The 72,089-nt window shown below is 38.2% G+C and overlaps 1 protein-coding gene across 1 annotated transcript; it reads right to left on the minus strand.

The window, feature by feature from the left end:
- Window positions 1-15,072: 15,072 nt before the first annotated feature.
- Window positions 15,073-53,623, minus strand: TTPA (alpha tocopherol transfer protein). Its single transcript, XM_036752449.1, has 5 exons — window positions 53,004-53,623; window positions 30,958-31,111; window positions 20,615-20,808; window positions 19,157-19,267; window positions 15,073-16,897 (listed from the first exon to the last, which is right to left on the minus strand). The coding sequence occupies exons 1-5, from the start codon at window positions 53,208-53,210 to the stop codon at window positions 16,724-16,726; spliced, it is 840 nt and encodes a 279-aa protein (XP_036608344.1). The 5' UTR covers window positions 53,211-53,623; the 3' UTR covers window positions 15,073-16,723.
- Between the last annotated feature and the right edge of the window lie 18,466 nt (window positions 53,624-72,089).

Consider the following 72,089-nt stretch of genomic DNA (forward strand, 5'->3'; position numbering starts at 1 on the left):
CCAACCTTGATCCCAAATCTGTTACCCTTAATCTATCCTAGCCCTGCATTGTCTATTATCTCCCGCTAGGCCTTAATCCCATTCTCTTGGTTCCTGGAGTCTGACCTCACCCCAGTCACACCAAGCTCCTCCTTAGACTCCTCCTCAAGACCCTCCCTAAACCCATCCTCCCATCACCCCAGGACCACCCTAGATCCCTCCCACAATTTTTCGGTATATAAATCTCATCTTGCCTCCATGAAGGTGCTCAGATTACAGGCCTCACAAATGGTGAGATTTCTTAAGATTACCCATTATGGCTAATCTTTAATAAACTTTGTTTTTCTTTGTCTGTGAGAAGGCTTGAGTCAAATTCATTCGAGCAGGACCTGGAGTGTTGGTATTTTGTGGTCTCGGCACCCCTAAAAGCATATGATTCCCTGACCCCATCATTACTACTTTTTTTGGACAGTTAGTCAATAAGTATTTTTTAAAAATAAGAACTTACTGTGTTTTAGGTACCCACTAATTAGGCTATGAGGGTGCAAAGAAAGACAAAACCAATCCCCACCTTAAAGGAGCTCACATGCCAATGAAAGTGAAAACATGGAAATAACTCAGTATATACAAGATACATGCAGAGTATGGAATGTAGTCTCAGAGAAGGCTGAGAGTTGGGGCTGAGAAGAACCAGGAAGGGCCTCTTGCAGAAAGGTGAGATTTGAGATGAGTTTTAAAAGAGGCCAAGGAAATTACAGGGAAGAAGATGGAGAGCATTCCAGTTAATAGGGGGTGGCCAGTACAAAGGCACTGGAGATGGAAGACATGCAAGTGTCATGTTTGAGGAACCACAAGTAGACCAGTGTAGTTGGAATGTAGATTGTAGGGAAGAGTGTAAGCCAGTGTAAGACTGGAAAAGAAGGAAGAGGCCAGGTCACAAAGACCTTAAAATGCCAAAGAGAATACTTTAATTTTTATTTTGCTAGGTTCAGTGATTACTAGCTAGTATGACTAGTAATAATCACAAATTCAAAAATAAATTCTATTTATGTTTTCCGAAATGCAAAAGTTAAAAGCCAAACTCAACAGAACTAAAGATTTCCCTCTTCCTTTCCTACCTACAGAGTCACAGTTAGACATTTTTACACCTGGGGCAAGAGGCAGTAATGGTGCCCATAGACTGGTGTACAGGGAAAGAGGACAGGACAGTGCTAAGCAGAATGGTATGAAGGTTGGGAGGAAAGGGAAAGGAAGGGTACAAGCATTTATTAAGTGCCTACCAGTGTGCCAGGCACTGGACTAAGTGCTGGGAATACAAAGAAATGAAAGACAGTCCTTGCCCTCAAGGAACTCACTATCTAATGGGGGAGACATCATGCGAACAACCACGTCCAAACAAATTATCTACAGAATGGATAAGAAATAATCAAAAAAGGGAAGGCACTAGAATTAAGAGAGACACTGTGAAACGTTGTCTGTAGAAGAAGGGATTTTAGCTGGGACTTGAAGGAAGCCAGAGAAATCAGGAGTCAGAGATGAGGAGACATGGCATTCCAGGAATAAGGACAGCCAGTAAAAATGCCTTGTCAGGAGTGTCTTGTCAGAGGAACAGCAAGGAGACTAGTAGGACTGGACCAAAGAGTATGTGGGAGGTGGTATAATCTGTTCAGCACTTTTTTTAAAGAGTCTGCTTTGTGTAAGACCCTGCACTAGTGCAGATACAAAACAAAAAGACAATCTCCAACCTCAAGAAATTTACATTCTATTTGTTCATGGATAGGGCCAGGAGGGGAGGTGTGGCTAGAATACAACATATAAAAAGCTTAAGATATACCAGATAATTGGGGGAAGAAGGAGGCAGGCTAACAAATGGGGAAGCTAGGCAAGGATTCCAGCACAAGGTGATGCAAGAAGTGAACCTGGAGAGAGGTGAGACTGCCATTTTTGAGTCATTTCTTAGTCAAGTCCAACTCTCTGTGACCCCATTTGGGGTTTTCTTGGCAAAGAAACTTGAGATGTTTTACCATTTCCTTCTCTAGCTCATTTTACAGATGAGAAAACTAAGGCAAACAGTTAAGTGACTGCCCAGGGTCACACAGCTAGTAACTGTTTGAGGTCAAATTTGAACTCGGGTCTTCCTGACTCTAGGCCTGGCACACCATCCACCAGGTCACCTAGCCAGCCCAAGACTGTTAAAAAATTTGAAAAGAGTGGTTTCCAGCATGGGGGACTGCCTCAGCAAAGGCACAAGCAGTTGGGAGAGGGAATCCCGAGTTTGGGCAGCAGAGAATAGGCCAGTTTGCGCTACAGAAGCACTTTACATGTACCATCTTAGTTTATTTTCACAACACTGGAAGGAGGGTGTTACTATCATTCCCATTTTAGGGATGAGGAGATTGGAGCAAGTAAAGGTTGAGTGGCTTGCCCAAGGTCCTAGAAAGAATCTGAGGCTTTGTAATGAGGGAGTAGTACTAACAGCTATGGGTAAAGCCTTCATACGGGAACAAGGCAATTGATCCAATCCTTAAAGGGAGTTAAAGATTTCTTTTTTTAAAACAGTATTTTATTTTTTTCCAATTACATGTAAAGACAAATCTTAACATTCATTTAAAAAAAATTTGAGTTCTAAATTTTCTCCTTTCCTCCATTATCTCCTCCCTCCCTAAGCAATCTGATGTAGATTATATATGTGCAATTGTGTAAAACATATTTCCATATTGAGTTATGGATTTCAAGAGGTAGAGATGAGGTGGAAGTGAATTCAAAACATCACGTAGGAGGCAGCTTGTGCCAAGGCAAAGAAGCAGGAGAGATATATGTAACGAACAACAAGGATACCAGTTGGACTGGAATGTAGAGTGTGTGAAATGGAGTGATATGAAATCCATCTATAAAGCTAGGTCAGAGGGTTTTAAATGCAAACAGGAATTTGTATTTTATCCTGAATGTAACAGGAGTCCTCAAGCTTCTTGAGCAAGGGTGTGATGTGATAATGGGTGTTCAGGGAGGACTAACACCTCTGGTGTGAAGGCTGAACCCTTTTCAGAGCTGCTCATCCACCTTTGGTGTCTACCTGTCACTCGACTCTCGCCTGTGGCTCCAAGAAGGTATAGCATGGGCAGTGGCCACACCCTGGTAAAACCGTCTCAGCAGATGAGCTAAACCAACAAGCCTCAAACCCATTGGTAAGTTAAGGGGGGGTTCTTCCTCAAACATGCGAAGACCTCCCAGTGGAATGGGTGGATGAGAACAATTTATTCCAATTGCCATGGAGGCATCAGAAACAGGTATTGTTGTACACTTAGAGCTTGGTTAGACATCAAAGAGGCCAAGGTCATCCACTGCCCTCTGGGCCATCACCAGTCAACTTATCTTTTGTCTTGCCACTGGACTTTGATGACTCTGAAAGAAAGAATGAGGCTGATAACTTTGTGCAACTCTGCCTCACTTAAATCCAATAAGTGAAGACATCACAATAGTCCTTTTGAAGATGAAAGATGAACAATGAAAGTGGGTAAAATAGAATAATATGAAATAAGCTTGGAAAGGCAAATTGGAGTTGGAGTATGAAGGGTTTTAAAAATGAACTTCCTAACAACTGGAGCTGTCCAAGGGCTGAATGGGCTTGAGGGGTAGTGACTTCCACATTGTCACTGAAGGTCTTTGTAAATTGTCTGACTTCCAGTTGGTGGAAGTTATGGACAGAATTCATGAAGGGGTTGGGCTCGATGGCCTCAGAAGTTCCTTACTCTATTATTGTGATTTTATTTCACAGGAAAGGATCTTCATCAACCTTAAAGAACTCAATAAATATGAGTCATTTTCATATTCCATATCTCTTCCCTGGATCATTCTTCTCAAAGACAGAAAGGGCCTCCTCCCTAAGATCAGTGTCATAATCCTTTCTGAACAACAGAAGAGGGCACTCCCTTTGAGTAAGAGTCACTTCAGAGGATCTAAACAAGCTGGGAGGATCCATTTAATTAATTTATCTTTTGTGCTACTCAAATAAAGCGAAAGCCTAGAACAGGTTTTAGTCTGGAGAATATATATTATTTCTTAATATTTTCAATCAAAATTTTCAAGTTAATTGAAAAATAAGATTTTTAATATGATTCAACAGTCTATGTAGTTTTTCTCTCATTTCCTTCTCATTTATTTATTTTTTCTAGCCCAGATTAAAGTATGATTTAAAATATTTCCTTCTACCTCATCCATCCTCTTAATTTGAGATATCTATGATCAATTGATTGATAGATATGTATCTATATATGTAAATATATAGATATGTCATAGTATCCAGCTCCATAGATTCTCTTTCTTACTTAGGGCACCAGCAGAGATGCTAGAAGGTGCAGAGAAAGAAGTATTAAAACGTTGATACACAATGCTTTGCTACAATCCTCATAATTTTCTGGTACTTGATCCTTGTGACCTTTTGTAAAGGATTTTGATAGGGCATGTTAACTCACTCCTTTCAGGAAATGCTTTCTTTAACCAAGAATAACCTTGAGAGGAGAGACTTTTCAACTCTGACACTGCCACCTGGTACAGCCCCTCATCACCGCACACCTGGATTATTGAAATAGCTTGCTACTGGGTGAGCCTGCCTTGAGCCTCTCCCCACTCTAATCCATCCTGCCCAGCTCTTAGCACAGCATATAGTAAGCAATGAATAAATGTTTATTGACTATTTTATTGGCAATTAAAAAAAACTATTGTAAACGTTTAAGCAAGAGGTGATGAAAACTTGAAATACAGTGGTGGCCTTGTGAGTGAAGGTAGGAATGCATATACAAGAAATGTTGTAATAAAAGTAGAATTAACAAGAGGGATGCTGTGAGGAGGCAGCAGATTTCCTAAGGAGCTTGGCTTTCTTAAGAACTTCCTAAGAATTGGCCCAGGTTGGAAACAGAGCAGGTCAGAGCTTCTGTGCTGATCAGTGGGAGAGTTGGCTGGTTAATGGCTGCTGTACTTTCAGCCTGCGTGAGATAGGGAGAGAAGGAAGTTAGGGAAAAAAAGAAGGAAGGGAGGGAGGGAAGAAGAGAGGAAGGAAGGAAGGAAGGAAGGAGGGGGAGGGAGAATTAGAGAAAGGGCAGATTAAGGGATTAGTCTTAAGGAAAACAAACTCTAAGGATACACACACACACACACACACACACATATATATTTCTTTTTGAGGTAGGAAAGAATGAGAATCTGAGAGAAGGCCCATAAATTGGGGAATAGATGAACACGTTATGGTATTTAAATGTGATGGAATGTGATTGTGTCACATTGTCCCCAGAGTAATTATCACCAATGAGGATTTCAGAGGACTAATGATAAAACATGCCATCCATCTCCTGATAGAGGTGAAGAACTCAGAATGTAGAATGACACAAAATTTTTTGACACAGCCACAGTAGAGATTTGTTTTTGATTGACTGCGTATTTATAATGGATTTTCCTCTTCCTCTCAATTTAGGGAGAGGGTCTTGGGATGGAAGGGTGGGGAAGCAGATCCTGGATGATTAAAACAAAAAATTTTCTTCAAGGAGATGAATGGACAAAGAGTGGTATAATAGAAAGGAGAATTTCCGACTTTTTGTGTTTTATATAAGCATTCCCAGTGCTTATATATGGGAGTGTATAAATCCATGTCACAGCTCTATCAACACCCCTGAGTTAGCTGACACCAGTTATGGGGTGTGCCGCCTGAGGTGGTTGCAAGATGTAAGGAAGTTAAATTAAATTTCAGAGGAGGTGTGTCTTTGTGTGTATAAAGGGTGGGGGTATGTGGTTGATGGGAACCACCTCGTCATGCCCTCCAGTCACTTAACCGTGCTGTGCTGTTGTCCTTTGTCCTTCATTCTTGGAATTGAAACACTGGGTACCTAGTTTCCCTATTGAGGGGGAAGGATTGGTGAGGATTGCTAAGCCCTTGGGCCTCAGCTGTGTGATATCTGACTAGCCACTTTACAAGAGTGGACAACCAATAGCTACAAATGTAAGTTGAAGGCCTATCCAACTAAATAACTTTTAACACCCAATTTTAATTAGGAAACTGAATGCAGAGTGGGCAGTAACATGCTATTCCCACAACTTCCTAACTGGACTGACTTCCTGTCTGTCCCTGAGCAAATCCATCCTCCACACAATTGCCAAATTAATCTTTCTAAAGCACAATTTGATCCTTTTCTTGAAGTTTCAGTGATTCCGTGTTTTCTCCAGAGAAAATATTCAGTCTTCTTTGTGGCATTTAAAACTCTTCATATCCTACTTTCCAACTTACCTTTGGAGATTTATTCCACATGTTAAAATTTCTTCTTATTTAATAGGCTCTATATTCCAATCAAACAAAACTACTTGCTCTTCTTTATGCTCTGCATTCTATCTCCTGCTCTTTGTACAGACTATCCCCCTATTCCTCTAATGCCCTTTCCTGGCTTTTGCCTCTTAGAATTCCCAGCATCCATCCAGGCTCAGCTCAGCTGCATCTTACGTGAGGCTTTCTGGGATCTCCCAATTGTCAATGTTATCCCCCTTAGGTTGTTATTCAATTATTTTTCAATTGTATTACCTTTTTTTTCTATACCAGTCATTTCCTGATCATAATAATATCATGTCATATACCACATTCCTTAACCATAGTTCCCCAACTATCTGAGAGGAGGGAATTCTATTTTACCACTTCTTCTCTGGGACTGGAAAGTGCATCAGAATTCATCTACCCTTTATTATTGTTTTCCTTGGGTGTCATTACATTATTGTAGTTGTGTCTATTGTTCTCCTGATTCTAGTATCTTCATTCTGTGCCAATTCATAAGAGTTCTGAATCCTTCATATTATTTTTTTACACTGGTAAGCAATATAATAGTCCCTTACATTCACATTCCACATTGTTCAACTATTCCTCAATCAACAGACACCCACTTGGTTCCTGGTTTTTTATTTTTTGTACCACAAATTAGTGATGCTATAAATATTTTGGCATATATGTGCTTTTCTTTCTATCTTTGCTTTCTTAGTCTAAATGCCCAATGGTGCAATGACTATGTCAAAGCATATGAACAATTTAATGACATTTCTTACATAATTCCAAATGCTTTCAATAATGGTTGGGGGAAAAAAGAATGGTCGAACCTATTAGTAGCTCCACTAAAAGTGTATTAGGATGCCTGTCTTCTCACAGACTCTCCAATATTGGCTATTTCTATCTTTTATTACCTGTGCTGTTTTGAAGGTAGAGACAGATAAAGTAGAGTCAGCTTTATCTTGCTCTTAGGTTTTTAGAGGAATCTTTTAAATGGTTTTCAGTAGTTGTAATTATTCTAAAATGTTTTTTTCATGTCCTTTTATCACTTTATCCACTGGGGAATGGTCCTTGACTTTATATATTTGCATTCTCTATATATCTTATAAATAAGACAATACATATGTATACAGACATGCACATGTATACAGACATGCACATATGTAGACACAATGTAGTAAGATTTTTCTAGCTACATTGACTGATATATGTTCTACATATACCTTCACATTAAACTTATTTACACAATAGTCAAGTTGTAAAGAAGAATTATGACCAATGGAATGAATCATGAGAAAGAAGAAACAAAGCCAAAAAAGGAAGAACAACAAAAAAAGGGCAAATAGTTTGCCTCAATCTGCCTTCAGACTCCACAGTTCTTTCTCTGGATGTAGATATAGCTCTGAAAGATACTTTCTTCTGTTCTCCTAATATCCACTTGGAATTTATTGTGATATGTCATATTGATGACCTAAATCTAATTTTTACCAAACTGCATTCTAATTTTCCCAAAAATTGTTGTTGAAAAGGCAGTACTTACTGCAGTTATTTGTGATCCTGGTTTTGTCAAACACAGAACTATGGGGCTCCATTTATTCTAGGTCTTGTTTATCTAATTGTTCTGTTATACTTTTCTATTTTCTTAAACCTATATTTAATGGTTTTGAAGATTATAATTGTAATATTAGGTACATTATAATATAGTTATCCCCACTTCATTTCTACTTCCACTTCCTAATTATTTTCCTTGAAAATCTAGACCTTTTTCCATTTCACATTAATTCTGCTATTATTTTAGTCTGTTAACATAATCTCTTGGAAGTCTTATTAGCATAACATTAAATCTGTAAACTATTTTAGTTAGTGTCACCACTTTTATTGTATTGGCACAACCCAACAATGAAAAATGAGTTTCTAATTATTCATGTCTTTATTTCTGTAAAGAGTATGTTGTATTTATATATTTATATACATATTGTTAAATCCCAGATATTTTATCCATTTTGTAGACATTTCGGGGGGCCGGAGCCAAGATGGTGGTGTGAAACAGGGACTCACTTGAGTTCTCCCCCAAATCCTTCCAAACACCTGTAAAAAATGACTCTAAAGAAATTCTAGAACTATAGACATTGTGAATTTAATTCCTCTTTATATAATTTTCCCAAACTTTAAATTCTGATTTGTGTTGATTTATAACTTGCTACTTTCCCTGAAGCTAGTTTTAATTGGTTTCTTCACTAAATCTCATCTAACCTATGTGCCAGGTATGCGCTAGCTCAGTGTTTGAGAGGCTCCAAAGGAAAGTGTGGGAGAGAAGAGGTATTAGACTGACTGCCAAACTGAAGGTCTACAGAGCTGTTGTGCTGACCTCGTTGTATGCCTGAGAAACCTGGACTGTATACCAGTGCCATGCTAGGAAGCTGAATTGCTTCTATTTGAATTGTCGTAGGAAAATTCTGAAGATCACCTGGCAGGATAAGGTACCAAACACTGAGGTCCTTTCTCAAACTAACTGCCAAGCATTCAAACTCTAAATCAGAGAGGGCAACTCCAATGGGCTGGCCATGTTGTTCAAATGCTAAACATACTCTTACCAAAAAGACTATTTTATGAAGAACTCACACAGGGCAAGTGGTCACATGGTGGGTGGAAAAAGCGATACAAGGGCACTCTTAAGGTCCTAAGAACTTTGGAATTGATTCTGTGACACGGGAGACACTAGCACAGGACTGCCCAACATGGTGTGCCCTCATCAGAGAAGGTGGTGTGCTCTATGAGCAAAGCAGAATTAAAGTAGCTCGAAAGAAATGTGAGATGCAGAAATTTAGAGAATCCACCCCAAATGTTCACATGGACTATTTGTGCCTGACTGGGGTAGAACATTCTGAGCTCACAGTGATCTGATCAGCCACAGTCAGACAAACTGTAATTTGACTCTAATATAGTGATGTCGTTTTGGTCCCTCTTTGAAAATGAAGAACAATAACAAACCAGTTTTCTGGCACACTGAAACAATTTTAGTTCTTGTTTGTTAAAGTCACTTTCTGGCAGCAGACCTGTACAATTATCATTTGTTTTTATAAAGAGAATAAAAAGTAGTGGGAAATTTTATTATAAGGAAGTTGTTCAAATAATCAAAAACAATTGAGTACTCAGATTTATTTAGATTAGGAAGAGGGTTTGGTTTGAGGAGGAAAAGAGAATAAGTTCTGTTTTGTACACGTCGAGTTTGAAATTCTTATGAGACAACTAGTTCAAAATGTCAAACTTGGGAGCTGGACAAGGGATGGGTATATAGATCTGGGAGTAACCTATATAGAGGTTAATTACATTAGTTCCCATGGGAGTTAATGAAGCCATCTGGAGTGTGTGTGTGTGTGGGGGGGAAATGTAGAAATAGTGGAGGGCCCAAGAGAAAGTCTTAGGGTATGCCCACAGTTGGGGAGTGAGATATGGATAATGAATTATATAGCAAAGGAGACTGAGAAGGAGTAATTAGACAGGTAGGAGAACTATGAGACAGAGAAATATCACAAAAACTTGTTGGCTACCTCTTCAATGGGCACTGGAGTAAAAGAAGAGAAAATGGGAGATGATATCAAGGGATTTGCAATTAATAATAATTACTAGCTTTTATATAGCACCTTAATTTTTTTATTTTTTTTATTATTAATTTTTTTTTAATTTTTAGTTTACAACACACGGTTCTACATAATTTTGAGATCCAGATTTTCTCCCCTCCCTCCCCCCTCCCTCCCCAAGACGGCATGGAATCTCATATAACTACCATGTATAACTTCGCATTGAATTAATTTATACACTAGTCAAGTTGTGGAAAAGAATTATGACCAATGGGGTGATTCATGAGAAAGAAGAGACAGAACCAAAAAAAAAAAAACCCAAAAACAAAAACAAAAGAGAAGAAAAAAGGCGAGCATGAAGTGTAGCACCTTAATTTTAATGAATAACTTCATATATTTGTATATATGTGTCAATATATCATATGTGTATGCATCCGCATATACACGTACATTACATATCTATTACATATGTAATCTTATTTGAGAGTCAGAGTGAGGAGGGAATTCACAGTGACCTCCGTTTTGTTCATCAACAATGAGGTGGGGTAACCTGCTGAGAAGGTGAGGAAAGGGGTGATCTAAGAATCTTAGGGAAAGAAGAAAAAAGTTTGAAACTGTCACTGACTGTGGGGGAGGACAACAGAGAACCAATTAGGAAAATTTAAAGGATTATCTTACTGCCAAGAGAGCCCAGTTGAGATTAAATAACATAAACTTGCAGTAGACTCAGTCAGCACAATTCAATAGCATGTAAGTAGGGGGATGATGAAAGAAATTCAGGTTTGGGTTTGGCAAGGCATTAGCAGTGACAGAAAAAGATGAGGAGAGATTTGAGAGTAGAGAACATACTTTGGAATGCATTATTTGAAGAATGTGGTGGAAGAGAGAATTTCTTCATTGCTAGTTCCCTTTGTTAACAGAATCATAGGTCTAGATCCTCCCCCACCCAAAAAAAAAATTTGTTTAGCCTTATCTGAAAAATATCTTGTAATCCCTAAACACACACAAACTGACAAGGGGAAAAGTGGTTGGAATTTTGCTGAGCAGCAGGAGGAAACTGATTACCTTGGACCTAAAATTTTGTCATGAATAATACACTTTTGCTTACTCATCCTTCTTGATTTTGTTGGCAAAAAATACTTCTTCAAAAAGATGACTTGCATATATATTTAATGAAAAAAAATCCAGTATACCATAGCTTATATGAAATATATTTATTTCCCCATGAATAATATCATTAAAACAAATAAAAAATTAACTTTTATAAAGTTCAATAACAGATTCAATACTTAACATGGTTATCTTTTAAAGGCACTCCTGGCGCAATCATAGAAAAATAACAGATAAGCAGACAGTGTTTCCATTGCAGCCTGTCTACCCACCTTAAAAATTCTCTGTTCATTTCAAAGTGATCTTTATGGTGTTCTTCAGTGTACTCTCATATTTTAGAAAAATAATTTTAGAGCAAATTTCCCATCATAAAGAAAGGCCTTCACATAGATGTACTTTAACATGAAGAAATACCCACTGAAGAATCATTATTTAAGCATACTACAGAAGAACTAGATTAAAATGTTTCAGTCATACAGAAACAAATACTGTTCATTAATTCTAAACATTCCATCAAATGACTGTAAGAAAACACCTTGTATGTTCCTTGAATGCTAGGAAGAAAATTTTGTGATGTAATTTCCCTCCTTGGAATGGAAGCAGAAGAAACGGAATAATCAGAGGGCAACTTCCTAATGCTAAATCAAGGTTAAATGCATTTTTAATAAGGGATTAATTACATTCCTACCAAACAATAGGACTTTCTGGATCACTGCCTGGGTGGAGGTGCTTACTTAGCTCAATGCAACTATGAACTATTCCAGGGTTATCCAAGACAGACAGAGTGGAGAGTTCAGACAAAAGCTGATTGACTGGAGAAAGAAATGGCAAACTACTCCAGCACCTTTGCCAAGAAAACCTCATGGGCAATATTAAAATGATAAAAGATATGACTTTGGAATATGGATATGACCTCAGGTCAGAAGGTGTCCAACATGTTACTGAGGAAGAGTGGAGGATAACTACAAGTAGTCTAGAAAGAATGAAGTAGCTGGGCCAAAGCCAAAAGGAAGCTCAGCTGTGGTTGTGTCTGGTGACAAAAGGAAAGTCAGACACTACAAAGATTAACATTGCATAGGAACTTTGAATGTAAAGTCTATGAACCAAGTAAGCTGGATGTGGTCAAACAGGAGTTGGAAAGATTAACATCGACATCTTGGGTGTCAGTGAACTTAAATGGATGGGAATGGGTGAATTTAATTCATGTTATTGTTCCATATACTAACGTGGGCAAGAATCCCTTACAAGAAATGGAGTAGCCTTCATAGTCAATGAAAGGGTAAGAAAAACAGTACTGGGGTATAATCTCAAAAATGATAGAATAATATCTTTTCAAATCCAGGGCATACCATTCAACATCACAATGATTCAAGCCTATGTTCCAATCACTGATGCCTATTAAGACCTGTAACTTCTTCTAGAATTAAAACCAAAAAAAAAGAAAAAAAAAAGATGTCACATTCATCATAGGGGAATGGAATTCTAGAGTAGGAAATAAAAAAATAATTGAAATAACAGGTAAGTTTGGCCTTGGAGTACAAAATGAAGCAGGGCAGAGACTAATAGAATTTTGTCAAGACAACTCAATGGTGATAGCAAACACTCTTTTTCAACAACCTGAAAGGTGACTCTATACATGGACATCATCAGATAGTCAATAATGAATCAGACTGACTATACTTTGCAACCAAAGGTGGAGAAAGTCCATGTAGTCAGTTAAAACAAGACTGGGTGCTGACTGTGGCTCAGAACAGAAGCTTGCTATTGCAAAATTTAAACTTAAACTGAAGCAAATAGGGAAAATCACCAGACTGTATAGGTATGACCTAAGTAACATCCCTTATAAATGTGATGTGGAGGCGATGAATAGATTTAAGGGATTAGACCTTGTAGATAAAGTTCCTGAAGAACTATGGACAGAGGTTCACAATATCATATAGGAGGTGGCAACAAAAAACATCCCAGAGAAAAAGAAAAGTAAAATGGCTGTCTGATGAAGCTTTACAAAGAGCTGAACAAAGAAGGAAAACAAAAGGGAAAGGAGAAAGGGAAAGATATATCCAACTGAATGCAGAATTTCAGAGAACAGCAAGGAGAGATAAGAAGGTTTTCTTAAAGGAACAATGCAGAGAAAACAAAGGAAACAACAGAATGGAAAAGACAAGAGACCTCTTCAACAAACTCAGAGATAGCAAGGAATATTTCATACAAAAATGGAGATGATAAAAGACAAAAATGGTAGGGACTTAATGGAAGTAGAAGAAATTATGAAAAGGTGGCAAGAATATACAAAAGAACTATGCAAGAAAGATCTTAACATCACTGATAACCATGATGATGTGGTTACTGATCTAAAGCCTTTCCCAGACAATGAAGTCAAATGGGTCTTAGGAAACAACAATAAGTCTAGTGGAGGAGATAGATTTCCAGCTGAACTGTTTAAAATCCTAAAAGATAATGCTGTTAAAGTGCTGCACTCAATATGCCATAAATTTTGGAAAACTCAAAATTTGGAAAAGATCAGTTTATGTCCCAATCCTACAGAAGGACAGTGCCAAAGAATGTTCAGATTGCTGAGCAACTGCTCCCATTTCCCATGCTTCTAATGGTATGCTTAAGATTCTGCAAGCTAGGCTTCAGCAAATTGTTAACCAAGAATTAGCAGAAGTACAGGCTGGCATTCGACGAGGCAGAAGAATTAGAGACCAAATTGCCAACATTCACTGGATGATGGCGAAAACAAGGGAATTTCAGAAAAAACATCTACTTCTGCTTCACTGACTACATTAAAGTCTTTGACTGTGTGGATCACAACAAAATATGGCAAGTCCTCAAAGAGATGGGAGTACCAGATCATTTTACTTGTGTCCTGAGGAACCTGTATGTGGGTCAAGAAGCAACAATTAGACTTGAACATGGAACAACTGACTGGCTTAAGATTGGGAACAACAAGGCTGTATACCTTATTTATTTAACTTATATGCAGAGTATATTATGAAAAATACCACACTGGATGAATCAAAAGCCAGAATTAAGGTTGCCAGGAAAAATACCAATAATCTCAGAAATGCAGACAATATAACTCTGATGACAGAAAGTGAAGAAGAATTAAGAAGCCTCTTGTTGAGGGTGAAAGAGGAGAGTGTCAAAATTGGCTTGAAGCTTAACATTAAAAAAAAAAACCTAAGATCACGGCAACTGGTCTCATCACTTTTTGGCAAATAGAGAAGAAATGGAAATAGTGTCAGATCTTCTATACTTGGACTCAAAGATTACTGCAGACAGTGATTGCAGCCATGAAATTAAAAGATGCTTGTTCCTTGGAAGGGCAGCTATGGCAAATCTGCTCAGCATCCTAAAAAGTAGAGATATCACCTTTTTGACAAAGGTCTATATAGTCAACGCTACAATTTTTCCAGTGGCAATATATAGCTGTGAGAGTTGGACCATAAGGGAAACTGAATGCTGCAGAATTGAAGCTTTTCAATTGTGGTGCTGGAAAAGACTTTTGAGAGTCTCTGGGACAGTAAGGAGATCAAATCAGTCAATACTTAAAGAAATTAATTCAAACCATTCATTAGAAGGACAATTACTGAAGCTGAAACTTAAATACTTTGGTCACATGATGTGAAGGCTGGACTCATTAGTAAAGATTCTGATGTTGGGAAAGACTGAAGGCAAAAGGAGAAGGGGACAGCAGAGAATGAGATCGATAGAGTCAGGGAAGCGTGGACATGAGCTTGGACTGACTTCAGGAGACAATGGAGGTTAGAAGGGCCTGTTGTGCTATGGTCCATGGGGTCACAAAGAGTTGGACATAACTGAAAGACTGAACAACAACAGAACAATGGTTCCCAATCTGTGGGGCACTGAATTTTGCAAGAGGTCTGTGAATCCACATGTGAATTTACAAATTCAATATGCCTTATATAGATTAAGTCCAACTTTGCACATAATTTTGGAAAACATAATGTAGATACTGTTGTGATCAATGAACACAAATTGTGAAATATAGTTGTAGACAGAGTTCTCATACAGGGAATTTCCCATGGTGATTGATGATATCCCAAAAACTGAATTCATGGCAGTTTTATCAATCAATGAATATCATGGTATTTTTTTAATGTTAAAAAGAGATCCGTATACTTGAAAGAGATAAGAACAATGTATATAGATAATAGAAATAACTAATTACATGGCATCAATAAAATCAGTGTTGCTTAATTAGGTTATTTTTCTTATACTGGTGAAAAAAACTCTTCATATATCCATTCAACAAGGATCACATTACATCATGAGTATTCTATTTATATGAAAGGGCAGCTCCAAAATCCTTTTCTTCTTACAAATTAAAGATGCAAATAAAAAATGGCAAAAGAGCAAATGCAGACCCTTGTATTATAAATTTAAATCTACATTAAATAGGACTGAGTTGTTCTCTTCTGTTGATGTGTTATTGCACGCTAGAAATGGTGGAAATAGCACATTTTAATTACCTGGCATTATTTTTCAGAAGCCTGATTAACATTCCTAAGGCTTCCTAATCTAATTACAGAACTGCTACTATTTAAAAAAAAAAACAACACTGAAAATTCTAGTTAAATGACATTTCTAAGATCATAGGACTTACAATAAAGCTAAAAAGGCTTTAGAATTATGGATTAAACTGCTAATTTTACAAATAAGGAAAATGCCCAGTCACACAGCTAGTAAGAGTTCAGATTTGAATTTAGATCTTTTGATTCCAAATGCAATGGTTTTTTTCCCCCACAATGCCAGACTGCTCCCCAATTATAGTAAAATAACATGAACATTTCCTCTTCTTTAATTTTAAGTTTCTTATTATTCAATTAATATTGTGCGTCTGTTAAAACTAGGTTATATAAGATAAATGGAGACTATTTCCAAATTCTTGTGCCTATGTGGTAACTAAAAAAAATTAGCTCACCCAGAAGTCAAAATTAAAAGCCTGATTATTATGTAGCTAGGGAAACACACACACACACACACACACACACACACACACATCCATCAGGATTGGAAAACTATTAGCTATACGTGAAACATTTTCCACAGCGATGTGAGTAGTTTCACACAGGTTGATATATAATGCACGAGGGCATGAAATTCTGTCATGCTTCAGCTAAAGTGTTTCATTGTGCAAAGCAGCTGAAATGCCATTTCCCTGAGATGAATTCATCTTTTCCTTTCCCTGTCTTTCTGGCCTGAGGAAGTAACTTCATATATCACAAGTCAGATTCCAAACTCAGTTGTTTCCATAATCAAACTGTTTGAACTGCATTTGTCATTGGTGAGTTTATGTTACTGTTTCTTTTGATGAACCACTGTATAGATTCCATTGAATTGGGAATTGACATCATGTTGTTTCAGTAACTACAGGAGTATTTCTTTAGATTATATTCCAAAGACATGCAATTTACCTGCGATGGAGGTCAGTCTTGACATATCTGACTCTAACATAACTTATTCAAGATCAAGATGCAAATCTCCTTTAATACTTTTTGAGGTCTAACACCTACATAATTTTCTAAAAATCAGTGGAAAATTCAATTTAAAAAATTAAAAAATGGACAATATCCACATTTGTCCTCACTAAAGTACTTTCACGTTCTGAAGTTCACATTTTCGAAGACGGCATTTGGTAGAGGTTATTATTCCATGTAGTTACCATGGAGAAACATTTCCCCAGCATTTGAATTAATAAAGCCTATCTTATGGTTTATCTTATGATAAAATGTTACTGCACATCCTGAGAAATGCTATGAAGATAATCTTCAGAGTTCATTACAAATTCTTTCCACTCTTGGCAAAGGTCCTCCATGGAACATGTTTCACCACCATACTCTAGGGGTAGCATATCTGGAAAATGCTTGGACAAGCTTTGTTTATAATTGCTTCCATGCATATGAATCTGAAAGAAACAGTAGTTTTAGAAAGTGTCCTTCCCCCATTTTTCAACATACAAAAAAATACATGAAAATTTGTTTCCAACTGAAAGTCTACAGCATAGAACAGGGATGCTCCAACAGCTTGAAAGATATGAGACTGAGTTTGGATGTTACATTATACCAAAGAATGCATCTTTCCTAGTTTTGGATATCAGGACCAGTACAGAGGACTACGACACTCTCAATTTTGAACCTGGTTTGACTCTGACTTGAATCTCTACTGAAGCTAAGTTTGAAACACATGAACAGTCATTATTCATACTGACTCCCTGGAATCCCTAAAGCCATTTTCATGATTATAGTTATGCAGAAAGGAGGACAGATTGGTTGAAAGGGAATCTTTTCCCTTCTGAAAGAAAAAAAAAGATACTCAAATTCAACATTTTCTGAATTTCACTTTCTGTTATACAACTGATTCTCGGCAAAGTAACTACTCTATTGAAGGATGCTCGATAAATACTTGTAATCATGAAAGTTCATGCAAATATTATGCACACATCCTAGATATATTATGTTAAGAATAATGTCTTTGTATCATTATACCTTAGGGTCAATTAGAAAAGAAAATTATAACTAGTTAAAAATCTGAAATCCCTCAGTTTTATAAATCTTCAAAATTCATCACATTGAGTATTAAAAATGCCATAATGAAAGAACTGAAAATCCAGTGCCAAGTTCATTCTGTTGTGAGAATAATCTTCTCAAATCTCAAACATATTGACCAGTGTTCTGTGTTCTTGATGTGATCTCAAATATTAAAAATCATATTGATTAGTTGAAGTTGGCTCAGAAAAGCCTACATAAGAAAACTAAAGGGGATATTGTTGAATGACTCAGAGAAAAAAAACTGGTTGAATTTTTTTCCCTTCCTATTTTGAGTCTTTCAGAGCAGTTTTTATCTACTGGAATATTTTCCTTGATTAACCAACTTTTTTTTTTACTTCCTGGGCTTTCATTCTCTTACTTCTTAGATCAATCAGACTACATAATCATCTTCAGGTATGCAAAAAAAAATTACAAATATCATAGTAAATAGCTACTTCCCAGTCCCATGAAACATAAAAAATGTGTTGTCTTCAGAAAGAAGGACTTTAGGTAAGTTACACTGAATATTTTTAAACATTGAGATGCTGAGCACGCTATAGACATTTTCTTGCAGTATCATAGCAGCTTGATTTCAGCTAACATCTGAACACGGGACATCATATTATTAATACATCCCTCCAGCGCAATGGAAAGAACAGATTTGAAGTCAGAGGACCTGGGTTAGAGTCTAGCTTTGCTATGACTTGGCCACTGACTAGTAGCAAATCATCTTGGGTCTCATATTTGTAATCAGTAAAAGGAGGGGAGGGTACTAGATGGTCTCTAGCTTTTAGCACTAAATCAATGATCCTATGATTCCAAAGGAAGTTGTAAAGAAAGTTGTAAAAACTCCAAATTTAGAGGTTTTTAAAAAGTAGAGATATTGTCACGATTAGGAATTTTTTGGATGTTGAACTGTCTGATCATGCAGGAATCCAGGCTTTCCTATCACTGACCATTTTGACTGTACTTTGGCCTTCTTCCTTGTCCTCCTCATCCTTGATTTCTGCCCTAGAGACCATGGGCTCAGAGAAAGTAAACTTTTACCTTATCTTTCCTGGAACCAGGTCTCTGCATCACTTCCTAGATATTTCTAAATCAGATCATTGATTTTTTTTTAAGTTACTGGCAAAGATTTTTTCTCACTTTTTTCTTTTAGTTTTCTATAATCAATCTATTTAATTCTATTTTGTCATCTGTGACTTCTATTTGTTGAACTGCTAAGATTTTTCTCTTTTTCTGCCACTGAGATACATAAAACTTATTACTGCCTTCTAATTTTGATGAAAAATCAACATTAGCTGATTTCAATATATTTATTAATGATAAAAATAACAGCTAGCATTTATATAGCAATGTTTACATAGTACTTTCTGTATATTATCTCATTTGATTCTTACAACAAACCTGTGAGGCAGGTGCCATTACTACTCTCATTTTACAGATGAGATCACCGAACCTAAGAGAGGTTAAATGACTTGAGTCACACAGGTAGTCTAAGACAGGATTCAAACTCAGGTCTTCCTGACTTCAATCCCAACACTGCATAACCTAGGTGACTAAGATCCAAAGGGAGGCTATGAAAAACCGTAACTTGCATATCACCATAGAACAAATGATTTTAAAATATTACTCACCCGTTGCTTAATTTTTTCAGTCAGAAAAGGTTTAATCAGAGAAAAGACGGTATGGAAGATTATAGGCTCATTTATCAGATGGATACCACGAACTTTTAAGGGAAAAGAGTCCTTTAAAAAAATTTAAATGTGTCAGCAAAAAAGCATAAATAAATATTAACACAATTTCATTATAAACAAGGTACAAGTATTTCTTTACTATATTCATTATACCCAAAGCCAAATCAGAATTACGATTTTTTTAAAAAACATTCATTCATTACAGAAGTTTGTCTGATTTGTAGATAAAAGTAGACAAGTAAATAGACAAGAAATTTAGATCATACAGATCAACCTAGTGGGAAAAAATCACAGAATCCACATGGATAAGTAATAGAAACCCTGCCCTTCCCCATTATATGCACATCTTATAATTAGTTTGGACAAAATTTTTCATTCATTTTGGACACTGGCATAAGCTATAAAAGGGGCAGCTAGGTGGTGCAATGGATAGAGCTTGGGACCTGAAGTCAGGAAGACCTAAGTTCAAATCTAGCCTCAGACATTTAGTAGCTGTGTGACCCTGCGCAAATCACTTAACCTTTGTTTGCCTTAATCCACTGGAGAAGGAAATGGTAAACCACTCCAGTGTCTTTGCCAAGAAAATCCCATGGACAAAAGTCCATGGAGTTGTAGAGAGTTGGACACAACTGAATGGCTGAAAAACAATAATAAAATAAGCTATTAGCACCAGATTTTCAAATCTGATGTACATATGCACATACTTCACTATAGGTGTTCCTCAAATCAGCTTGTGATTTATTAATTCAACAAACATTAAGTTCCTACTATGTAAAAAGCATTACAGTAGGTTCCAAAAATGAAATGGTCCTATCCACCACCAATGCTACAGTTTTTCTAAAAGTTATGACATTTGCATGTTTTGGTTTCTTTTGATTTTAAGGGCAGGGAAATCTATTGTAATCTTGGGCCTCACTTACATGATACAAAATTTACAAGGCTTGAGGTGAAGAGAAAAATATTTTAAAGATCCAGTAGGGTGAAAGCTCATATTCTGGGCTTTTGTGCTACATGTAAGCTTCAGTTAAGGTCAAGACCCAGTGACTTGATTCATCACACTGCACCAATGGTCAAAGCTTCTCATTTTACTTTACTTCACTTCATGACATATGAACTGATCAGTAGAAGTAGTAAAGAGGTTGGAAAAAAAGGCCATTCCTTATTTAAATTTGACTTAGCCCAGTGACGAGAGTGACCTTAACCTCTTTAAGTCTCAATTTTCCTATCTGAAAAAGAGACAACTATAGCATTCATTTGTTTTTCTTGGAAAGAGGCCATTTTTATAATTGTCTTCTATTAAATTCAGCCTAGTGTTAATCACAAACATCACCAAATGTTAGCACTGCTTGCAAATATTAAATCCGATACTTAGAATTAAATTTTGGGGATTAAACCTACTGTTAGCACAGCAGCAATCTTCTTGGAAACAGATGGACTGATTTGAAAGGCATGAGAAAACTGCCATCCTTCCAGATCAAAGATAGCTTTGATTCCATTCCGTTGTGTATCTACTTCCTTAACAATGAGCTCTGATGTGATAAGACTTACACGGAATACATCATAAGCTGTGAAAACCTTTGGGTCCCAATGTACTGAAAAGAAAACACAATATTATAGAACCATGGAGAGCTTAAATCACATACCAAAAGGATTAAACAAGTTTTGCAAGGACAACTATCAAGAAAAGACACAGGCATAAAGAATAAAATAAAATAAGCCCAGTGACGATAAGCCTATGTATGGTATCTTATATTAGTGACACTGGCTTCCTTTTTATTCCTCAAACAAAACACCCCATCTCCCAACTCCAGGCATTTGCCCCAGCTATACCTCATTCCTGGTGTGTTCTCCCCTCCTTATCTGCCTCCTGGCTTCCTTCGAGTCCTAGCTAAAATCCCATCTTCTAAAATAAGCATTTCCTGATTCTCCTTATTGCTAGTGCCTTTTCTCCGATGATTCTCTCCAATTTATCCTATACATGTCTTGTTTGCACATAGCTGTTTCCATGTTGTCTTCCCCCATTAGACTGTGAGCTCCTTCAGAGTAAAGACTTTTTGCTTTTTTTTTTTTGTATCCTCAGCACTTGGCTCAAGGCCTGGCACATAGTAAGAACTTAATAAATGATTATTGACAATGATTCGTGAATATCTCAGCAGGATCCACGGCTATGGTTCCATAGAGGAGTGAAACATATAGCGTAAACAGCAGACCCAGGCCACTGGGATGCTACCTTTATTTCAATCCTGAGGACATTTCATAAATGTTAGCTCAGGCCTGTGGGCTTTTGCATATTTAAATGAAAGCTAAGCTACTGGTAATTAAGAATTTCAATAATAAATGGAAAATCCAATCTACCTTCTAATCCTAACACTGTCCGTCAGACTGCTAGGTACATATTTGCTGCAACAGTGGCTAATGTGAAGAGGACTAGGCTAACAGAAGTCAGAATATTGTGTCTGGATGATGTTTTAGATGTCGTTTTAGATGTGATTTTAGATGTGATCTGAACCTCACTGCCTACCAGACTCCCTGATGATTTCAGGAAACCCTGTGGACTCCAGGTATAGGTTCAATAAACAGTCTGCAGGAGAATATGGTACATCATTTTTTAAAATTATCCCTTCACATCTGGCCTATTAAAATGTTCTGAAACGTAGTTCCTAGTCATGCCTTCAGGTAGGGGATTATCACCCATCTACTCTGTATGTATCTCATATGTTCATACATATTTATGTATTTTTCTCCCAACAGAATGTAAACTCCCTCATGGCAGTGGCTATTTTCCTCTTTCTTTGTACTCCCAGCACCTAGCACAATGCTCATAGTAAACACTTAATTAGTGTATTTTGATTGATTTTTCTTCTGGTTCTTCGTATAATCAAATACACTTTTTTGAGAAAGATTCTGTTCCCCAATTGTTTTCTATGTCCCTGATGGCATAAGACAAAAGAAATTTTTTTTCCACCCAGTCTTCTGATAAATTTGCTTCAACATTTCAAGAATCAGTGATTTTGTGAGAAAAACCTATAGAAGTTGGTAGTTTTCAAGGGTTGGAGTGGCTAAACATTTTATCACTTTGTGGCCAAACTGGTGATGAGCATCTCTAAACATAATATAACCACAGTCTATCCCCAGGTTTGTCCCTGAAATATTTTCAGTTGGATAGGACCTATCTAACTGTCTTCCATTGACAGACCCTTCGAGAATGCAGGTTTACTTCTACACCGGGATGAAGCATAACTATCTAGGTATATATTCTATCTACAGAATTTCAGATTTGGAAGGGTCCTCAGAAGGCAAATATGCTTATACTCTCATGAATAAAAGATGCTGCTGGTAACATGGTAACATGCATGGTCAGGGTGCATGTGTAGAGGAGAAACTCATGCCTTATGATCCAAGTCATGCTAAAAAAAAATCCCCACTATAACATACCCACCTGTGCTTGAAGACCTTCAGTGAGGGGGGACTCATTCTTTCCTGAGGCAGCATCTGCCACTTCTGGATAGCTCTAACTTTAGGAATTTTTCTTTTTATAATCAAACTTTAGTTTGTCTCTTTACAACTTCCAATCATTGATCCTATTTCTGCCCTGTAGTACCAAACAAAACAAATATAATCCTTCCACATGATAGCCTTTCAAATACTCATAAACAGCTATCATGCTCCCCCCGTCCCAAGCTTTTTTCTTCCCCAGGCTAAGACCTCCAGCTCCCCTGACCAATTTCATATGACCCTTCAATATTCTAGCTACCCTCCTCTGAATTTTCTCCAGCTTGTCAATGTACTGCCCAAAATTTGATATCCAGAATTAAACCTCAAACTCTAGATGTGCTTCTGACTGGGGCAGAGTACAGCGGGCAGAGTATCTGCTCCTTATTCCTAGAAGCTATACCCTCCCTAGATAGACAAACTAGATAGAGTGCCAGGCCTGAAGCTGGGAAGACTCACCTTCCTGAATTCAAATCTGGCCTCAGACACTTATTAGCAATGCTATCCTGGCAAATCATTTAGCCCTGTTTGCCTCAGTTTCCTCATCTGTGAAATGAGCTGGAGAAGGAAATGGCAAACCACCCCAGGATCTTTGCCAAGAAAACCCCAATGGGGCCACAAAGAGTCTACTGAAACAACTGAACAACAACATACCTCTCAATGGATCCCAAGATCACACATATCACACTGTTAATTCCTATATGGCATACAGTCTCCCAAGATCTCCAAGTGAGTTGGTGCTTAGCTACATCTTCTCCATATTGAAAATCTAAAGCTAATTTGTCAAACCCAAGTATAAAAATTTACATTTATGTCGATTAATTTCCATTTTAGAGTACAGTAACATAGGCTGAGATCTGGAAGGGTTCTGAGAAGCCATGTAGTCAGACTTCCTCATTTTACTGATGAGAAAACTGAGGTCCAGGGAAGCTAAGTGCTTTCCTTATGTATAGTCCAGTCACAGTAATGACTGAACTCGGGATCTGATTCCAGTCAGTACCTTTTCCATTGTTCCATGCTGCCTCGAGATTCAGGCCAACATTCTAGCTTGTTAAAATCTTCTTAGACTTTAATTTTGTCATCCAACATTAGCTATCCTTTTCAGATTTCTGTCACCTTCCATTTAATAAACATAATGTCTATGCCTTTATTTAGGACATAGAAAAAAATGTTTAAAAGCATAGTTTCCTTGGACATTCCATTGGAGAGCTCTTGCCAAGTGAACATAAAAGCACCGATGACTATTCTTTGAGATCTAGCAGTCTGCTGATTGTGAGGCAGCTAGATGGCTCAATGGATAACGAGATGGGCATGGAGTCAGGAAGACCTAAGTTCAAATCTGTCCTCAGACACTTACTAGCTGCGTGACCCTGAGCAAGTCACTAAACCTCTGTTTCCATTAATCCACTGGAGAAGGAAATGGCAAACCACTCCAGTATCTTTGCCAAGAAAATCCCATGTACACCATTAGTGTGCTGGTCCATGGGGACACGAAGAGCCAGACACAACTGAGCAAATCTGCTGATTGTACTATCATTTAATTCACATCCCTAAATCTTTCCATGAAAATAGCATGAGGAGACTTCATAAAATATTTTGCTAAAATCTACATGTGGTATTCCTTTAATGTCAGTTCTGCCCAAAACAGGAAATAAGGTGAACTTGGTATGATTTGTTCTTGATGAGGCCATGCTGCCTCTTTATTGTTACTATTTAACTTCCTAGATATTAATTAACCATCTCTAAATAAGCACATTCTAGAATTTTGCCAAGAATCAAAGTCAAACACCCTGGCTTATAATGTTCAGTTTCCATTATTTTGCCTTAAAAAAAAAAGAAAAGAAATGAACTTTTCCAGTCCTTCAAGTGCCTCTCTATTTTCGATTATCTTTAAAATATCACTAAGGATAGCTCAGTAATCACAGCCACCATTTCTTTCAGTACCTGAAGATGTAGTTCATGTGGGCCAGGTGATCTGAACTCATCAAGGTCAAGTAGGTGCTCTCTTATGATCTCCTTATTCATCTTGGACATCAACTCCCTATTAGCCCCCAAACTGCTTTTTTCTGTCCTTTCTAGTCCAAAGGTCCTTCTCCTTGGCAGAGAAAACAGAAGCAATATAAGACCTGGGAAGTTTGGCCTTTTCTCAGTTGTCAATGATCTCATCTCATCTACCCTGGGAGGTAGTCCAATACTTTCTTTGAAACTTCTTTTCTCCAACATATCTTTAACACTTGTGAGGAATTTTCCCTCCCCCAAACTCATCAGATGGGTCTACTAGGCAATGACTATCTTAATTTCAAGGTATTCCCTGCATCTGCATCCCATAAAAATTTGATTAGGAGCCCACATTAATGTGTTTACCTATAACAGCCATAAGATGTACTTAGTTCAAGGAAAAGATATTTAATAAGATGTCTTGGTGAGAAAAGTAGCAATGAATCATTCCATTTATAAACCTGGAGCTAACTCTCCCATGAAAAAAAAAAAAACAACAATTTCCCTGGGAAGAGTGTAGCCAAAGCAGCATGCATTGTCAGGGTGCACATGTGAAAGAATAACTCATGCCTCAAATGCTGGGCTACTGGTATTTTCTAGTGATTTCATCATGCTTCTAGATGCTGAGAAGGCCCTGCCCAGTTGGATGCTGCTATGCGGGATATCTCATCTCACCTTACCCCCACCCTCACTTTTCCATTTCTCTCAGCTTCTAGTTCCACTGAAATTCTTGGCTCTTTCCATTTTAAGGAAGAACATGTCCTGACGTGACGTCTTGGCTTAAAGTATATAGGGTTTCTTCCCCGCCCCCCCCCCCCCGCCCCGAACCCATTCTTTTAGAAAGGGCAGAAATACTTGCCTAGGAACCAACAAAAACGTCTTTAGTCTTGTTCCCTTAGAGCTTTGGTTACTGAAGCTTCTCATCTACCCAGTAACAGATTGTCAGTCCCAAGCTCCAAGGTCTTTAGAACAGGGTAATCCAAGATAGCTAATGTTACTCTTTTTCTTTGGACTCTATTTCTTGGTGAAGGGTTAGAATCCCTTTGTCAGACATCACCCTGGTTTATGGTAAGCACATATCTCCCAATTTTCAATTTCTAAAAGCTGAACTACAAAACAAGGGCAGCTTGGTGTTGCAATGGATAGAGTGCCAGGCTTGAAGTCAGGAAAATTCATCTTCCCGAGTTCAAATCTGGCCTCAGACACTTACTAGCTGCATGGCCCTGGGCAAGTCATTTAACCCTGTTTGTCTGTTTCCTCATCTGTTAAATGAGCTGGAGAAAAAAAATGGCAAATCACTCCAATATTATCTTTGCCAGGAAAACTCCAAATGGGATCATGAAGAATAGGACACAACTAAAATGACTGAACAACAACAAACAAAGAAAACTATAAAACAGGTCACGTGAGCTGGAGAAGAAAAAAAAACCCAACAGGTAATGGTTATTTTCCTCAATAACCACCAGACAGGGGTAGTTACATGGTGTAGTGAGTAGAGCACCGGCCCTGGAGTCAGGAGGACCTGTGTTCAAATCTGGCCTCAGACACTTGACATACTTACTAGTTGTGTGACCTTGGCAAGTCACTTAACCCCAATTACCTTGCCTTCCCCACTCCAAAAAAAATAATAAAAATTAAAAATGACCACCAGACAGTTCTGGGATTAAGGGTTAACTAGTTTTTATCCTCTAAATGTCTTTCTTTCTTCCTTCCTTCCATGCAGTAGGGTAGGCAGAAAAAAGGACCAGATACAAACTAAGCCCAAGGGGCTAATTCTGTTGCTTCTGTCAGACTAACTATTCTTGGTCTTGTGATATGTAGTTACAGCCAGACAGATATGTACTTACATAGCTTAATTTTTTAACCTCTTTTATTGTCTTTAGTTTTACCCTCCCTGCCTCAGTTCATTCTAAACTTTAGCACTCCTGACATTATAATGCAATCTCACTTCTGTATTCATCTTATCCTTGCTCCTATCTTCTATATATGTCCTTTGAAAATCTAAGTACGTTAATAAAATTGCTATGTATATACACCAGGCTCTTTAGATGACAGAAGCGTTTCTCTTTCTGTCTCTGAAATTCCATTCTTAGAATTTTTCCTAACTGCTAATCCTCTAGAATTTTTGTCTATTACAGGCCTTTGAAATCTATCCTCCCCAAATCTCAGGTACATGGCAGATTATGCCCAGTTCTGCTCTTCTTTATCACAAATTCTCAGATGTAGCAGTCCCTTTCCTTCCCACTGCTGCTCTGCCCCTTATCACTTTCACTCTAGTAACTTATTCCTTCTTGATAAGACTTAGATCCAGAACAGAACTGCCCTTTGTTGGTTCCTACATCTTGTGAAAGGGAAGCTAGGTGGTACAGCGGATAGTACACCAGGCTCGGAGTCAGGAAGGTGTGAGTTCAAATCAGACCTCAGAAACTTACTAGCTGTGTGACCCTGAGCAAGTCCCTCAGCCTCTATTTGCCTCAGTTCCTCATCTGTCAAATGGGGACACAGTGGGGAAGGAAATGGCAAGGCATTCTAGAAACTTTGCCAAGAAAACCTCATGGATAAAAGTCCATGGGATCATTTAGAGTCAGACATAATTGAACAACAACATCCTGTGGAAGATGAAATGGTCTTTAAGGCAAGCCAAGAAGCTGTTCTGCTTTTGGTAGAGAGAACCAGAGCTCCAACATATATTGCTGGATAAATTAAATTCCCCATCACTACTGCATCATACTTTAATAACAAGTTTATTTGTGGTCAGTTTCAGAAATGCCTAGCCCAGGGGTGGGGAACCTGTAGCTTCAAGGCCAAACATGTGCTCAAGTGCAGCCCTTTGACCGAATGCAAACTATGTTCTGTGAAGTTTGTCTTTCCAGATGTTCTATGGTATACTTTTTAAGACAAAATTGAATCTGTTCTTCATCCAAACTGCTCTTCATCCAAAGGCTCTTCACCAGCCTCATGATTCCTGATTCCCGAATTTCCTCACATGAGTACTTCTTATTAATATGCAGGGCTATCTCATCCCCTTCCCCCTCCTTTTTTAAACCTAATCCTGTTTATTTTAAATAAGATATATCCATCCAGAGCCAGACTGTAGTCATGGGTCTCATCCCAACAAGTCTCAATTTTTATGAAGTCAAATACAATCATTTATGTTCAGACCACAAGGTTACCTTGTTTGCTACCTGTATTTTGTTCATTTGTGTATAGACATTTAAGGCCACAAACTGTAATACTCACTATTTCTCGGCCTTTTTTTTTTAATCTCCTGTGAACTTCTGGGTGTTTCAATATCTTTTCTTCCTTCCTTGTATCTACACTTTGGCATCTAGCTTGGTAGAGATACAGAGGCAATTTAGTCCTTCCCCTCATGCCTTGTAGCTTAAAGCCCCTTTGATTAGATTTACAAGATACCAAGCAAATACATTCACACTAGCTTTTGTCAGGCATACTTCATCCCTAGCTAGGAGTCTGTTGTTATTTCAAATTTTAAGCCTTGGTCCTGAAATCCAAATCCATTCCCAGACACCATCTTAGCCAGTTGTTGGCTTTTCTTTTCTACATCATTTGTCTTTAATAGGTAATAGTGAGGAAAACAGTATGTTTTTATCATCTTCAGTTTCTTGCCTGAGAATTCATAATCTTTAAGAAGTCATTCTAGTTTCCTTCTGACAGGTTCAGTTATGCCCGTATGAATACTCAGAAGTGGTTAGTAGTAGTCTGTTTTTACAAATACCGGGAGGGTCTCTGCCACATCTTGGATACATACCCAAGGAAGACAATAGGGTTCTGTTTTCTCAACTGTCAAATGGGGATGATAATAGCAGCCACCTCTGAGGGTTGTTATGAGGATCAAATAATACATTTTTTAAACAAATTTGTAAAGTGTTTGTGAAAAGAAGAAAAATATTTGTAAAAAAAACACCTTAATGCACAGTGCTGGGCACACTGTAGATGCTGTATAAATGCTAGCTATAATGATAGCAACAATTATTATAGCTATGATTACACTTCTATTATCATTTTGACATGTGGCTTTCTCGATAGACTTAAGCAAGGTTCGTCAACCACTGCTAATCTTCTCTTCTTCCCCTAACTCTTACTGGAAAATCTCTCACCTAATAATATGTGTGAGTTTACCTTACCAGTTTCCTTCTCTTCAAGAAGAGACTCAAATTGTGTGGGGTTTTTTTTCTTCTTCAAACTTATTCTTCCCTTCTTACTCTTCCATTCTGTGGCAGGCCAGAATTCTCTTGATACCTTTACTTATTTATTTTTATAACAAAGCCCCACTTTCAGGTGTTTTTTTTTTTCAAAGAAACTCTTCACAGTCACTGATTATTTGGAAGGTGTAAAGGCACTCCTTGATCCAAGGAAGTTCCTTGAGTCACCTCTTAAAAGAAAGTGGATGGAGTACAGGTATAGAATGGGGTGCAGTGGCTAGACAGCACTGTATGTGGGGATGGTACTGAATGGTCAGCTCATGTGAGTTAACCATATGATGTGACTGTCTAAAAAGCTGATGGAATCTTAGGTTGCATTAACAGTCCCACTGTACCCCATGAGGATCAGATACCTGGAGTATCAGTTCAGGATGCCAACAAGAAAGGAATCAGTAAGCTGCAATGCTTTAGAAGACAGTGCCCACGATGGTGAGGCAACTTGAAGCCTCGTCATATGGTGAAGCAACCTGAAGCCTCATCATTTGAGAATGGGTTAAACAAATTAAGGGCATTTAACTCGGAGAAGAAAATACTCAGAGGCACATGATAGCTCCCTTCAAGTATTTGAAGTGCTTTTACCAGAAATAAAAAAAAAAAAAAGAAATGGGTTCTTTCTGAGCGAGTCCATAGGGAAAACTAGGACCAATGAGTAGAAGTTGCAACAATGAACGTTTTAGTTCAATATAAGAAAGAATTTCTTAACAATTATCATTGAAAATGGGATGCATTATTTCACAAAACAGTAAGTTGCTTGTCACTGGTGGTGTTGAAGTAGAAGTTAGATGACTACTTTTCAGGACTGTTGTAGGTCTTTAATGCACTAGAGTAAAATACGGACTATAAAGGTGACTGGTAAACTCCCTTTCAATTCTAGGATTCTCTGAGTTAGGTCCTCAGAGGGAGCCTCAAGCAAAGTGAAGGTAAGTTCTATGTCTTCCCAGTTTGATTTCAGCAAAGGCAGTTATGGAGTACCAACCTGCACCAGAAGCATCACAGGAAAGAAAAGGGTTTTTCCCATAAATTTATTTTGGTCTTTGAACTGTAAGTAGGAAAGAGGGGGTGGAAGAGTAAATGGGAGAAGGGGAGAAAGAAAAGGGGGAGAAGGACAGAGGGGATGAGGGGGCAAGAAGAGAAAGGGGAAAGGAAGGGGAGAGAGAAGGAGAGAAAGAAACACAGAGACAAAGACAGAGGTGGCAAAGACAAGAAGTAAGAAAAAAAAGTGAAATAGAGAAAAGAAAAAAGCAGAAGAAGTAAATATAAAAAGAGTTTAAGATTGTACGTTTACAGCTGGCAGAAATCTTAGAAGCTGTCTATTCTGACCCCTTATTTTACAGATGAGGAAAGTGAGGTCCAGAGAAGTGAAGCATGTCGCCCAACGTCAAGGACATGGTGAGGGATACTGCAAGGATTTGAACGTAGGTCCTCTGACTCCAAATACAGCACTTTTCCCACTACAGATGAGGAAAATGAAGTCCAAACAATTTGAGCGATTTAGCCAAGGTGTATATTGTGAGGCCTACAAGAGCGCTGCTAATAAATGTTGTGGGTTTAACTTAGGTGGGCTGCACCCTGTACCAGTGCACTATGCACTTCCCAGAGCTGTCCTCTGCTTTGGGCTCATGTTCTAAGCACTCTCTGATTGTTGTTTGACTCATTACTGAGGACTTGCAAACTTCCAGATGTCTGCTTTTACCTGTTCCTTCCCTTTAGATCTTTTAAGTCTCCTTCTTCTTCTCCTTTCACTTTTTCTTTCTTTTCTCGTATTATCTATATTTCTTAAGGTTGACTCTATTGATCACTCTCGATGGGTAGTACTGCAAGTCAAAATCACAAGTATTTGACCTACTGGCAAAATGATGGAAGCAGCCTTCATATATCTAGGTGTCGTATTCCCAATTTCCAGAATTACACTGAATTTTTGGACCCCTGTTTATATCTTAAGACTAAAAGCTAGTAGTTCTTTTATGCTCTTGGCAAAAAGTTAATGTACATAAACAAGGCAAAAAGATGAGCTGTTTTATTACTTACCAATTCTATAAATAAGAACCCTGCTTCCAGTTGGGTCCCTGGATCTCAGAACCCCGTGGTAACCAGAATTCAAAAGGCCAAGGATAGTTCTAGGACGGAGATCTGCAGTTATTTCTGGACATTCCTCTCTCCATTTGTGATAGTTTTTCATTAACTGAAAAGAAAGTGCACCTTCAGATGACCTTTAGTAAATAGGAAATACTGAGGAAATTTAGAAAAAAATAAGAATTATGCAAGGATAAGTTATCTGTTTCTGTTGTGCAATAGTTAACACAAAGGACTCTGAAACAAGTATTTCCTGTGTCCCTATTTTTTGAAAACTATGCCAGCAGAGGGCAAGCTTCAACAGGTTCTGCCAAGTTGGAAAAGTGTTGTGTATAAGCCCTGAGACAGACCTTTTATTGCATGTTGCTTGAATAGAAACATCACCTGAAAGCGAAAAGAATCAATCTATTAAGTCATGAAGGGATTGGGAAAGGCAATGGGAGAGGGCACATACACACCCATGAAATCACAGACCTTTTGAAACAGTAATAAAGTATTGTTCCAAGACTATTTTCTCCTTGGCAGACTATAAGAAACAAAAACAAAATAAAATTTTTAAAAGCCTTCAAAAGGTTCACAAGGATTGTTGAAATGATACTGTGATAAACATATCTATTAGAACTTTATCTTACTAATAATACCTTGTTGAATAAATTAAAATGTGTATAGAGTAAGATTTTGTTGCTGAGGAACAAAGGTCCTATACCTTAAACTGCTATGGGTTAGGTATCTGATTTGTTTAATCCCTTAGCAACTAACCCCAAATCGTCTGAGGACCAAATAAAAGCTTTAGATTTTATTTTCTTTCTTAAAGAAAAAAAAAAAAAACAATGATCCTTTCGCGTAGTAACAAGAACACCAAAGACAGCCCTATCCCCCATCTTTGCTACCTCCTTCAAACATATGCACAATTTTCTCAATTCTGGTCTCAGAAATACAAAACAAAAAATCAAAAAACCCCAAACCCAAAACAAAAAAAAAACCCAAATCTGATATGCCTTCTTCCTTCCCTGCTCCAACCTAGTCAAATTAAATCCCATGAAAAACCTTAAGTACATCTCCTTCCAGGATAACTTTTGCAAATTAGAGTTCAGAAAAATATTTCTGCAGCAGGTATCTAACTTTCCTTCCTCATTGCCATTCACCCCTTCCTCCCCAAATTCAACAGGATGGCAAATAACCTCTAGCTAATCCAAATGGGTAAATATCAGTAGCATTTTCTGTGTGAAGGGCTAAACCTCTTACCTGAGCTTGTAATAACTAGTTTTAATAAACCTCAAGGGATTCAAAACTGCTGTTGATAACGAAAATCTACTAAAAATATAATTATGTGGAGAAAAGAAATCTTTTATTTCCTACTCAAAATGTGATAGGAACAATACATGAGTAAACATGGCACTATTATGTTTGGCAGCAGGGGAAAAAAAAAGTTCTGACACAGCTGGATAAGAGACCCAGTTGAGCAAAGAAAGCCATCCTGAGGATGTGATACTGTAAAATGTGCAATGAAGAAGATGGAAAATATCTACAGTATAAGAATTTTTACCATGAACTCTTTTTACTGTCAAGGTCAGTGGAGCCGGTTAAGTGGACTTTAACATCACAGTTCCAGATTTGCTTCTTGAAGAAGTAGAAATGGAATTAGAGAAAACAAAGATGGGAAAAGAAAATACCTAGACTAAACCAAGTAAGACGGACCTTATTATTTCCTCCAAAAGGCAACCAAGGAAACAAGAATGACTGTCTTCTCTGTGATAAGAGAATTTCTTATCAAATTTTTCTTACTGTTTTAATTTTCTTATTGACATTTACTTGGGACCATCAGGTCACAAAACATGTTAAAGCCTGCAAAAGTGAGCTTGAGATGTCACCTACAGCTCCAGTGTTAATCAACTTCTTTCCTGTTTTACATGATATTGATCTTCCCCTTCAACTATCTGTTCTCTGAGGTGGAAGTCATTATCTTCCCCTATGGCTCTGGGAAATTCCATTGTACCCATCCTGGTAATACAAAATGTAGCTTAAAACTGATGCTTGGAGCTCATTGACTAGTGAGTAAATATTCAGTGCACTCTGAGTGTGATACAGTGTGGTTTTCTCCTATTTTTCATTAGATTGTGAGCTCCTTGAGGGTAAGGATTGTCTCTTGTCTCTTTTTGTACCCCCAGCATTTACCACAGTGACTGGTAAATAGCAGACATTTAATAAATGTTTACTGACTGACTGGTCATTGGCAGCAGTACCCAGGCAACAGATTCCTGAACAATTCTGTCATATTATCTATATAAAATTTTATCAGAATAATCTACATGAACTGAGAGGGTATCCATAACAAGGATATCAGAAGGAAATTAGCAGATTTAAACCATATTCCATGTAAAGTCACATCTTTAGCATCATACAAATGACTGAAAGATAAAGAGAATATAAGATCTCAATCGCGCTTACTGTTTGTTTACTATGGAAAAAGATTTGATTCAATACAGCAAAATAAGGGTCTACGGTAGCTTGCTTCCAGCAAGGTGTTTCTTCTGTGGAACCATAACAAAAACCTTCTTTTTAGTTCAACTGAAAAGAGGAAATATTTTTTCTATCCTAAAGCCCTTTCCAGACTTTAGGAAAGTGGTAGAACAAAAGCTAAGGACTAAGGCTTTTAAAATATAGCTATAATTTTAAACAGGGCTACAAATGACATTACTACACTTATTAACCCAAGTCACTTTTTCCTAAATGCACACTTTGAAAGAAGCAGCAGAAAGCATGAAAACAAGAACAGAAAATAAATGATAACTCAAAGTCAATCCACAATTTGAGAGTTCTTTATATGCAGAGACAAATCTATGAAGTAACTTCAAATTTGATTTTTTAAGTGTTTTGTTCCTTTTTAAATTAATTTTGAATTTAAATACAAAAAGATAAAAAAGAATATTTCCATGTATACAGCACAGCATAAAAAGAAGATTCAATACAAAACCATGAATTTCCATTTCATAATCTGCTTTTAAAGAAAAGAACTATGTAATAAATACTACGCATCATTTTCAAAGCTACCGGGTTTTCTCTGCTTCCAAGTTTTCTTTTGTTCTCTGCTGTGCACTTTTTTTTTCTCCCTCCCACCCCACCCCAACCTAAAGAAGATTACCAAAATTTGATTCTAATAAATTGAGGGCGATAACCAAACTTAACTGTAGTCTGGTTAAAATCAAAGCCTCCACCTACTGAAGTGACTAGGCTATTGTTCCATCTAAAGGATGTCTTCTCTGTCACCATCTCCTCAAGCCAAGAAGCTATGACTCACCCTTTTGCATTCAGAAAAGTTTGCCACATTGATACTGATCAATATCAACTGCTGGGAAGAAACCTTTGAAATCCCAGAAAAGAATAGTTTGGGCAGGAAATGATTAGTGACTATGGTTCTGAAATCATAACCCCAAACTGTACCGTTTCCTTGTTCAAGATTCTTAGAGACATTACTTTCATTTTGTCTTAGGGTTTAGAGGGATATATAAAAGGGCACGGCGGTGGGGAGTGGAACAGGAGAAGGGAGGTCATTCCTCTCTAAAAAGGAAAATACATATATAGATATAGAAGATGTTAAATTAAATAGGATGATTTCTGGTAGATTTGTGCCTAAAGCACAAAGTACATTATTAATCGTTTTTCTTTGACATGAACCTATGTTAAAATTAGATGTAACCCATAGTTCCTCACCCCTAGTGAGGAACTCCTATTTTCTTTGCACAGGCTGTTGCCCATACTTGGAATGTACAAACTCCTTACCTCTGCTCTTAGAAACCCTAGTTTTCTTCAAAGCTCAGCAGTTCAGTTCAAATAGCACCTCCAACATGAAGTTCTTGATCTTTCTAGCTGCTAGTATCCCCCAAAGACACTACATTTGTATTAATTTTATATATACATAGCTTATGTATTCTTTATGTATACATTTTCTCTTCCTCATAGATAGTAGCTCCTTGAGGGCAAGAAAGTTTTTATTTTTGTCTTTGTATCCCATATAATAAAGAATTTTTTTAAAGAAAAAAGAAAAATGAAAAAATCAGAAAAAACATAAAAAATAAATTGGATGACATGCAACATTCCACATCTGTGAATTCCCCACTGCAAAGGGATGGGAAGAAGTGTCTTCTCATTTTTTCTTTGGAGCCAAGCTTGTTCGTTATCATTTTATAGCATTTAATTCTGATTGTTCTGTGGTTGTTATTCTCCATTTACATTGTTGTAGTCATTGCATATTCATATGATTTCTAACTTTTGTGCTAACCTAACAAGCACTGCTGTTTATCTGAGCGTCTCCCCTTCCAACCCAGCTCACATTTCTTTGTCCTTTGGAGAACAAAGATAGCTGAACAAGCTAACCTTATAACATGAGAGACAACATAAATAAACTAATGAATTAACAAACAGATAAACAGGAAGACAATTAAATAAAGAAAGACTTGTTTAGGGGCTAGTAGGGGCAGAAGATACAACAGACAGATAGCAGTTAAATCATGAGGATAATTATTATGTTTCCCTCAAATACTGCTACCTTTCTGATTTCCCTATTTCTGTCAATAGTACCTTTCATTCTGCTTCCCAGGTTCATAACATTGGGGCTATCTTTGACTCTTCCCTCTACTTTTCCTCTCCTATCAGTTAATAGGTTATGGACTTGATATCCATTCCATCTATATGGCATCCTTTAACTCCATCCCTTTCTATCCCTATTGTCTCTACTCTAGTACCCTCATTACCACATGCTTATATTGCTGCAATAGTCCCATAAATGATTTTCTTACCTCAGTACTACTCCATGGTTGCCAAATAAATATTCCTCATGGGCAGATTAGATTCACTACTTGAGATCTTTGTTTCTTGAATTAAAAGTCACACTCCTTAAATTAGCATTCAAGGCTCTCCACAAGTCGGACATTATATTACCTTTCCAGTTTTTTCTCACTCTATTCCTTTACAAAAACTGTACACTACAGCTAAAATGCATTACTGCACACACATACTTCCTATGTTCACAATGTTCCATGAGAGTGGAACGCAAATTGCAAAACTGCAAATCTTAGCCTTTTGAAAATTTATTTTCTACCAGGGTGTACTCCTCTGGATTTTTCTTGTTTCTGGCAGATATGTGCCTAAAGCAGAATGTACATTATTGGTAGTTTTTCTTTGACATCAACCCATGTTAAAATTAGATGTAACCCATGGTTCATCACACTCTTCATCCTGGAACATCATATCATCAGCCCTTGTACTCAGACCTTGTTGGTATGCTCTTCCTCTGCTGTGCCTCCCTGATTGGAAAGTGGAAGATTCTTTCAAGAACCTTCATTGAAGGAGGGTGCCCAAACCTGTCATCTCTTCCTTTCCTACCAGGCTGCAATCCTCTGGACTTCTCTATCATGTCTCTATACCATTTAGCATATAGTAAACACTTAATAAATGCTTGTTGATTGACTGATATCTTACCCATCCATTAAGAATCAGCTCAAATGTCATCTTTTCTATTAAAAACTTCTTTGATCCTGAGTCTAATGATTCTTTCCCTCTCTATTCCTTGCATATTACTTATGTCCTTAACAAGTACCTTTAGTATTATAGTTATTTGTACAGGACATACCACCCTACCCCACTCCCAAGGAGAAGCCAGTAGAGTTCTAGGAGGGCAGAGACTATGTTTAACTTAATCTGAATATCCTTCGGAGCTTTCAAACACACCCAAAAAAGTACCTGAAATAAAACTAGAATTTCTCAAGATGAAATAAAAATGAATAAATATATTAAAGAAAGAAGTAAAATTAGCAAAATATTATCAGAGGGGATAAAAGGAGCTGAATGTATCTTTTAAAATGTTTAGGAACTCACAAGGGAAAATTCTATTCTCAATTTGATTCTGATCAACAAGGAAAAACTAGCAGAAATAATGGGAATCTTGGAGGGAAGTGACCATTCTATTTTGGACTTTGTGATAGAGGAACAGAGGAAAGCTGAGAATAGTCTAATAAGCAATCTAGATTTTCGAAGAGCAGATTTCAGAGTGCTCAAAGGAAGTATAGACTGGATCCCACTAACTAAAATTCTAAAGGGAAAGTCAGTTAAGAAAAGGGTTAGGGTGGACAATAGGCATGGAATAAAGGATACATTTTCGGACATGGCCAATGTGCTGATTTATTTTGCTCAGCTGTATTTATTTGTTACAGGGGGAGGGAAGGAAGAAGTGACAATGAACTCCAAGAAAGATAACATTAATAAAACTTTTTAAAAAGCGTATCAGTCATACAAAGTGAAGTGAGCAGAACCAGAACATTGTACACAGTAACAGCAATATTGTATCATGAAGAACTGTGAATAACTTAGCTATTCTCAGCAATACAATGATTCAAGACCATCCCAAAAGAGTCATGATGAAAAATGTTATCTGCTTCCAAAGAAAGAACTGATGTTGTCTGAATAGAAAGACTGATGCATACCATCCATCCATTTTCCTTCCTTCCTTCCTTCCTTTCTCTAGTTTTCTTGTACAAAATGACTATTATCGAAAAGTTTTACATGATTGCACATGTATAACCTATGTCAGATTGCTTACCATCTCAAGGAGTGGAGAAGGAAGGGAGAGCTAAAATTTGGAACTCAAAACTTAAAAAAAAGAATGTTAAAAATTGTTTTTACACACAATTAGGGAAAAAATAAATTTTTATTTTAAAAAATAAAGCATAAGCTATTTGAAAACAAATTCTATAAAAAATATCCATCAATTGATAAGCATTAATTAAGTGCTTACTATGCACTAGACACTATGCTAAGTACCAGAAATACAAAGAAAAGAAAAAAGGCAGCTCCTGGCCTTCAGGGATATACCAAACAAATATGTATAAATAAGACATAAAAAATAATTAACAGAGGGAAAACACTAGAATTAAGAGAGGTTGGGAAAAGCTTCCTGTGGAAGGTGGGGTTTTAGTCAGGACTTGGAAGAAGTCAAGAAAGCCAAAAGGTGGAGATGAGGAGGGAGAACATGTGAGGCCAGCAATGGGGGAGAGCCAGGGAAAATGCCCAGAACCAAGTGTCTTGTTCATGGAATAGAATGGAGGCCAGTGTTACTGGATGGAAGACTATGTATTGGGAAATAAGGAGTAAGAAGACTGAAAAGGTAGGAGGAGCTTGGTTATGAAGGGTTTTCGATGCCAAAAAGAGGACTTTATATTTAATCCTGGAGGTGACAGTGATGCACTAGGTTTACTGGAGGACAAGGCAAGGGGATAACACGATTGGACCTGTGCTCTAGGAAAATCACTTTGGTGGCTAAATAAAGGATGGATTGGAATGGGGAGAGACTTGAGGCATGCTGACCCATCAGTGGGATATTTTAATGGTCCATGTTCGAAGTGATGAGGTACTGAACCAGGAGGGTGGCAGTGACAGAGGAGAGAAGGAGCATATTTGAGAGGTGTTGCAAAGGTAAAATCAACAGGCTCTGGCAACAGATTGGATATTGGGGGAGGGAGTGTTGGCGAGGTAGTGAAGAGTCAAGGATGACATCTAGATTGTGAACCTAGGGGACTGGCAGTATGGTAGTGCTCTGGACAGCAATAAGGAAGTTTGGAAGGAAGGAGGCTTTGGGGGAAAGACAGCAAGTTCTGTCATGGACATGTCTCATTTAAGGTGTCTTCTGGACATAAGGCTGTTGGAGATCTGAGACAAAGTCAGAAGTCAAGGATAAAATAGGAAGGTCCTACAGGATGATAGATTGAGAATTAGAAGGGATCCTTGAAGTAATCTAACCCAATCCTCCCATTTTACAGATGAGGAAACTAAAGCTGTATGAGATTAAGTGGCTAGTCCAAGATTACACAGGTAGCTGAGTGTTAGGGCAAGGATTTGAAGCCATGTTCTCTGACTTCAAATCTAGCTTTCTAGTGGACAGATAGAGTGTCGGGCCTGGAATCAGGAAGCCTCATCTTTCTGAGTTCAAATGTGGACTCAGACGCTCACTAGCTGTGTGACCCTGGGCAAGTCACTTAACCCTATTTGCCTCAGTTTCTTCATTTGTAAAATGAGCTGGAGAAAAAAAATGGCAAACCAATTCAGTATCTTTGCCAAGACAACCCAAAATGAAGTCATGAAGAGTCTGACACAACTGAAACAACTGAACAACAACAAAAGCAATTCCTCCCAACAATGAAATTGTGAAGACAAAAAGAGAAACAATTTATATGAGGAAGAAATGGAAAATTTGGGGCAGCTAGGTGGCATAGTGAGTAGAGCACCGGCCCTGGAGTCAGGAGGACCTGAGTTCAAATCCGGCCTCAGACACTTGACACATGTACTAGCTGTGTGACCTTGGGCAAATCACTTAACCCCGATTGCCCTGCCAAAAAGCAAAAAAAAAAAAAAAGAAATGGAAAATTGCCTAAAAAGGCCTATTTGTATTAGTTGGCAAGAAAGCAATCAATCAACTGAAATGTTTAAAAGATACGTAGAAGATGGAACCAAGGAAAGCAAACAAGATAATACACAGTGGCATGGTACTCTACTGGTGTAAAGCTTGAAATGAGTTGAGGCTCTAGAGAAAAGCTAAGGACAATCACCTATAGAGCAAAGAGGTATTTAAAATGACTTGCCCAAGGCCCTCTAGAAAATTACAGGAAGAGCCAGGATTTGAGCCCAGGTCCAATCACTCCAAATCAGTTTTGTTTTGTTCTTCTCTCCATATAAAAGTATTATATGAAATTAAGTAATAATTAATAAGAAAAATGCAAATTAAAAGGGCCCTAAAGTTGCATCTCACACCCAGAAAATTAGCAAGGATGTCAAAAACTGTAGTCAGTTTCTCATCTTGTAGAAATACAAGGGACTAAGGGAACAGAATGTTGCATACATTGGCAAATATGGTCATTTTAATCAGTTGTCTTGGCTTAACTATTTTTCTTTGTTATGAGAGGGTTTAATGGGGGAGAGGGTTTAAAGGTAGGAGAAACAGAGTAGGAAATGTCCAGAAATGACTAAACATATGATGTATAAATATACGTAAACATAAAAGTCATCGATAATATCTATTTTAAAAAACCAGAAGAAATAAAAAGCAAAAAACTGGCACCTAGAAGTTAACACAACACCCTATGTAAAGTTTTCAAGACTAGGACGGAGAATAGTAATAATATCACCTCTTTATTTCCAGGTGCTATGCTTCTCATAACATGATTTCTTTCTTGGGTGCCATGCCGTACTGCTGACTCACAGTGATCTTAAAGTCTATTGAAACTCTCAGATATTTTACAGATGAAATTCTGTCTCAACATGCCTACCCCATCTTGATTTTTTTACCTCAATACATTTTATATAATTAGATTCACTTTTGATGTTCTAGCTTGTCAATATTTTTCTGAATGTTCAGTGTGTTATCCATTACAGCTTTATGTAATCTGCACATTAGATTAGCATGATATTTATACATTTATCCATGTCAGTGACAAACATGTAAAATAGAATAGGGTTTCTTTTCAAAAGAGGAGAGAATAAAACTTAAAAACTATATAGATCAGTGAACCTGACTGATTTCTGGTAAAATTCCAGAAAATATTATTAAACATATGTTTAGTGGATATCTAGAAAAGGAAGCAGTGATCACAAAGTGAGTATGGCTTCATCAAGAAAAGGTATTATCAGAACCGACAATTTTTTTTGCAAGGTTACTAACCTGGCTTGTTATTGTTAAGTAGTTTTTCAGTTCTGTCTGACTCTTCATGACCTCATTTGGGTTTTTTTTTTTTTTGGCAAAGATACTGGAGTGGTTTGCCATTTCCTTCTCCAGTTCATTTTACAGTTGAGAAAACTGAGGCAAACAGGGTTAAGTGACTTGCCCAGAGTCATACAGCTAGTAAGTGTCTGAGGCCAAATTTGAACTCAGGAAGATGATTCTTCCTGACTCCAGGCCAAGTACTCTATCACCTGTACCACATAGCTGCCCCTACTAAACTGGTAGACCAAGAGAATTCAAGATTCAGAAGCAAAGAAACATAGTAGAACATTTTTTATAAACCCAAGGACAAGAAGTCCTTATTGGATAAAGATTCCCTAGTCAAACAAAACTTAGGAAATAGGAAAGAAGTATGTTAGAAATTAGGTTTATATCAACATCTAATACTATATCCCACAATAAGCTCCAAATAAATACATGACCTAAATATAAAAAGTCATATCATAAAAAAATTTAGAGGATACCCCACATATTCCAAAATATTTATAGCACCACTTTTTGTGATAGCTAAAAATTAGAAAAAAAGTACATGCCCATCATTTGAGAAATAGCTAAATAAATTATAGCACATGAATGTAGTGGAATATTACTGTGCTGAAAGAAATGATGTGTGTGATAAATACAGAGAAGCTTAGAAGGATCTATCTATGTGAACTGTTACAGAGTGAAGTAATCAGATCCAAGAAAACAACACACACAATAAGTACAACAATATAAATGAAAAAAGAAAGAAAGAAAATCCTTCAAATTAAAAGTAAATGTAACAAAATTATAAAGATCCAACAGGACTTAGAATGAAGAGATATGAGAAGGCATCCCTAACCCACTTCTTTGTAGTGGTAGGAAGTCCACAGAGATTACACATTGCTCATCTTTTCAGACTTTTTCAATGCTTAATTTTATTTTTTTCCTCTCCAAAATATTCTATTTGTCATATGGGATGGCTCTCTGGGGGAAAGGAGAGAGAAGGAAGAAGGAGGGATACATGGGATGCTATAATGACATAAGAAACAAAGTATCAATAAAGCTTACTTTAAAATATTAGAGAAGAGGAAGGAGAGCCCTATCACAGCTATGGTTAGGAGAAAATATTCTCTTTTTTATTTAAAAAATTGTTTTTATCAGCCCAAACTCACCTTCCTGCCCTCTGTAAAGGCAATCAGTGAATGAGAAGATCTTTCCCCCCCATTCACTGGGCTTTGGGGGTGGGCCTCTCAGGGTCCTTGGGGGAGTGGCTAGGACTGGAGCCAATGGAAGCCTGTGGTGAGAGGAACTTGCTGAATGGTTGGAGCAGAGCTAAGAGGCAGCTGGAGAGGCAGTTGGTGAGAGCAGTTAAGAGCTGAAGGAGAGAGGAAGCAGTCAGCTAGCTGGAACACAGCTTGGAGATTGCAGCAGAAGCGGCAGCGACGGTGGCGGCAGGAGCTACAAAAAGCAGGACTGCCCCTCGTGGAGACCGGAGAGTGCTGAGCAGGGGCTGGAGGCCAGTGGGTGGTCTTCTTGCTGGAGTGCCCTGGCATTGGGGGGAAGCACCAGTATGGCTTGGCTTACTGCCATAATGTTTTTCTGTGGCCTCCTGGTCACTATTGTGAGATGGGCATACTGGTTTTGGAAGGTTCTTGCCAGGATGTCGAATTGGGAACACTGGTCCGTGGGTCTGCTACTTTTGAGTTTCAATAAATGCTTTAACTCCTCTGCCTTCTACTTGGAGAAGTCCTTATATCCTGCGATTCTGGACCATTCAGGCATATTCATGGTTATCTTTGAAGTCATGAATTCTGCCTTACTAATATACCCTCCCATGGGAACCCTTTCCCCAAGTGAAAACACAAGAAAAACAAAACCCGCTGCAAACATGTATAGTCAATCAGAACAAATTTCCACATTGGCCATGCCCCCCCCAAATATTTGTCTCATTCTGAATTCAATCTCCTACCTCTCTATCAGGAGGTAGGCAGCATGCTTTATCACTTGCCCTCTGCAATTGTGGCTGGTCATTTCACCAATAAAAGTTCAGCATGATGGTATTCCATCACATCCATGCACCACAACTTATTCATCCCTTCTCCAATTATGGGCACCCCCTCAGATTCTTATTTTTTTTTTTTGCCATTTCAAAAAAACTATAATTATTTTTGTACGTCTTCAGAGTTTGTTTTGCCTTGGCCCAGTCCCTCCCTTAACGTACTCTCCCTCTAATTTCTCTTTCCTGCTTCTTCCCATGCCTTACTGAATGAAATGTATCCTGTACCCAATTGTGTGTGTGTGTGTGTGTGTGTGTGTGTGTATTCTTCCTTCTTTTGGCCATTTCAGATGGGAGATTCAAGTGTTTTGTTGTTCACTTGTTTTAATCATGTCCAACTCTTTGCGACCCTAGAGTGGTTTGCCATTTCCTTCTCATTTTACAAGTGAGGAAACTGAGGCTCATTTTACAGATGAGGAAACTCAGGACCAACAGGGTGAAGTGACTTGCCCAGGGTCACATAACTAGTAGGTATCTGAGCCTGGACTTGAACTCAGGTCTTCCTGATTGCAGCCCCAGAGCTCTATGCACTATAGGTGTTTAATAAAAGCTTATTCCATCCACCCATCCCTACTTGCTACTGACTATTCTTCCATCAGTGGAAGGAGTGCTGTATCTGGACTCATAGAACTAAATCCTGGCTCTACCACTCACTACCTGCGAGACCTTGGATAAGTTATTTCACCTCTCAAAGCTTCAGTTTCTCCATCTGTCAAAACATGCCATAGAACTGTAAAACCTCTAAGAATTCTTCCAGCTGTAAGTCTCTTTTCCTTCTTCTTATTTCTTATAGAATCATCTCACCAAGGTCATTACTTTTATAAAATATTGACTCAAGGTGGTAAAAAAAAACCACCCCGAATTATGGTCAAATTAAAGCATCCCCTAAGTATTTCAGACCACGATCCTCATCTAGTCCTCCTCTAATGGACCAAGTAGAAGGGACGGGCAACAATCCAGAACTACAGTTTTTGGATCCTTTTAGCCAATAGATAGACAAAAGAGATGTCATTCATGAACTAGGCAACTGCTTACAGTGGGCTGATGAACGCCATGGCCACAGAGTGATTTAGTGTCTTCCGAACACTACCTGTCCTCCTGTGAGCAGGAGGCAGCCGTAAGTGATTTTGTCAGCAGCCTTACCTCCTGTTCACCTTCAATGATCATCTTCCTCAACTGAGATTGCAGGCACATCTCAACCTATGTCTCTTTTCTTTCCTTCCTTTATGTTTAGTCGTTAAACAAAGTCTGTTGGGTTTCTCAAAATTCGGTAGCACTGCCAGACTATTACAGCCCTCCCCAGGCAAAAGGTGTGAGCAAGGTGCTTTGGCCTCCACAGTCATTCTTCTTCCCCAAATCTCAGCATTTTTTCCCATCACCTGTCCCCCATCTTTGAGTTCTACCTTTAAAACAAACAAACAAACAAAAACAAAGACTCTCTTCCCTCTAAATGTTGACAGTACCATCATCCCCCCAGGCACCAAGGCTCATAATCTAGATGTCATACTTTACGACTCACTCTCTCTTACCCCCATATCTAACCTGTTGCCAAGGCCCATCAATTCCATCTTCACAACATCTCTTGAATACGCCTCCTTCTCTCCTTTGACATAGCCACTATCCTTGTTCAGGTTCTCATTTTGTCACACCTGGCCTACCACAATAACCTGCTGGTTGGTGCGCCAAGGCTCAGCCCTAGGGTCAAGTGCCAAAGATAAGTGGATTAACTTCCATAGGGACAAATCAATCCCCACACTAGTCTATCCTCCATTCAGATGAAGTGTAGGTCTGATTGTGTTACCTTCCTATGCAATAAACTACAATAGCCCCTTATCGCCTATCAAATATAAAATCCTCCACTTATCACTCAAAGGCATTCATAACCTGACCTGTTCCTAACTCCCTCCTCATCTCCACCTCTTTATTCCCCTCATTTCCTTCCAGACCCATCTACAATCACATCTTCTACAGGAAGCCTTTCCCAATCTCCCCCTTAATCTTGTCTTCCTTATGTTGATCATTTCCAGTTTATCCTGCATATAGTTGCCTTTATGTTGTCTCTCCCATTAGACAAAGTTCCTTGAAAGCAGAGATTGTTTTTTGCCCTTTTTTGTATCCTCAATACTTAGCACAACACTTGGCATTAATTAAGTGCTTAATTAACATCTAACAGAGACTGATGGCTAAGGAAAAAAAAAAGTTTTAATCTAGGGAGGCAAAAGGAGGGGAAACAGAGCCATAGGGAAGTCAACTGGCACGATTTTTTCCAGAAGCAAAGACAGTAACGATTTGTTTAATATTTCAAGGCATGAAGCATAAAGGATGAGAGGTGGGTATGTACATGGTTTTAGGGAAGACATTCCTGAAGCCAGCTAGATAAATCTGCATTCATTCAATCAAGATGATTCAACCCCTAGTGGAAGATCCAGAAACAGGTAGAGTAACTTCCACGGAGTTAGGCTACAGATTCCAGAAATTTGGTTCCTGGTATTAGCCCAAGGTGGAAGTAGCAAGACAGGTGGTAAACTGGCCTGGAGAAATGGCTACAAGGCCTGCTCTGGGACAGGAGGACATAACACATTAGATAAATTCAATAACCTGTAAAGTCCCTTCTAGTTCTAAATCTGTGATCCTATAGCATGATGCATCAAAATAACTCCAGCTATTATCAGAGGAAAATGAAATGAATAATAATGAATTGACAAGCATTTACTAAGCATCTACTATGTGCCAGACACAATATTTCAGATAAAGAAGACAAAAATAAAACAGATGCTACCCTCAGGTTAAAAAAGAGTTTTTCAATCATGGTATTCCATTTAATGAGAATTACCCTCACTCCCAAATTATGCAAGTGAAATGAGCTAATATATACTATGATGATGTTGTGAAACTCTGAGAAATGAGGGGAAATACAGACATCTTTCAGGGCATTATGTGTTTGGCAGCTTCTGTTGGACCACCATGAGGGTGCCTTGTATAAAGAGATATTTCCTTAGTCAGTGCAAATGTAAAAAATCTATATATTTCTTATGGTGTTCAGTTGTGTCCAAACTCTTTATGACCCCATTTGGGGCTTTTTTGGCAAAGATACTGGAGGGGTTTGCTATTTCCTTCTCCAACTCATTTTACAGATGAAGAAACAGGGGTTAAGTAACTTGCCCAGGGCCACATAGGAAGATGAATCTTTTTTACTCCAGGCCCCAAGGGCTATCTATTAGGCCACCTAGCTAGCCTTCTTATGGTACAGAAATAAAATACGTTACCAATCCTTTTCTGGAGATGTAAGGTATAGCCAGGATGTATGGGGTGTTCAGGGAGGACTAGCACCTGTGGTGTGAGGTTGCCAAGCCGTTTGCAGGGCTGTTTACCCATATTTGGTGTCTACTTGGCACTCAATTCTCATCTATGGCTCCAAGAAGCTGTAGCGTGCTCAGTGGCCACACCCTGATAAACTTTCTAGGCAAACAGGTTAAACCAGGTTGAGGGAAACAGATGGGACTCGGACTCATTAGTAAGATGGGGGATGTCTACCCCAAACATGTGAAGACTTCTCTCAGCAGAATGGGCAGATGAAAACAATTTGTCCCAACAGCCATGAAGGAAGCTGAAACAGGTACTATGTAGAGTGCTTAGAGCTTAGTCAGACATTGAAGAGGCCAACGTCACCCACTGCATCCTGTCCCATAGCCAGTTTTCCTGACTTTCTTATTGCCATTGGACTTTGATGACTTTGGAAGAGAGAGTGAAGCTAATGACTTTGTGCAACTCTGCTTCACTTAATTCATGCACAAGTCAAGACATCATTGGTCCTCTTCAAAAATGAAGTATAAACAACAACTTATAGCCAAGCTGGATCAACATCGTCCATTCTCCCCTTCGTGGTTTCAAGAGAGAGAGATGAGGGTGAGAGGAATGGAGGAGGGAAGGTAAAGGAGCTCATGTCAAAAGGCCTTAATCTTCTCAATTGGATCTATGGTTTACTTCAAATAGAATCCTTTATCAAAGGTGTAATCTCCAATGATGACATTTATTTCTAGGGGAAAATTCAGTCTGCTTTGCTACAATGTAACCCACTTTATAATATAATGTCCTTTCATTTTTCAAAGTGAAAAGCACAGCCTGGACAAAATAGTGACCAATAGCATAAGATCTAGCACAGAATTAGAAACAAAGTCACAGGGTACCTTCACCAGCCATGCTGCCTTTTTTCAACTATTGAATGAATAGACATGCCATTGCTGGTACCTTCCTTCCACAAATGGAAAAGCCTAGTCTGTAATGTTTTCTTTTCCAATAATTGCTAGATAGAAAGTTCTAGTTCAAGAAAATAAATTATTAACCACTGCTGAGCAACTTTCAAATAATTCAGTGAACAGGCACAAAGGGAGAAAAATATTGGCATTGCATGAATGTCCTTTATTGTGAAGCCTCTTTGCTATGATGAAAAATAAGTAAACAATCACTTAAAATGCCATTTTGTTTTAGTTATTTGTCCTTTGTACATGAGGATATTCCTATACTACTCTGTGAAATCACTCAAATATAACAGAAAGTCTAATTTATTTAAATGGAAGATTTCTAGTTAAGGTGGAATATATGAAAGTGAGGGCAGTTTAGGTAAGCAAAATATGCAATATTTGGAAAGGCTGTATGGAAAACAGAGGACTGAAAATTGATTTCTGTGGGAAAATGTAGAAGAAAGGAGAACTGTTTGTGCTGGAAAAATCAGGGCAGGGGAATTACTTAATTATCAAGCTTGGGAGGGGCTATATAAATAATGGTCAGCTGATGCTTCCCATGTATCCTGAAGACTATAAAATTTGTTTCGAACTATAGTGGGGAACACTTAAAGTAACACTTTTTCAATTCAATAGAACTCATGATTAAGAGAATTGTGATTCCTTGATATTTTAATTTAACTACCATACTTAAAAAATCTTTAAGCAAGTGACATGTTCTAATTACTTACTAAGAGGTATAGGGAGTCAGGGAAAGAAAAGAAAAACAAAATTGTTTTCAAACTTTCACCTTTTCCCTTTTCCTCTCCTTCAGAGAAAAGCAAAGAGAACCATTCAAAAGCCTTGATTCATTTCCAGTTGATTTGCGACACAGTACTTGCTTCAAATTAACTAATTGCTTCCTGGAAGACATAGTACAATAGCAAATGTACTCTCATGTCACATTTTTAGCCATATTTTTGGATTAATTAAATAAATCATGCAGAAAATATAACATGGAGATTTTTTGTTGTTGTTAAGTCATTTTAGTTATGTCAGACTTTTTGTGACCCCATTTGGGGTTTTCTTGACAAGGATACTGGAATGGTTTGTCATTACTCCAGCTCATTTAACAGATGAGGAAACTGAGGCAAACAGGGGTACATGCTTTGCCCAGGGTCACACAGCTAGTAAGCGTTTGAGGCCAGATTTGAACTCACAAAGATGAGTCTTCCTGACTCTAGGCCCAGTGCCCTATCCACTGTACCACTTAGTTGCTTGTAAGTGCTATAATGAATGATAGTTATTTAGAGTCAGAGGACCTGGATTAAAAATCCCAGGTCCACTGTTTGCTAGCAATATAACCTTGGGCAACTCTGAGCCTTGCTTTTCCTTCCTTTGTAAAATGAAGAGGGGCTGGAGGGAAAGGCATCAACTAGATGTCCTTTAAATCTATTTGCCGCCCTGTAGTTGAATGAAACAATTGACACAATCTTATTTGTTGCTAAAGCTGCATGCCAGCAAAGTCTTCCTTCAGTTACCATTTCCTTTCCTCATCATTTTTCTTTATGACCACCTGTAAATGTAGATCAATGTACTGGAAACGTATCTTTAAATGTATACTGAAAGGGCATGGCATGGTCCCACAAATTTAAATCCTGATACTGCCGCTTACTACTGATATGACCTTGAACAAGTTATTTATTCTCTCTGGGTCCCAGTTTCTTCATTTCTAAAATAAGGCATTTGTTTAGAAGACCTCTGAGGTCCCTACCAGTTCAAAGTCTATTATCAGATGATCTACCCACACTTGGATCCCATCTTCTTATCGATATGTCGTTCCAAGAGCCATCCTGTCTCTCTCATACATCTTTAATCAATTTTTCTCCATTGGCTCCTTCCTCTCTCAGGTATCCCCAATCCTAATTTTTTTTAAGCCTTCTGTTAACTTTCCTATCTCATCTAACTACTATTTCATCTCTCTCTTCTTCCCAAACAAATTTCTTAACAAAGTTGCCCGTATTACATCCTTCAATTTCCTCACAATCTATATTCTACTTATCTTTACTCAACCTGGCTTTAGCCCCTACCATTCTATTAAATTAGCTTTCTCAAAAGTCATTAGGGACGAATACTCATGAAATAACACCCATATCACCACTCCCCTCCCCCTCATTCTCTTATTGCTGACAAAATTGTTTGTAATGCAGTAGGGGATAAAGTGCCTGCCCTGGACTCAAAAAGATCTGAGTTCAGATCTCTACTCAGACATTTATTTGCTCTATATGACTCTGGGAAAGTCACTTAACCTCTGTCTGCCTCAATTTCCTAAACTGTAAAGTGGGAATGATAATAACACCTACCTTGCAAGGTTGATGTGAGGGTAATATGAGATATTTGAAAAAAGTGGTAAGCATGGTGCCATAGTAGGTGCTATATAAATGCTTACTCCCTTCCCTTAATAATTATTTCCTTATGCATACTCTTTTTCTCCCTTGGCTTTAGAGACACTATATTCTCTTGGTTCTCCTTCTTTTCTAAACTACCTTTTCTCTGTTTCCTATGTTATCTTCTGTCCTTTTCGCTACACTGTACACTACCTGTTCACCAAGTCTGTTACCAGCCCTCTGCTCTCTTTTTCTCTCTTCAGACTCTCTTCTGACAATGTAGGTCCTTTGGCCTAGCACCTATCAGCAAATTGGGAGTTCCTTGGATCACCCCTGTTATACATGCATACAAACATATGTATATGTATATAGATAATCTCTCTCTCTGTCTCTCTCTCTCTGTCTCTCTCTCTCTCTCTCTCTCTCTCTCTGTCTCTCTCTGTCTCTGTCTCTCTCTCTCTCTCTATATATATACACATATATATATATACATGTATATATATACACATATATATATGTGTGTATATATATATATATATACACACACACATATACATAGACACACACACGTAAATGTGTGACCCTTTCTAAAGGTACAGACTCACAGTTACAGCTACTTTTAGTACAACTCAACCTGGATGTCTGATAAGTATCTCAAATTCAACATGTTCAAATTCCAAACTTATTAGTATTTCCCAGAAATCTGCTCTTTCTTCTGACTTCTCTGTTTCCTTCAGTGGCACCAGCATCCACCTAATTCAATTAAAACATCATTTATTAAATACCTACACTACATGCTAGACATGTACACTACATTAGGAGCTAGGTGTTACAAATGCAAAGATTAAGTAGTCCCTGGCGGCAAAAAGTTTACATCCATCCCTGGGGGTTGATGTGAAGTGGAATATAATATAATAAAAAGTAAATAAAAGATATTTTGAGAAGGGAGTGAGTTCTAACAACTATGAACAGCCCATGAACTTAAAACAATTGATAACTATGTCAATAAACTGGTTTCCTTTGTAGTCCTATGTATTTTATTTTATTCACTTAAAAAACATTATTCTGAGAAGGGGTCCATAGGTTTGACCAGGCTGTCAAAGGGGTCTAAGACACACACAAAAAGGTTAAGAACCCCTGGCCTAGGGGGATAAGGACAGTAACTATTGCAGTACTCTTGAGGAAGGTCACCATGGACAAGAAGAATGGTCCAAGCCTAGACATTTTACAAGCAGACAGGTACTAGGAATGATTTGGAAAGAGTATTGAGCTGAGGTGAAATGTAAAATATGCATTAAGTAGTTTTTCGGATTTCTTTGTTTATTCTGATGGTTCAATAATCAGCCTCTCAGAAGAATCTAACAAATTATGCAGTTACTTAACCTGTTTTAAATCATTTTGTTAAGGTATGCTATGACTCATTTATGTTTAACATTGTGCGTAAATAAATTACCTGCCATATACCTGCCTCATATTTTATAACGACTACCTTTTCTTCCTTTCCCTTTTATGAGGAAATCCTAGACATGAGCCATAACATAAGTTATGTTTGTTTCCAGAGTACCAGTAAGAGAAATGGGGTGTCTAATAAAACAAAGATTGTAAGAAATGGGAGTCTAAATTCATCTCTTTTTTTCCAGGTTGATCAACAAGGAGTTGACCTAAATAATTCCTTAGTTATTGTTAGCTCTAAGAGAGAGGATGCCAAATTATCTATAACAGACTTAGAATTAATAAGATCTGAGACCTTGAAGAGATCTTCAATATCATCTTAGCTATCCTCAGTTTTCTAGATAAGAAAACAGGTCAGAGAGATCAAGGGAGTGGAGCCTGAACCAGAATCTACGTCTTTCAACTCTCAATCTAGTGCTTGTTTAAGCCATTCCCAAGTTTTCTCCCTTTGACATTAATCATTTCCTAATAGTCCATTTCTTTCAGTTAATCTGAAAATCCCCTCTTCTCCTTTTCCTTATATTCTTTTTACATCTCCTTGCTACCATGCCTTGGAAACACAGAGGGAATGTGACTCATTAGAAACCATATTTTAATATTCTGTAATCCAGCTGCCCTACCAGTGGTTTTAAACTAAAAATAAAAATGGACCCTTGGGGGCCACATGTTGGCTTAGAAAACCCACAAACTAGCATTACCCATGTTGTACTGTATTTTTAATAATTTTGTTCAACATTTCCCAATTATATTTTAATCTGGTTCCTACAGCTCTGAGGAATTTTGCTGCTACATGTGGGTTGACCCATCTCTCCATAGTCAGCCTTCCTTGAGCACTACATATCTCTGTGATGGACACTAATGGATCTGGACCAAGAATTAACCCGCAGAGTAAAAATAAAATAAGAAGAAACAGAAAAGAGAAAAATCAAATTGTTAAGCCTTAAGAAAAACAATAATCAAAGTTTAATACAAATATTGGCAGAGGATAGGTGACACTACCTAGAAAAAAAGTCTGTCTATGTTCTATGCAAATATTATTCTACCTTCTTACATTTGCAATGCTTTTTCTTTTCTTTACCATAACTGAGTGTAAATTTCTGAAAATATTTGTAGGAAATATACTAGAGAAAAAAATAGGAAATTGTTCACCTTCCAGATTTGGTACAGTATACCTAATCTGAGTAATGACGATTCCCATTAAGAAGACTCACCTCCATCATTTCCAGTGATGTCATATTCCTTCTTACACCATCTATCTATAATGCTCTCAACCCTCCAGTTCCTGACTCCACTTTTCATATTGTTAGCCATTCACAAAAAAAATCAGAGTATGGTACAAAGTAATGAACATTTTGAGAACTCTGCTCTCCCTTAATTGTAATGTAACTGACTCCCACCAACTTTTAATTTGGAATTCAATGTATTGCTCTAACCACCCAGGATAAAATTCAAGTATTCACTTTCTCCTCTCGTGTGGGAAAACTTTCCCCCAAACTTCCTCATAGACACACCTCTTTCTAAGAAGACTAAGCCTAGGTATATCACCGAGTTTCAAGAGCCAACAATATTGCTGTTGGGCAAAATAAATACATACATATATACATAAAAATAAATTAAAGTCTTGTGTTAACATTATCTGGAACCACTTGTAAATGTAAGAGTCAAAGCTCTTAAGCAGGGGTTCTTAACCTGGTGTTGATGGAGGGAGTCGTGGGTGAATTTTAAGGGGGTGTGTGAGCAAGAAAAAAATGTCTTTATGTTAAATAAGTTCTAACTGAAATTTAGCATTTCCTTCAATTAATTAAAAACATTATTCTGAGAAGGGGTCCACTGGCTCCACCAGATTGCCAAAGGGTCTGTGACACACAAAAAAGGGTAAGAGCCATTTAAAAATCCCACCTGGGACAGCAAGAGAGGTAAGAGATCAGATTTCTCCTGGGTACGTGAGAAGTACCCATTCCCCACAGATGCCCTCGGAGCATTTTCGCTTCTCCCAAGGTTCATCTCCTGTCCCACTCCAGATTCTGCTTTCTCCTCAGGCCATGGCATTCAAAGGATGCAGACTCCGCCTGCGGGGCATCCAGGGAGTCTCCTCTGTTCCCGGGAACTGGACAACTTCCTTTAGCTAGTCCCCGCCCGGCTGTCTCGGGTCTTACCTTCCAAGCCAGGTCCAGGTCAAAATCCCTGGCGCGAAGAAACCTCAGCAGGAAAGCGTCCGTGAGGGGCATGGGCCAGTTCTGGCCGTGGTCCGCTTCTGCCCGCCGACGGAGCTCGCTGATGCCAGGCTGCAGCAGCGTAGAGGTATCGGGTAGGTCGTTAAGGAGCTTCCCGCTGAGCCCCTGCTCCGACCGCTCCAGAGCCATGCTGCTGGCGCCTGCGGCTGCTGCTCCTGGCTCAGAGCTGCGGGACGCAGAGCAGAGACTGCCCAGCCACTGGAAGCTGCGGCTGCAAATTTAGGGACGAGAAGGGCGGCGGGTGCCGCTGCCTCTGCGGCCAACCCATCACCTGCTCCTCCTTCAGCAGCCACTGCCAATCCGGACAACCCACACTCAGAAGCTCTGACGGGGCTCACGCTGCCCTTGCATAACTGGGTCTCTTGGATGGCGCTTGGATTCTCTTTACCCTCCCGGTGCCAGACGGGGAGTGCCCTAGATCAAGGGTCTTTGCCCAGCCTCCCTCTGGAAATCGTTGCCAGCTTGCAGTGCCGGTTTCCACACACTTGCATTCACAGAGAAACGGCTTCAATGGGACCTTTCTGTTCAATGCCTTGTTTTTGCTAATAAAAAAAAATAAATAAAAAAAGAAAGAAAGAAAGAAAAAAAAATGCAAGGATTCCGAGTATAGGTTCATTGATCCAAAAGACAATGGTTAAAAAGTTTTACTAGACTTACTGGTTCTGGTTCTCATTGGAGGAAATAAGTAATTTAAAAATATCAATAGTAAGTCTACGGGATTATAGGATTTAGAATCGGAAAAAACACTGGAGGTAATCTATCCAACCGAATCGTTACACAAATTAGGAAACTGAGACCCAGACAAGAGAAAGGGATTTGTCCAAGGTCACACAGTCAATAAGGGGACAGAGCCAGGACTAGAAACTACCGTCCTCAGATTACTCTAAAATGGATGCTGACTCCCTTCTTTTTGTTTTTTGAAAATGAAAACAAAAATGCAGGCTATTTCCTTGAGATTATTTTAAGGATCTGTTTTTAAATGTCAATCAATTTAGTTTGGGTTTGTAAACTTATTTACTGAAAAATTTGTGCCAAGACAAAGTTTAAATTCCAGGGTCTCTTAGGCAATGCCTGTTTAAGTATTTTTCTCAAACTTGCTATCTTTGTTTTCACCCTGGTGAAAACCCCATTTGAAGTTTTCCTAGCAAAGATATTGGAACATTTCCTTCTCCAGCTCATTTTACAGATAAGGAAACTGAGGCAAACAGGGCTAAGTGACTTGCCCAGGGTCAAACAGCTAGTGTCTGAGGCCAAATTTGAATTCAGGAAGATGAGTCTTCTTGATTCCAGGCCCAGCATTTTATCTAGGGTGCCCCAGGATAAATACATAGTAGACAGGAAGTCAGAACTTGGTGAGGAATACATGGAAGGAAGAGGTGATGATTGACCTCAGAACCCATAATAAAAATCTAAAATAGCATTTCTGGGACTGGTGGGATTAGGAAATGAGATTACAAAAGGAAGAAAAAGTAAACAGTCAAAAGACAGACCCATGATTTGCTTTTAGAGCTACTTTGTATCTTAAACTTCAACAATAATTTAACTTTGGTTATTAGATTAACATGGAACAGTGATCATCAGTTAACCGTATCTAAGGTTTTTCAAATTCAGCTTAATGAGAAAAATACTCACACGATATTTCTCTGTTTGGCAGCTTAGTAAGAAAAGTTTCTTTTGCTGTAAAGTTGAGTCTTCGCTTAACACTCATTACCCCAAATCAAAAGCTAATTATCAAATAGGTTAGTCCAATCTCCTAAGTGCCTCCATAAGAAAAAGCATTAACATTTTATTGATGTATAAGAATGCCTATTGTCCATATTATGATGCAATTACACGGACAACCTAAAGACATCCATCATCAGTATGTATATCTTGGATAGCCAGCATAAAATGGACAACAAAGTGAGCTCAGGATTGAACAGGAGGAAAGGAAATCACTTTTTAAAAAAAGTGGGATGGCAACAAAATGCTACTTTAATGCTCTCAAACTTTCTCCAGAAACAAAACCCCATCTTCATAGTATCAATATTTTCCCAGTGTTATAAGACCACAAGTCATAGAACATTATTACACGCCCTGAAGTTCCCTCCAATATGTTGAGTGCACTCCTCGTGGCAAATTTATGGGAGTACATGGGTAAGAGTGACCCAAGATGAGCAGTCACGGATGGCTTATAACCTGCATCATTAAAGAGACATTCCACGCTGATGAGATCCATTTGAGCATAAATTTTATCTTAAAGTATAGGTTGATTTGATGCAGACCATTATCTAGAATCTTAATCTCAGAGTTAAAAGATCACCTATTCTATCCGTGGCTGACAAGAATGCTCTTTAGAACATCCCCCCACAAGGGGTCACCCAGCCTACACTTGAAGACTTCCAGTAATGGGAAACTCAATACTTAACATGGCAACAATCCATTCATACGATTTTGGACTCCTCCTCTTTTTTCCTTATGCTTCTATAAAATGAAATTCTGCCACTTTACATGTTCCGCCCCTTTGCTCCTAGGTCTGCTGTTCAGGTCCACACACACACACACAAAAATCTAATCCCTCTTCTAATGGCAACCTTCAAATATTTGAAGACAGCTATCGTGTCCCTAAGTCTTTTCTTTGTCAGACTAAACATTTTCGTGTGGTTCAAGTAGTGAAAAACTTTACATTTAACTGTATTAAATTTAATTGTATTAAATTATATGTTCATCTCTGTCATGAGTTTTTTGAATCACGTTTGTTATTCAACATGTTAACTATTTCTTCTAGATTTGTGCTGCCTGCAAATTTGATGAGAATGAATCTAAAATCTATGATTTTAGCCATAGTCTGGGGTACTGCACTGGAGACTTCCTTCCAAGGTGTAATTAAACCATCAATAACTGTTCTTTAGATCCAGTCAACCAACTAATTCCAAATCCATCCAAATTATACTGTTGTTTAGCTTACATTTCTCCATTTTTTCCCCCTCACAAGCTTTGTCAACTATCTGCTTAAAACCTAGGCAGGTTCTATTCACTGAATTATCTTGAGCTACCAGTTAAAAGACATAAAGATGGCTGTGCTATCTTCAAAACTGGAAACTGTCAGTGTACTAACTCCTTCCACCAATGAAGATAATAAGCCATCTAATCTCTTACTTGATAGATTAAGACTAGGATGTTGGCTAGAGTACATAGAGGTTAAGTGACTTGCCTTGGATGATATAGCTAATAAGCACCAAGGATGTATCTGAACCTATCTGAACCTACATTTCCCAGACTCCAATCCCAGCAATTTATCAATAGGCCATGATATGTCAACATGAGTTTAGCAACTCTGTCAAAAAGGGAAATATGGTTAGTCTGGTACTACCTTTTCTTGAAGAAATCATTCTGGTCAATATTTTATTATTTCCTGTCAGGGTGTTAACAATGGTAGAAGAAACTCAGAAAAAACTTGAATTTTCAGGCCTAGTCTCTCCTAGGTAACTCTCCAAGTTACCACTTGTCTCTGTTGTAAATAATTTCCTTCTCTCTGATACCCCATGCTTTTCTTGAAGTCTATAAGAAAACTTTCATGCTGGAGACTTCCATCTCCTGTTTATTCTTGCCAACTAGAATATCTGTACCTTTGACAGGAAGGCTGGAAGACAAATTGGTTCTACTAGTTCTTTCCTACTGTCTACAACCATGTACACATTATCTTCATCCTTAAAAAACCTAACTAGACCCTGTCTTCTCCTTAAGTATCATCCATATAATACACTTTATACTTTTTCAGCCAAACTCCTAGAAAAAGCTATCTACCACTCATTGCCTCCACTTTGTTTCTCACTCCTCAACCCTTTCCAATCTGTCTTCTAACCTCATCACTCAGCTAAGATTGCTCTCTCCAAAGTTACCAATGATCTCGTAATTGCCAAATCTGAGGGTCTTTTCTTAGACCTCATTCTTCTCAATCTCTTTGTTACACTTTACACTGATGACTACCTTCTTCTCCTAGATCAGGGGTCCATGAACTTTTTTTTTAATATTGGTGACTTTATTTCCATCCATTTGGTTTCCTTTGTAGTCCTATGTATTTTCTTTCGTTAATTTAAAAATATTATTCTGAGAAGGGTTCTGTAGGCTTCTTTAGACTTCATAAAAAGGTTAAGAACTCTATTATATCTATGTATTCTCTACTCTCTGGATTGTCACAAGACTGCTGTCTCTTAGTTCTCTAGTCACTTGCCTGGTCACCTTTTCTCAGTCTCTTTCACTGGCTCCTCATTCATATTATGCCTGCTAATTGTGAGTGTACAATAAGTCTGAGTCCCAGGCCCTCCTCTCTCTACTCTTACATTTGCTAATCTCATCAGCTACCATAGGTTTAACTGTTACCTATATGCAAATGACTTACAGATCCACATATCCAGCCAAAGTCTCTTTTCTGTGTTCATCAAAAGCTTAGACATTTAAGATTGAATGCCTCAGAAACATCTCAAACTTAATGTATCAAAAACAGAACTCATTATTTTTTCCCACAAACCCTCTCCTTTACTAAACTTCTCTGATTTTGTCAGGGCACCATCCCTTTTCTAGTCTCCCAGGACTATAACCTCAACATTATCCTCACTTCTTCACTCTCCCTCAATGTCCACAGTTGCCAAGTCCTGTTGATTCTACCTCCACATCATCTCATATTTGAACCCTTCTTTCTACTCACCCAGCCACTGTCTTAGTTCAGAATCTCACCTGTATTGCCTCATAATTGGTCTCCCTGGTTCAAGTCTCTCCCCATTCCAAACAACATTCCACGTGGCTGTCAAAATGACTTCCCTTAAACACAAATAAATTAACAACCGGTTCTCCACGGAACTAAGCGAGGCGCTGCTGCTGATGTGGAGGGCACAGGCCCCGCTCCCACTAACAACCAGTTCCCCAAACTCAACCTAAAATTTGGTACGGGTTCTACTGAACCAGTGCAAACCGGCTGAATCCCACCACAGATTCTGACCATGCTACTTGTCTACTCAACTAACTACAATTACTTTCTAGGGTAAAATATAAACTCCTTTGTTTAACTTTTAAGCCCTTCAAAACTTGACCCTAACCTATCCTTCCAAACTCATTATATTTATTCTTTCTCTTACACTCTATAGCTTGGCCAAAATGGACTTCTCACCTTCCTCACATTCAATACTCCATAGCCTTCCTGTTTTGCACTGGCCACACCATCCCTAGGCATGCCCCCTCTCTCTGCCTCACTGATTCCCTAACTTCCTTCAACACACAGTTTTAGTGCCACCTTCTATATGACACCTTGGCTAACTCCCTCAAATGCTAATGACTTCTCTTGCTGGCTTATTTTTAACTACCTTATATCTGTTTTGCACTTATTCCTATTTATTCTAAAGAGAGGCAAGATGGCATAAAGGATAGAACAGGCCTCTAAGCCAGGACGACTTTAAGGCCCACCTCTGACACACATTGGCTGTGAGTGGTCCTCATTTAAATTCTCAGTGTTCTAGGAAGCTCTCCAAGAGAAGCTGCAGAGAATCCTGCATTGGTTTACCATCTGTATGCATGTATGTATGTATGTATGTATATATGTATGTATGTAGGCAGTTTTCTCCAATCCCTTCCATTTTCATTTTAAAACTCTTTTGATAAGACATGCCTATTCCAGGCCCCAGTGCTGCAACTGTGTCACAAGAGTTTGCCATATCTGTGTGTCTGAAACCCTCATATTGATATTCAAATCCCATTTTCTGACACATTCTTCTTGAATAGCTTGTCACTCTTCACAACAAATAATTGACATTATTTTCTACAATATAATTTGAGTGTCTTTCTATTGACTACAAAGCCCAATTTTACTAATACAAGTAGGAGTAAAATATGATGCCTCCTCTAACACTTTTGTACTTATGAGGGATGCAATGCATTCAATCAGCTATGCTAATGTAGGATAGTGATAGATCATGCAAAAAACATATTTGGAACTGAGATATTTTTGAAATATGTATTTACATTTTTATTGCCATGTTAATTTATATAGTTTACATTTCCTTTGCTAGGTTAATATTAAATTGTTGGTATTCCTAAGCATATCTAAGAGAAGCTAACCTAGAAGTATAGATTAATAGAATCAATACTTTATTAGGACTAGAAGTCATTCCTGAAGCAAAGCTATCATATGATACAAAAAGTGAGCAATCCACACCCAAATAGAATTGGAAACTGCACAGATTTTTAGTGCTACTATACTTTCCAATACTGTACAAAATGGGAATAAATGTTTATATTTAGCAAATATACTCCCTGCTAAGTGCAAGCTGTGTCATATCTTTAGCAATTCATCAATCACACCATAAAAAAAATGGCTCAGTCAAAGGCTATCTACTAAAAGTAACATCGTCTGACAGTTGTTCACAGGATCAGAGAGTTATAATTTAAAATAGTTTTAATTTATTTCTTCCATTTTTACTGTCAAAGTCATTTTTGGATATACTCTCCCTCCCCCACCAACTCCCACTGAGCCCTCTCTTATAACAGAAAAAGTTAAGCAAAACCAGCCAACATAGAAACCTTATCTGACAAAGGATGAAACATTCCACACCTGTAGTCCTCCAATCTCTTTACCAAAAGGACTATGCGAAACATTTCATCTATTCCCTAGGAGCAGTACTTGTCATTATGGATCACAGAACTAGAGCCAGAGGAGACCTTAGGGGTCATCTAGTCTACTCACCTATTTTAAAGATGAGGAAACTAAGGGCCAAAAAGTTAGTGACTTACCCCAAATCACAGGTTATAAGTAGAAAAACTAGGAATTGGTCTCTATTTTAGGAATATTAATTTGGCAGCTTCATAGAACGGATTGAAAAGGGGAGAGACTGGAAACAGGGAAGCGATTAGGATGCTACTGAAATAGATTAAATAAGAGATGATATGGATTTGAATCAGGATAGTGGTTCTGTGTACAGAGGAATAGGGGTGGATGTAATTGTGGACAGAAAATCAACAAGACCTAATGGATGGAAGATTGAAATGATCCAGCAAAGAAGAGTGGGAAGGAATGGTCAGATGGATAAAGAGAGAACCAAGACAAAATAGTGCCACAGAGGTAAAGAGAGGAAAAGCATCTGGGAAAGGTGTTTGGTCAACAGTCTCAAAAACTACAAAGAGATCAAAAGGGCCATTTCATTTAGCAGTTAAAAGATCATTGGAAATATTAGAAAGAGCAGGTCAAGTCATGCACCAAGCAGAAGCCAGATTGCAAAGGATTAAACAGTAAGTGGGAGGTAAAGCAATGAAGAAAACAAGTATAAAATATCTTTTCTGGGAATTTGGTTGTGAAAGATACGATATATTGGATAACAGCATGAAAGGATGACGGGATGAAGTCAAGGTTTTTTAGGTAAGGATCAGGAGAACTGGGCATGTCTGAAGACTACAGGAAAGAATTAGAACTATCTAATCATTATAAATAATAAGACATCCTTGAAATTTTATGCAAGCCAAGAGAACATCAGGTTTTGTTCATGAACCCAGTGTTCAGATAATGATAAATAAAAGCCTTGTGTAACAAGTTGATTATCTGAAGTGTTACTCCAGCTTTTCTGCCAGAAAATTACAGTAAGTTAAACATCTATATATCTATATATTATACATATACATATACACACAAAATTTATGTATATGTTACCACCAAAGTCAATGTTATATATGCATAGGAATAGATTAAACATCAAAAATACCATATTAGAATATCTTTTTTGCAAGGCCAACGTCCAGCACTCCATTTCATGATCTAATAGCAATTAAACTTATCTAATGGACATCAGACTGTTCATCAAAGTAACATCACAAATTGATACATAATAAAGATTTGTTGAATAAATAACATCTTAAGAAAGTGACTTTTTATTATTTTTGGAGATAATCTTATTCAATATCCTATCTGTTGGGTTCTTTCTATTTCTTGGTTTAGATTTAATCATTATTTCAAATCCCTTTTCCTCTCTCATCCCTCCGTCATTTTCAGTGCTTTCAATAAACCAAGAATGAAATGATTATACTTCTTCAAAAATATCTTCTATGTGAAAGAAAATTGAAGAGGCAAAAAGATAATATAAATAATTGTTAATCAAGTCATGTTTATGTATCTATTATATATAAACTCCAAACTAATGAGGTATTATGTTAACAAAGTGGAATAAGCAGGATGATATCTTGTAAAGTTCCTTATAAATGAGACAATGTAGAAATTTCTGAATATAACCCAAATCTAAAAAAAGTGACAGTTAAAGAATTTATTCCTGGAGACCTTCTAATGACTTAAACTTTTAAGACCTGAAGTCTGTTTTTTAAAATCAATCAAATAATGTGAATGTCAATGAATCAGATGATTGACTGCTGAGCCTCAAGTATGCAGACATGTAAGCAAGGGCTGATACTCTTGGAACCTAGGATTCTCTGAGCCAAGACACAGCCAGGTTACTTTCTCTTGCCCAAAATAACATCTTACATTAATTTTAATACTTTGATGTAACTGTGATTTCACTAGAGTTATTATTCTGTACCTAACTCATCCCACCCATTTTTTTTGTTCATGCTTTTCCCATAAATGTGAAATCTATTGTATGTCATTGCTGCTAAATTCTTTTCTCATCTCCTTTTAGAGTCACATTACTTAAATACTTCAGGAGTGGTGACTTCATTTGTGAGAGCACATCCTCCAATGATGTAGATTTATGTCTCAGGAGAAAGTCTTTGGGAGTTAGTATGGCAAAATAAAACCAAAATTGATCCCCTGGTAGCAAACCTCCTAGTGATGAGTTTCTCTGGGTAGGTGCACAAAAAATAAATATACATTCTCGTATCAAGTGTGTACCTGAGGACTTTCTACCTTAACAAGACCTGCCAGGATTTGTAGTCCACTGGCATATGCTTCAAGAAACTGAGGTCTTCTCTACATCATGATGAAACATCTGAACAGGACTTGAGTGAATATTCCATTTATACAAATCTTAATGTCTTTTACATCACTTTTCATGAAAAAATCATCCCTGGTAACATGCCTGTATGCCTGAAACCATCATTGGATTACTCTTTGTGTTATTTATAATTTTAATTCTTCCAAGGTTGAAATATTCAATTATTGACATATTCAATTATTTATAGCCATATGGCATGACTGGGAGATTATCAAGATTAAAAAAAATCAGGCTTTTATGGCAGAAAACAGTGAGGGGTCACTGAAAGGACTACTCAATTTCCTGAATGTGATCAAGAACAACCTCTTCTTCATTTCTGTTCTGAGAGACTATCTCCAGCTCCTGTAGAAGATATAAAATTTGATTGGTTCGAACTTCATGTCAAAATCTAGGCAACATGTACTTTTTATTTACTTTGTTTTTCCCAATACGGATATTCTGACCGATCTCTTTCTCATTGTTATGGATTTCATTAAGGGGTCTTTGTGATCAACCTAGCAGCAATCAGAATAATGCCATTTGTTAAGTAAGAGTATTTAAAGATCTGTGCCATACATAAAAAATCCTATTTTTGTTTAGATTTCATGTAGGCTATCTTTTAAAACATTGGGGAATATCTTAGATGAACATGTATCTCTTATTTAACTCCTTGTTTGATGTTGATACTCAATGACTCATTTAACAAACACTGCCATACATGTATCAGTCATAAAGTCCTGTCTGATTTTAATGCACTCATGAGACATAGCTTATTTGGGGAGAGACTGCAAGGCAGCATAGGGCTCTCTTAAGTCACAAATACTTTCTCAGAATCAATATGCAAGGAACTTGGTATGATCTTATAATCCAATTCATCTCACTAAGTTTTCTGAGTATAAATAGGGGATCCCTGATAGAAAAGTAACTGGTAATCAGCAGTTTCATAGTGGAAAATGTCAATTTTGGAGAACAGAAACTGCCTAAATTAAAAGTCAAAATTCTACTGGTGGTAAGTCTTTAGATATGTAGATTTCAGGCATCATGAAAACAAAGACACAGGTCTTAATTTCCTAAACTGTAAATTTCTTCTGTTAGAACTAAACGTGGAATAACTGATTGGTTCAAGGTTAGGAAAGAAGGATGATAAGGCTGTATATTACCACCTTATTTATTTAACTTATATGCAGAGCACATCATATGAAATGCCAGGCTGGACTAATCATAAGCTAGAATTAAGGAGAAACAGCAATCTCAGATAGGCAGATGATACTACTGTGATGGCAGAAAGTGAAGAAGAATTAAGAAGCCTTTGGATAAGGGTGAAAAAGGAGACTGGAAAAGCAGCCTTGAAGCTTAACTTTAAAAAAAAAACACCCCAAAACTTAAGATCATGGCATCTGATTTCATTACTTCCTGGTAAATAGAGGGAGAAGAAGTGGAAGCAGTTATAGTCTTAGACTCAAAGATCACTGCATTCATAGCTGCAGCCATGAAATTAAAAGACACTTGCTCATTGGAAAGAGAGCTATGGCAAATCTGCACAGCATACTAAAAAGTAGAGACATCACCTTGCCAACAAAGGTACATATAGTCAAAGCTATGTTTTTTTTTTCAGTAGTAACGTATGCTGTGAGAATTGAACTAAAAGGGAAGCTGAGGACTGCTGAATCAGCTCTTTTGAACTGTACTGCTAAAGAAGACTTTTGAGAGTTCCTTGGACAGCAAGGGGTTCAAATCAATCAATTCTTAAAGAAATTAACTTTGACTAATCATTGTAAGGACAAATACAAAACTGAAGCTTAAATACTTTGGCCATATATCGAGAAGGCTGGACTCATTGGAAAAGCCTCTGATGTTGGGAAAGATCAAAAGCAGAGGAAGAAGAGGATGGCAGTGGATGAGTGGGATAAATAGCATCATGGAAGCAACAAATATGAGCGTGGACAGACTTCAAGAGATAGTGAAGAACAGAGGGGCCTGGCGTGCTATGGTCTATGGGTCATGAAAAGTCAGACACAACCGAATGACTGAACAACAACAAAATTCTTCTGGATCCCAAGTGTGATTTGAGTGTGTTCTCAACTTTGTGTTATCTGCAAAATTTGACGAGCATGCCATCTATGCCTTTATTTCCAGTTATTGATAAAAAATGTTCAGCAGTGCAAGGCAAACACAGATCTCGGTGCTCTTTTAGCACCCATCATGTTGTATTATTTTTTAATCCATTTATCTTTTCTTCATAAAAGTACTATGAGATAGTTTATCAAAATCTTTGCTAAAACCTAGAAAAAACCATATTCACAGCATTCCCTTCATTTGTTAATTTAGAAATCCTGTCAAAAAAGTTAGTTGGGCATGACTTGTTCTGTCATTTATAGTATAAAGAATGTTTTCCTTTGTGGAGAAAACAAACTCAAACTCACATATTCTGCATTCTAGTCAAATTGGGCAGCTAGACATGTCTTGCTATCATTTTGCTGTTTCCCATCTTCTTGAATTTTATAAGCTATTCCTCATTCCTGGAATGTACTTATTAAAATATTTCTTTTCCTTTAAGACTCAGAAAAAGTGGCACTTCCTCCATAAAGCCTTAATCACCACAGCTTACAAATCTTATCTCTCACATTTTCCTACAGCTCTTTTTTTGGATCTCTCCTTTGCCTTTAACACATTTTATCTTGTAGTATATGTATTTGTATACATATCATATCACCCTCACTAGAATATAAGCTTTCCAAAGGCAGGGATCATAATGTTTTTTTTATCTTATATGTAGCATTTCACCCAGTGCCTTGTACAGAATGGTTGCTTATTAAATATTTGTAAAATTGAATTTTGGTTGAGATGGGGGAATTACAACAGAAAATTTTAAGGTCTTTTCAAAATCTAAGATTGTATGAATTAGACCAGAAGGAAAAGTAAAAGTAAAATGCTATTAAATTCAAAAGGATTAATAACAGTGTTAACTTAGCCTTTATTTTGTATTTTTGATTTCTTGATTACAAATAAAAATGGCCTTCAAAGAGGTTTTAAAAGTTGGATTATTGACTGCCAAAAGGATTCTGGGAAGATGATGAAGTAGGTAAGAAAATTTTTGGTTCTTCAAATTTCCTCCACAGAAAAAGACAGAACATTGCCTCAGAGTGACTGCAGAGCAGCAGAAATAAACAAGAGTCAGGGTAAAGCTATTGTCCTCCAAAAGACAACTTGAAAAGACCCCAGGAAAGACCTGACCTCCAGGGGGAGAGGTCTGGCTTGAGTGAAGTTCAAATACCTCTGGGCCTACTCTCAGGAATCAATAAACAACAAGCCCTAGAGGCAGCTGGGCTGGGTGGCAGCGTCAGCCTCAGCCTCACGAACTTTCACCTCATAGTGTGGAGATCAGAAGGGTGAGGAGAAGATTGAAGGACTTTCCACTGTCCAAGGGACATCAAACACAGCTCCACTGACCAGACACATCTCAGGCTGTGGCTGCAGGGGAGAAGGAGCTAGCACATGTCTGGTGAGTGCAGTGGCAGAGGTGATCCTGCTGGCTGTGAGCACTTGCAGGAGAGCAGAGTTCCTGGTTTCAGTTCCAGGGCAGAGAAGAAAGCTGTAGTTTGTAGCCACCAGAGGGATTGCAGAGAGCAAGAGCATTTGTGGGACAGTGTGGCTGGGGGCCCTAGCAAGGTTGGGACCTGGGAAGGGCCTCAGAAAAAAAAAACAGTAAAAGGATCTGAAGCTTGGGGCATCATTCCCCACATTTCAGGACTAGAACTTGGTTATATTAATAGCTGCTAAAAACAAAATAAAAATGAGTAAGCAAAGGAGAAAGAACCCAACCATGGATGGCTATTATGGAGTTCATAATCAGAGGAAGAAAATGGAGATAAAAAAGTCACTCTTTTTTCAATAAGAAACATCAAATTGTCCCAAACACAAAAAAAGTTCTTGGAAGAAGGACTTTAAAAATAAATTAAGAGAGATTGAGTAAAAAGTTAAAAAAAATAAGAGCAATCCAAGAAAATCAAGAAAATTATGAAAAGAAAATCAACCAGGCCAAGACAGTGGATGGAAAGCAGGGACTGGCTTAAGATCTTCCCCAAATCCCTCCAAACACTGGTAAAAAATGGCTCTGAACAAATCCTAGAGCTGCAGAAGCCACAAAATATAAGAAGGAAGCAGGTCTCCAGCCCAGGACAGCCTGGATGGTCACTGGGAAGGGTCTATAGCACAGTGCTGGGAGAGGAGCACAACCCAGCGTGGGCCACACCAGGACCAACCAGACCAGGAGTCAGGTGGAGCAGGCCGTAGGGCCATGAAACATTGAGCTGTGGCAGTTACCAGACTTCTCAACCCACAAATGCCAAAGACCATGGAGCAGGTTAGTGGGAAAACTGCTGGACTGGGGTGAGAGTGGGTCTGGTCCCAGCCCTGAGGGTGGAGGAGGTAGTGCTGTGATGCTGGTGGAAGCAGCGGGAGGCTCCTGCAGCTGCTTTCAGAGCTCCAGCATCAGCTGTTTCCCGAGTCCCTAGCTCACATGGTGGGAGGAATAAAACAGCAGATCAGAGCATGAGTACAGGGAGCTCTTTGCTGGTGCAGAGGCAGCCCTGCTTGGATCTGGTTCGAGGTCCTGGTTGGTGGTTCTTGGGGGAGGGGGAGCACTGCTGTGGCAGAGCTTGCAGTGATGGTGGAGTACAAGTAGCTCTGAAAACAGCAATGCAGCCCCTAATGCTTGGGACAAAGTACTCTCTACTCTACAAGCAGTCATACCCTGACCAAAAGCTCAAAGGTCAAGTAGTTGGCTGGAAGCATGACCAGGCAGTGCAAAAGGAAACAGACTCAGACTCAGACTTTAGAATCTTTTTTGGTGACAAAGAAGATCAAAACATACAGGCAGAAGAAGTCAACAAAGTCAAAGAGCCTATATCAAAAGCCTCCAAGAAAAATATGAATTGGTCTCAGGCCATGGAAGAGCTCAAGAAGGATGTGGAAAAGCAAGAAAGAGAAGTAGAGGAAAAATTGGGAAGAGAAATGAGAGGGATGCAAGAAAATCATGAAAAACAAGTCAACAACTTGCTAAAGGAGACCCCCAAAAATACTGAAGAAAACAATACCTTAAAAAATAGACTAACTCAAATGGCAAAAAAGCTCCAAAAAGCCAATGAGGAGAACAATGCCTTGAAAGGCAGAATAAGTCAAATGGAAAAGGAGGTCCAAAAGACCACTGAAGAAAATACTACCTTAAAAATTAGACTGGAGCAAGTGGAAGCTAATGACTTTATGACAAATCAAGTTAGTATGAAACAGAACCAAAAGAATGAAAAAATGGAAGACAATGTGAAATATATCACTGGAAAAACCACTGACATGGAGAATAGATCCAGGGGAGAAAATTTAAAAATTATTGGACTACCTGAAAGCCATGATTAAAAAAAGAGCCTAGGCATCATTTTTCAAGAAATTATCAAGGAAAACTGCCCTGATATTCTAGAACCAGAGGATAAAACAGAAATAGCAAGAATCCACCCCATCACCTCTTGAAAAAGATCCCCAAAAGAAAACTCCTAGGAATATTGTACCCAAATTCCAGAGTTCCCGGGTCAAGGAGAAAATACTGCAAGCAGCTTGAAAGAAACAATTTGAGTATTGTGAAAACACAATCAGGATAACATAAGATCTAGCAGCTTCTACATTAAGGGACTGAAGGGGTTGGAATATCATATTCCTGAGGTCAAAGGAGCTAGGATTAAAACCAAGAATCACCTACCCAGCAAAACTGAATATAATGCTCCAAGGCAAAATATGAATTTTCAATAAAATAGAAGACTTTCAAGTTTTCTTAATGAAAAAGATCAGAGCTGAATAGAAAATTTGACTTTCAAAAACAAGAATCAAGAGAAGCATGAAAAGGTAAACAAGAAAGAGAAATCATAAGGGAATTACTAAAGTTGAACTGTTTTGTTTACATTCCTACAAGGAAAGATGATGTTTATAATTCATGAGACCTTTCTCAGTACTAGGGTAGTTGAAGGGAATATACATATATATAGACAGAGGGCACAGGGTGAGTTGAATTGAAGGGGTGATATCTAAAAAATAAAATTAGATTAAGGGGTGACAGAGGAATATATTGAGAGAGGGAAAAAGGGAGAGATAAAATGGGGTAAATTATCTCACATAAAAGTGGCAAGAAAAAGCAGTTCTGTTGGAAGGGAAGAGGGGGCAGGTGAGGGGGAATGAGTGAGTCTTGCTCTCACTGGATTTGACTTGAGGAGGGAATAACATACACACTCAATTGGTTATATTATCCCACATGAAAGTAGGGGGAAGAGGATAAGAAAAGGGGGATGATAGAAGGGAGGTCAGATAGGGGGAGGAGGTAATCAAAAGCAAACACTTTTGAAAAGGGACAGGGTCAAGGGAGAAAACTGAATAAAGGGGGACAGGATGGGATGGAGGGAAATATAGTCAGTCTTTCACAATATGATTATTGTGGAAGTGTTTTGCATATTGATACATGTGTGGCCTATGTTGAATTGCTTGACTTCTTAGGGAGGGTGGGTGGGGAGGGAAGAGGGGAGAGAATTTGGAAGTCAAAGTTCTAAAAGCGGATGCACAAAAAAGGTGTTTTTTCATGTAACTGGGAAATAAGATATACAGGCCATGGGACATAGAAATCTATCTTGCTCTCCAAGAAAGTAAGAGAAAAGGAGATGAGTGGGAGTGGGGTGACAGAAGGGAGGGCTGACTGGGGAATGGGGCAATCAGAATATGACATCTTGGAGTGGGGGGGGAGGGTAGAAATGGGGAGAAAATTTGTAACTCAAAATTTTGTGGAAATCAATGTTGAAAACTAAAAATATTAAGTAAATAAACTAGAAATATTAAATAAATTGTTCTCAAGAAAGTCAACCAACTTGAAATAGAGAATCAAAAACTTAAGAAGGAACTAATTCCTTGAAAATTAGAATTTGGCAAGGGGAAGCTAATGATGTTTTAAGACACCAAGAAATAATAAAACAAAATCAAGAGAATGAACAAATAGAAAAGAATGTGAAACATCTCATCAGAAAAACAAGTGATCTGGAGAACAGATGTAGAAGAAATAATATAAGAATAGTTGGACTATCTGAAAATTGTGATTTAAAAAAGAATCTTGATACAATATTACAAGAAATTATCAAGGAAAATTGCCCTGAAGTTCTAGAACAGGATAGCAAAGCATAAATAGAAAAATTCTATTGATCACCACCTGAAAGAGATTCCAGAAGGAAAACTTACAGTAATATCATAGCCAAGTTTCAAATCTCCCCAGTTAAAGATAAAATATTGCAAGCAAGAAGAAAAAAATTAAATATCCTGAAGCTACAATAAGGATTACACAAGACCTAACAACTACTACACTGAAGGATTGTAGGTCTTGGAACACTTTATTTTGTAGAGTAAGTGTGATCCTGAATTTAAAAAAAGGATATTTAATGTGAACTCAAGACTTTTAGGTATTTGTGACAAAAACAGCAGAACTTAATGAAAACTTCAACATATAAGATCCAGAAGAAATATTAGGTAAACATTAGAGACCAATTATAAGGGACTCAATAAAGTCAAATTGTTTGCTTCTTATATGTGAAAATGTCATCAGTACTCATGACTGTCATCATTTTTCGGGTAGTTTGAAAGAAAGGCTTGGGCTGAGCTGTGTATGATGGGGTGATTCTATAAAAAATAGAACTGTGTAGGGAGAGATAAAAAGGAGTAATTATCTCATACAAATGAGGCATGAAAGGGAGAACTGATACAGAAGTATATTGTGGGGGGAGGGCAGGTAGTGCTAGAGCCTTACATAGAGAATGGTTTAAAAAAGAAACAATATACACATATAGAAGGGTATAAAAAGTCTTCTAAATTCAGAAAGAAATAAGAGGGCAAGGGGACAGGTTGGGGGGAGAGGATAAGGGAGAGATTTTCAGGGGAGTGGGTAGGTTAGGGAGTAGAAGTGCAAGGTAGCAGTAAGAAGTAAATTAGAGGAGTGAGGAGGGGTAAGGTAAATAGGATGAGAAGGATAATGAGGAAAAATAGGAAGGAGAAAACACACAAGTAATTATAGCTAAGAATGAATTGATTGTAAAGGCTCTATGCTGCCTGCAGGACCCCCAGATCTAAGTTCTGATTTTAAAATACTATACCCTCATCTCCTAACAGTATTAGGAGTGTCAGCTACAGGGCAGAGCCAAGATGGTGGCTGGAAAGCAGGGACTAGCATGAGCTCCCCACCAAGTCCCTCCAAAAACCTATAAAAATGGCTCTGAACCAATTCTAGAACTGCAGAACCCACAAAACAGCAGAGAGAAGCAGGGTTCCAGCCCAGGACAGCCTGGATGGTTGCTGGGTAAGGTCTATTGTGCATGGAGCGGAAGGGAGTGGAGCCTGGAGCAGAGCAGAGCCCAGCATGGGCTGTATGGACCAACCAGACCAGGAGCCGGGCAGAGCGGGCCCTAGCACCCTGAATCAGTGAGCTGTGGCAGCTGCCAGACTTCTCAACCCACAAACACCAAAGACAACAGAGAAGAACTGCAGAACCCACAAAACAGCAGAGGGAAGCAGGGCTCTAGCCCAGGACGGCCTGGATGGTCTCTGGGTAAGGTCTATCCTGCACGGAGCTGGGAGCAGAGCAGAACCCAGCATGAGCGGTGCGGGCCAACCAGACCAGGAGCCGGGCGGAGCAGGCCCTAGCACCCTAAATCAGTGAGCTGCAGCAGTTACCAGACTTCTCAACCCACAAACACCAAAGACAACAGAGAAGGTTAGTGGGAAAAGCTGCTGGGGCCAGAGTGAAAGAAGGAGTTCACGGTTCAGCCACCGCCCCAGAGGCAGCAGAGGTGGGGCAGCTACAGAACTACAGCTGCAGTTGCTTCAGGCCCCAGGCCCACCTGGTGGGAGGAATTAAGTGGTGGATCAGAACAGGAGTGCAGAGACTGCTGAAGATCTAAGTCCAGTCTGGGTTGGGGGTTCTTGGGGAAGGAGGAGTGCTGGGGTGGCAGAGCTGGCTGTAATAGCTCTGAAATCAACAGCGCATCCCCCCAAGCTTGGAACATAGTACTCTTTGCTCTACAAGCAGTCATACCCTGCTGAAAAACTCAAGGGTCAAGTAAGTTGGCTGGGAACATGGCCAGGGAACAGAAATGCACCCAGATTCAGTCTCAGACTTTGGAATCTTTCTTTGGTGACAAAGAAGAACAAAACATACAGCCAGAAGTCAACAAAGTCAAAGAGCCTACACCAAAAGCCTCCAAGAAAAACATGAACTGGTTTCAGGCCATGGAAGAGCTCAAAAAGGATTTGGAAAAGCAAGTTAAAGAAGTAGAGGAAAAATTGGGAAGAGAAATGAGAATGATGTGAGAAAACCATGAAAAACAAGTCAATGACTTGCTAAAGGAGACCCAAAAATTACTGAAAAATATACTGAAGAAAACAACACCTTAAAAAATAGACTAACTCAAATAGCAAAAGAGCTCCAAAAAGCCAATGAGGAGAAGAATGCCTTGAAAGGCAGAATTAGCCAAATGGAAAAGGAGGTCCAAAAGACCACTGAAGAAAATACTAGCTTAAAAATTAGATTGGAGCAAGTAGAAGCTAGTGACTTGATCAGAAATCAAGATATTATAAAACAGAACCAAAGGAATGAAAAAGTGGAAGACAATGTGAAATATCTCATTGGAAAAACCACTGACCTGGAAAATAGATCCAGGAGAGATAATATAAAAATTACTGGACTACCTGAAAGTCATGATCAAAAAAAGAGCTTAGATATCATCTTTCAAGAAATTATCAAGGAGAGCTGCCCTGATATTCGAGAGCCAAAGGGCAAAATAGAAATGGAAAGAATTCACCGATCACCTCCTCAAATAGATACCAAAAAGAAATCTCCTAGGAATATTGTCACCAAATTCCAGAGCTCCCAGACCAAGGAGAAAATACTGCAAGCAGCCAGAAAGAAACAATTTGAGTATTGTGGATACACAATCAGAATAACCCAAGATCTGGCAGCTTCTACATTAAGAGATCGAAGGGCTTGGAATACGAT

The sequence above is a fragment of the Trichosurus vulpecula genome, chromosome 1, assembly GCF_011100635.1.
Source record: "Trichosurus vulpecula isolate mTriVul1 chromosome 1, mTriVul1.pri, whole genome shotgun sequence".
Lineage (NCBI taxonomy): Eukaryota > Metazoa > Chordata > Mammalia > Diprotodontia > Phalangeridae > Trichosurus > Trichosurus vulpecula.

What these genes read in the sequence shown, in the direction of transcription:
- TTPA (XM_036752449.1), bottom strand. Translation starts at nt 53,210, where the DNA reads ATGGCTCTGGAGCGGTCGGAGCAGGGGCTCAGCGGGAAGCTCCTTAAC. An exon ending in ACCTGGACCTGGCTTGGAAG is followed by an intron (nt 31,112 to 53,003) that starts GTAAGACCCGAG and finishes CTTTCTTTTCAG; the next exon opens with TTAATGAAAAACTATCACAA. An exon ending in AGATTGCTGCTGTGCTAACA is followed by an intron (nt 19,268 to 20,614) that starts GTAGGTTTAATC and finishes ATTTTTTTAAAG; the next exon opens with GACTCTTTTCCCTTAAAAGT.